At 38.8% G+C, this 72,089-nt stretch overlaps 3 protein-coding genes across 8 annotated transcripts; 2 read left to right on the top strand and 1 right to left on the bottom strand.

Annotated features, from left to right (window-relative positions):
* Window positions 1-781: 781 nt before the first annotated feature.
* Window positions 782-4,335, bottom strand: LOC116192191 (protein WHAT'S THIS FACTOR 1, chloroplastic). Its single transcript, XM_031520660.1, has 2 exons — window positions 3,733-4,335; window positions 782-2,586 (listed from the first exon to the last, which is right to left on the bottom strand). The coding sequence occupies exon 2, from the start codon at window positions 2,428-2,430 to the stop codon at window positions 952-954; it is 1,479 nt and encodes a 492-aa protein (XP_031376520.1). The 5' UTR covers window positions 2,431-2,586; window positions 3,733-4,335; the 3' UTR covers window positions 782-951.
* A 31,295-nt stretch (window positions 4,336-35,630) lies between these two features.
* On the top strand, window positions 35,631-52,108 carry LOC116192305 (uncharacterized ATP-dependent helicase YprA). 6 transcript variants are annotated; one of them, XR_004154044.1, is made up of 28 exons: window positions 35,632-36,198; window positions 37,788-38,189; window positions 39,005-39,742; window positions 40,155-40,269; window positions 40,368-40,453; window positions 41,046-41,240; window positions 41,613-41,681; window positions 42,385-42,507; window positions 42,581-42,730; window positions 43,108-43,239; window positions 43,341-43,420; window positions 43,536-43,630; window positions 43,726-43,793; window positions 44,215-44,316; window positions 44,393-44,451; window positions 46,542-46,649; window positions 46,754-46,829; window positions 47,652-47,788; window positions 47,893-48,052; window positions 48,129-48,308; window positions 48,435-48,551; window positions 48,727-48,882; window positions 49,075-49,266; window positions 49,368-49,480; window positions 50,877-51,000; window positions 51,162-51,252; window positions 51,346-51,408; window positions 51,488-51,550. XR_004154044.1 is itself a non-coding variant. In XM_031520826.1 (28 exons), the coding sequence occupies exons 2-28, from the start codon at window positions 38,025-38,027 to the stop codon at window positions 51,584-51,586; spliced, it is 3,789 nt and encodes a 1,262-aa protein (XP_031376686.1). In that variant the 5' UTR covers window positions 35,633-36,198; window positions 37,788-38,024; the 3' UTR covers window positions 51,587-52,108. The 6 variants fall into 6 exon arrangements, 4 of the variants coding, with proteins under 4 accessions (XP_031376687.1, XP_031376686.1, XP_031376685.1 ...); XM_031520826.1 differs by having other exon boundaries at window positions 35,633-36,198; window positions 39,014-39,742; window positions 51,157-51,252; window positions 51,488-52,108; XM_031520825.1 differs by having other exon boundaries at window positions 35,634-36,198; window positions 37,819-38,189; window positions 51,157-51,252; window positions 51,488-52,108.
* A 12,416-nt stretch (window positions 52,109-64,524) lies between these two features.
* Window positions 64,525-67,782, top strand: LOC116192620 (peroxisome biogenesis protein 16). The gene is made up of 8 exons (XM_031521219.1): window positions 64,525-65,021; window positions 65,603-65,660; window positions 65,938-66,154; window positions 66,275-66,558; window positions 66,663-66,931; window positions 67,017-67,084; window positions 67,272-67,333; window positions 67,428-67,782. The coding sequence occupies exons 1-8, from the start codon at window positions 64,953-64,955 to the stop codon at window positions 67,487-67,489; spliced, it is 1,089 nt and encodes a 362-aa protein (XP_031377079.1). The 5' UTR covers window positions 64,525-64,952; the 3' UTR covers window positions 67,490-67,782.
* Window positions 67,783-72,089: the final 4,307 nt, after the last annotated feature.

The raw sequence follows: 72,089 nt of genomic DNA, 5'->3' as shown, positions 1-72,089 counted from the left end.
GAGTCTAAAATTGCATCATTTCATGGGCTAAAACCAAACTATCGTTCATTCAGAGAAAGGGAAGAAATGTCCATTGAAATTTAAAAATGATGCTTCGAAGCACGTTGTTGAGCGTACGCCAATAACTGTGAACGTTCGCACAAGTATTACAGAGCTGACATAGCATACAAGAATATCTCTCACGTATTTATGAAATTATTAGAGGAAACTATTAATTTGGTCCTCGAAAAATTATATTGTCATCAATTTGGTCATTCAAAAATTTTTACCCTCAATGTGGTCATTCAAAAATCATATTGCCATCAATTTTATCCATCAAAGATTTTTGCTATCAATATGGTCCTTCAAAGATCATATTACCATCAATTTAATCCTTCGTTAAAAAAAGCAGTTAGAATTACTTAATTTCGTCAAATAATTTCTATAAAAAAGTAAAAATAAAAATAGAAAAAGTTTTTTATAGACATAAAAAAACAGCTCTCTCTTAGTCTCTCTCACGCTCTCTTTATAACACAATTTGTAAATGTTCATGTTGGAAATGTACACGTATGCTTGGTTTTTTTGTTCTTCTTCTCAATATCAATGGAAAATATGAAGATGAATGGAGATGGAGACTATCAGACGGTTGACAAAATCACTACGCATGTGCTGGAGTGAAAAATATTATTAATCTTTTATTTCAACAGATAAATTTTTTCTATTTTTATTTTTATTTTTTGATAAAAATTATTTGATGGAGTTAAACAATACTAACGGTATCTTTAACTGAGGATTAATTTCATGGATGGAATGGTCTTTGAAAGACCATATTGATGGCAAAAATCTTTGAAGGACCATATTGATAGCAATATGATTTTTTAGGACCATATTGATTGTTTTCTCAAATTATTACTAGTATTATTAATTCGGAACATATATATGTACACTGCTGTCAAGGTCGACTAGTAATCCCTACCATGACTCGAGATGGCTGCCTGCACCGCTAGGGGCAGAATCACATACTGCAATCCAAAACTCTCCTCTTGACCCTACTTCTAGGTGCTCATCATTTTCACCATAATCGGCATCTCCATAATCCTCCTCTATATCAGAATCAACCGAATCAAATAAATTCTCGAACCCATCATCATAATCTTCTTCAGTATAGCTCAGCTGCTCCTCATCATCTTCCGCAACATAAGTCGTCGACTCGCCAATGGTACTGTAGCTAAGTCGTCCCTTTCTCTTCTCTCTTCTCAGTTTTTTCCCTTCCCTGACGAGCATCATCAACTCATCTTTAAACACTAACGACGGGTCCCTCTCCAAAAGCTCGCCCTTCCCGTTATAGCTCTCTACCAAGAATACTGAGTCCCTCTGCCCTTTCACGCTCACGTAAAACAGTTCCGGGTGCCTTATGATCATCGATCTCATCTTATTGGGCAGCCCGAAATCCTTCCTGAAATGGGTCAAGTGATCTATCAAAGTCCTCCTTTCAACAGTCATGCCCAACACTTCTCTTACCACCGCACAAGCTCTCTTTTCCGCTTCCATAGACTCTTTAGCCAGTTCTTCGGAAGGCACTGTATAAGGGCATATACCTGGCAGTTCGTTAAACTTGATTAGGAAGGCCTCGTGGAACCGCTTCAAGTTCAACCCTTTGCGGAGCTTTATCCGCTTGAACTTCAGGGGTCTATCAACAATGAGGTCATGGGAATCATCCTTAAAGAAAGTTAAAGGCTGAGCAAGTTCCTGGTCCCATGAGACAAGCTCAAGGGCACGGCCATAGGATGTGTTGACAGTCTTGAATTTTTCTGGGTGGTCGTTGCAAAGTCGGGAGCGAAAATTTGGGGGAAGCCCCAAATCGGGGCCAAGGTGGACCAATTTCGAGAGGAGGAGGCGACGATGAGAAGAAAGCATGAGAAGTTTCTGGAGCTTTGAAGCCAAGTGGACAGAAATGGCGGATTTGAGATTGGACTCTCGGACAGCGAGGGCTGATGCAGCTGGGGTTAGACGCACACAGAGCTGGAAGCATGGTTTAGTGGCATTGAATGGAGTTGGAGGCATTGGGATCGTAAATAGCTCAAAGATCATGGGATAACGATGGATCATAGAGAGAATGGAACGTGGCTTTGAGAGACCGAGGTAGGAATGGCATTTTGAGAGAATGTGGAGAGGGATGTAGTGTTTAGGTTTTGAGAGGAGTAGAGTTTTTAGTTTTTGTACAAAGCGGATCTGGTTTTGTCTCACCACATGCCTGTCCAAGGAACGATCTCGGACAATCTTGTGTGCGGAACAGGTAACAGGAGAAGACAGAGATGGACTCTTTATTTTTCTACTAGAAGTTCCATATGCACCGGGAACTTCGAAAGGAGATAATGCAGGAACTAGATTGGGTTTGAGTCCAAAAGTGAGGCCCCCTCTATGAGAGGAGAAGGGCACAGAAAGTGCCATTTAATGTATGGGTTTGACTACAACTGACGAGGTTGTATGGAACTCACACAGGCATAATCATATCTTCCATCATATAGAAGTCTCTCAGACTTCAGGGGGCTTCTGAAGAGCACTTTTGCCAAGCAAATAAAAGCATAGATCTTCTCAATAAGATGCCTGTAATCATGCAAGAAACACGAAGCGCATCTTAGAGTAGGAGAAGCAGTACATAAGTAACGAAGCGATCTTAGAGATAGTGAATCATATATCTATTGAGAACTACAGTTGCTATGAGCACATACAGAACTTTAACGTAAAAGTTGGATGCGAAATTAGGAAAAGTACAAAGAGACAATAATCAAACTGGTGATTAGGATCAAAGCTAGGAAAAGAATCACCAAAATACTAGTCAGACAAAGAATTGGAAGCCCAAAACCAACAACTTCTTAAAAAGACCCGTTCCATTCATCACTAGATTTACCCTTCAAATTTTCAAAAACAATTACAGTGTCTTGATGCTTCATCTGAACCGATAAAACACCCTTGATCATCAAAACTTAAAGAGAGAGCAAATTAGTTATGTCGATCCTTTCATTTGCCCCCTCCACTTGACTGGAAAAGGACCAAGAATACAAATTTTCTCAGCTATATATACTGTCTGATAACTATAAATTCCATAAAGCGCAATTCTTATGCCATTGGAGTGATTGAGTACCAATACTTGCAGAAAATTAATGAATAGGTGCAAAGCACGCGGTTGATGTGGCATATTTTATATATGTCATATGAATCTTATCAGTTTTTCCTAAACAAAGTTAGAAGCATTTAAGATGCCCTCGTAATACGTTATTAGAATTTCGTATGAAATAATATATGGCAAAAGTTTATATTTTACCGAAGAATCCCACAGGATCAATAATGAAGGATATAATAGCAATCGGAATAGTATAATAGCAGCTATGAAAAAAATGAAATTTTCAGTGTGTTTTTGGTCCTCCAGATTCATTATCTAATGTCAGTCAGGGAATTTTGAGGCTAAGAATTTAAAGATTAGTATCCAAATCAGAGTTTGTCTATATGTCGTGGACAAAGAGCAGCAACTTCGACTTTAATCATCATTGGCGTAGCACTGATATAATCAATCAAACCACAGTAATCATTGAATCATCAAAATCACCCGATTATCGATTCGATCATATCATTGAAATCAACCCCTTTAAGGCCGGCTTTGTGATGAACAACCATAGAACCAATACGAACATCCAACACATCACATCATCACATCACGAGAGGTCCTACAAACCACTCGGATAGGGGGTTTACCTTCTCCTTAGCTAAGGTTGGAATGAAGGCCGAGCCTTTCCACTTATGCTCGTGCCAATTCCGGGAGGATGGAATGCCGGGAAGAGCCCAACAGTGAGCTGGCCGAGGTGGTGAAGGTGAAACAACCGTGAGGGACTCGGCCGGGCCTCGGCAAGTGGCTAGCCAGCACCGGGAGAGGCTGAAAAGGAGGTCACGGCGGTGGAGCTCACGGAGGAAGAAGCGATGGACAGGCGAGTTGGAGGTGGAACTCACCGTGGAGGGGGCAGCTGGGCTGTGAGGGAGAGGGAGAGAGGAGAAAGTGGAAGGAGTAGCTCACGGCGGGCTCGGAGGAAGAGAGAGGTTGCGGGGCAGAGAGAGGGAGAGGAAGGAGGTCGCTGAGAAGAAGAAGAAGAAGTAGAGGAGGAGGAGGTTGCTGGTGAGGCTCGGCCGGTGGTGGTGGCTGCGGCTGCGGCTGGAAGACGGAGGGCTGCTGCTGTTTCTCCCGTCGTTGGGGTTTGGTTGTTTTCTTTTTTCTTTTTCTTTTTTCCTTGCTTTTGTTTGCGGGTTTTCCATTGTCTTTTTTGATTTTATCCGATGGGACCGTTTACGCCCCCATATGTCGAAAAAGCACTGTATGATGACATATCATGTGGTATTGCATAATTAGATATAAAAAATTTATATTTATCAACAGTAGCTTTTGTTGATAATATTTACTGAAATGCAAGATAAATTGATGCATCTTTTATTAGATTGTAACATTATCACGTAATATATCCGTTGTCATCACCTTATTTTGGCCACGAGCGATCAAGGATACCATCAAGGGGTCACCACTCCAATTTTGCTAAAAAACAATCAAAACAATTTTATTCTCTAGGTGAGGGGGAATTCGAGAAAATCTAATTTCTCGTGCTTTAAAATGGACAAGATTTTGGAAGAAAAATATTTCTTGAGCTTTTAGAATTTTTTAAGTTTGATTTAGGCTGGAAAATACAAAAAAAAATGAATAAAATGAAGTTTTTTGGAGAATTCTAAATCTTAAACATCACAGGAAACCCCGAACTAGTTCACTTAAACTAGTTCGAGGCTACTTTCGCAACTGCCCCCACGCTAGGACGACGGCTCGCTCGCTTAGGGACCGAGGGAGTAGCCAGCTCATATCGGCCAGCTAGAGTTCCTAGTAATCACAGAATTCAAAATTTTCGCTCAGTTTTCAAAAATTTACGAAAATGACCCCAACCCTCTTCTCCTACAAATACACGGTGAATTTTCAGTGTAAAGGACTCCTCTTGGCAACCGAGAAAGAGCCAAAAGCAACCTACATTTCCCTCATATACACCATACACTCAGTTTTCTTAGCATATTCCTCGTAGGATCGTGATCGTGAGGAGACCTGGACCCGAAGGCGTTCCTTGGAGGCCAATCTGCTCGAATTCCCTTCCTTGTCGCCCCCTTGAGGAAAGTTTCCCGAAATTTTCTTAAACACTCGGCATAAATTCACGTGACTGATAAAGGGCCTTAGGTTGCTAGAAAATGGATAGTTAGGCCTCAATGAGGTGTTTGTGTATGACGGCTATATTGTTTGCTTGGTTTCTTGCTTGTAAAAGCCAAGAGATGAAAGGAGAGGGTATGTTCACCAAGCAAAATAGATAGAACCAACCTTCAGCGATCTCAACTCATGCACTACATTTTTTTTTATATAGAACCAAACTCAGGCATTACGTTCTTGTGTGTTTTGGTGCCTAGGAATATGATTTTTTTTTCCCAAATTTCTTGCATTTTCGATTTGGTCCAAAGTGTTTCTGAACTTCCACCCGATTTTCAAATCGGCACCGGGCCTCTTACAAGATTTCCCATGAGTTTTCAAACCTGTCCGACACAGTTCTAAACTTTTCTGGCGTTTCAAATCAGTCCGGCCCCCTTTCTTCGAACTTTTCAGGTTGTCACAAATCATTCCAGGGGCCTTTTTGAACTTTTATGCACTTATCCAATCAGTCCAGAGGCTTTTCCAGGATTTAAAACGTGTTTTTACAACTTGAAAACCCCATTTCAGCCATTTCCAACTCAACCCGTGCTTTTTCTCGGGTTTGCAGAATGGTCCCCAAATTTCTCCAGAACTCAGAATGACCCCAAAATTTTCAGTACATTCACAGAATGATCCCTGGGTCTGAATCTGCAAGTTTGGGACCTTTCAGTTAAATTTTGGGCATTTTACGGGCTTTTAAAAGACTTTTCTCATGTTTATAGAATGGTTCCCATATTTTGCAATTGGCAGAATGACCCCAGAACTTTCGGGACATTCATTGAATGATCCACGGGTCCGAATCTGCAAGTTTGGGACCTTTCAGATAAATTTCAGGCATTTTACAGGCTTTTCAAGAACTTTTCCATATTTTACAGATTGGTTCACGTACTTCGCTGAGCTGTAAATCAGCTCCAGAATTTTTGGTACATTTCCAGATTGATCCCTTCGCTGTGGGAGTCGACTTTGGGATCTTTTGAATAATTTTCAGGTATTTTAAAAGTGCTTTTAAGCACTTTTTGGCTTTTTACAGTTTGGTCCCTAAATTTCCAGATTTCATAGTTCACCCCCTATGGCATTGCCGAGTTCTCAAATCAGTCCCTAGGCACCTCAAGTTGGACCGAATGCTTTGGTTGTGTGATCGAAGGGCCTGAATTGATAAATTTCATTTTTGGGGCTAAGGGTGAGTTTATGACACGTAAACTAAGCGAGATGTGAGGAGACTATAATCTTAGTCAATTAGAGTACCAATTAGGGCGGGTTATGGACCGAAGACCGATACCGATAAAAACCTAGGCAATAGTATCATGCTTCACATAGGTAACTTAAGGCCCGTTTGAAATTTGGGTTTGATTTTAGAATCGTGATTTTGATTTTAACTCTACTCATAACAAAACAAATTACACTCATCAAAGTCAAAATAATGGACCCCACCCATAAATATTTACACCACTCCATTTTAATATAACTCCATAATTACAATATTTTCAAATGAATGTGGGCCCGCAAGTTTCAAACGCCACCTTAGGTTTCTAGTTACCAGAATTAACTAGTGGCGACTCCGTATAATCTCATTAACCTGAATACGGATGTCCCATGTCTAGTCGATATCACCTATCGACACCCATTACATAAAAAAACTTTCTCCTAGATTTGCCACACACGGCAACTGCCAACTGAAACGAGTGAAAGCTGCTAGCAAGTTATTAAAAACCAGACAGATGATCAAACCAGGCAAGGCATGTATTTATCGTTATTTGAGTTCAACTGGGTTTTAATAGGCAGAACGTGATCACTAGGGCCTTTGGGCTTGACCCGGTGCAAAGTCTTGAGCGAGGGCTTGTGTAGCTTGTTTTCGTCGAGGGAGCTTTGTGGAATCATTAGGTCCTTCGGGCTTAAATTTGGTGTGTCCTTCTTGAGTTCAACTAGGTTTTAATGGGCCGAACCGAATCACGGGGGCCTTTGGGCTTGAACCGATGCAAATTCCAGAACGAGGGCTTGTGCATCTTGTTTTCATCAAGGGAGCTTCGTGGAGCCATCGGGTCTTTCGGGTAGTCGACTTTTACAGAGTTTCTCCAGGTCCTTATGCCACATTCTCTCTCCATTTTCTAAAGAGGAGTTCTTTATATAAAAATTAGAGAGGAGATTGACAATCCTCGGACTTTTACCTGATTGGTCGATTAAAGATAATCATTCATTTTTTGTAGATTAGTGATATTCCGGGAACATTCTAGAATGTGTCAGTTACTAATTATCTGAAATTAATTAATTTATTTCAGATAATATCATTTGAATTGGTTAATCACCAGATAATTATTTAACGGTGAATTACCGAACTTGCTCCAGATGACACGTGTTGAGTATTAAAGCGCAAGATTTTCTAGGCATGTGGCCACTGTAAGTAATAATATGGCGACAATTTATAATTCGCATGTAATTTTTCGCTTCTACAAATGCTCTCTTAAGACTTGCACACGAATCGATTTGGTCGAGAGCAAATGGGCATTTCTCTCGAAATTCTTCATTTCTTTTTTTGTTCCCACCTTTGACCTTTGATGGACCATCTTCCATTTGTTTGACAGACATCCCTATGAAAATGGATAAGAGATCTTTATTACAAACTAGGAAGATCGCCCGGATCGAAAAAGGTCATATAGCTAATATTAAAAGATGATAATTTTGATCCAAATTTCAAAAAAAATTATATTCCAAAAACATGTATGTTTATGTAAGGAATTTATGTTCAAAATTCGGTAAATATTAAAACTTTTGACGTAAGATTACGTAAATTGAGTCCATTTCTTTTACTACTCATCTCAATTCAGTGACTTTCCTTTTCCCGTCACTATTAGTCTTTTATTCCTATTTTCGGATTTCGATGAAGAAAGAATGACAATTTTAAATTTTTAAATTTCTTCGGAAAATTAGAGAATTTCTTTTCCCTTCACTTAAAATCCTTGTGGGTTACTTCGGCATTCATCTAAATCGAGAACTTCGTGCAGAGAAAGGAAGAGAACATATATACATATATATATATATATATATATATATGAATAGCACTTGAATTTAATGTAATGAATGAAATTAGAATTTCATTCACTAAGAGATAAATGCATCACAAGTACATGTAAATATAAATGAAATTCAACCGAAGAATCTTTGAGGATGACCCACACCGGATAGAATGGCTATTCCAATGAAGTTTAGGCCCGAGGATCTCCGATGAAGTTTAGGCCTGAGGATCTCCGATTCAGGGCGCTCGAACCATCGAGGAAGGAATGAAGCGGTACAGCGTTGAGACATGGGGACGAATGGCCATGAGGATCGAGCTCTAACCTCCTTGGTGATTCAAACTTAGACCGATGTCATTGAAGATGAGCTTGGCCATCGGTGTATGATAGCCCGAGTCGTTGAAGACACATCTTGCCGCCATGGGGTCGATTGCTCGAGTCGTTGAGGATGGAGATCTTGTCGCCACGAATGAGCGCTAGCTCGAACCATTGAGGGCGAGGCCTTAGCCGCGACGAACCGATGGGGTTGTCTACATTACGTCTACTCCTAGGTAGGGGCCACAAGGGGCCAAAGATAAAAGCTAAAGAGCAATGATGTGTGTGTGTCAAATCTATGGAAGCCTCCTCTATTTATAGGCAGAGTTTTGGCATAATTTGGACGCAAATAGAAGATAAGAATACTTATAGTGGGGGAGAACGTGGGTAAGTAACTTCAATCCACTAAGTGAATTAGCTAGATAATAGGAGATAAGGCTCTTGGAGGATTCAACCACATGTTTAAAAGGTATTAAATATCTGCTTCATTCTCTTAATGTCACGTGTCCTTGTTGCATGTTTTACAAGTGATTCAATCGGGCGTTGACACGTGTCCCCGAATGGATCCTTCAAGAAATTAATTTTATACCGGTAACAATTAGGTAAATTCTAATTTATCTCTTAAAAATATTTCACTTGAATAAGTTTCTTCAATTTAAGATCATAAGTTTCTTCAATTTAAGATCATGATATTTTATTTTAAGATTTAGGCCGTGTAAAGCATATTTATATTTTATTTAAGGCACGTGTCTAACTTATGTTTGATTTGAGAGTCAAAGTTTTTATTAGATGTATTTAATTAATGCCAATTTGATTTTCATTTTATTTACATAAAAATTTGAAAAGTTTTACTCAGTAAATATCATAAATTTATTACAGATGAAGTTGGGTATTCTATAACTGAGTCAGAGTAAAGTGAAAACAAACCCGTCTTTGTCGCCTTCAAAGTTTAAGTTTCTAATTTAATTATATTTGATTTGATGATGCAACAACGTATTCGTCAGCCTCGACGTCCTCATGCAAAATTTAGTGATGACTGCGACCATCTCCAATTGTGGGGAGATGATGATCTGGTCGACAATGCTTCTAACCATGGTGGTGATCAGCAAGGCAGCAACGAGCTTCTAGAGGACAATGACACCGCGAGATGATGGTGCATTAGATACTTCAGTTTTGATATTTTCAATTCGCGGCTTTAGAGTATATGTTCTTTTGGACATTGTCGTTTTCTTATTTCTTTGTATGACTCTTCAAATTTGAACACTTTTGCTCGAAATATTATATATGGTTTTAGACTTCGTATATATATATATTGGTTACGAGGGAGGTCATATGGCTAACAGAGTGGGATAATTATTGATGGACTATATCGACGGAAGTACCCCTTCGAAGTCCATAGGTAATTACGGATGAACTTTTGAGGATGTTTTATGTCTACAAACTAACGAGACTGACAGAATAATTCATCGATATGCCATCAAAAACATTTTCAAAGAAGCTTTTTCCTGATGAAATTCCAACTCTTTTACGTTGCATCCTTCGATTGGATATCAACCAATTTCTTGTAACGAGACACGCACTAAACAACTGCAGTTACACTTTGCGATAAATGCTGGAATAATATGTCAGTTAAGCACTTCAATTTTCTGATTATAAGGGAGGCATGTGGCATAATATAAACTAACTAAAGTAAGACCCATGTCATGCACGAAAATAACATAAACCATGTAATTAATAAATAAAAAAACTTCTAAATAATATTCAAATCCCGGCTTAGCAAATATGGAAGCTTCTCGGACCGTATTAATTTGTTTTTAAACGGTATTATTATATAAATTAAAAGTAAACAAATATTAAACAACAATTGGAGAGCACGAATAAAGAGGGGGGGGGGGGGGGGGGGGGGGGGGGGGGGAGAGGGATTGGAAGTGAAATATAGGAGAATGGGTAATTATTCAGATAAAATTATAATTAATTAATACCATCATCACTAATTAGATTTGTTCTTTTAGGGGGTTTTTTAAGCAAGCGAAAGTTAGACGAAAGCCATTTTCCTAGTTTTACAATAGTATAGATAAGCATGAGGAAATAAAAGAGCACATAAAGTTTATTGGTGAGAATTGAATTCAAATCCATATACAATTATAAAAGACAACAACTCATAGGATGATGTCACTTACGATACACAAAGCCTATAGTTAAGCGACTGTTAAAATTTCAACTAATCACTATGCAGCAAATGGCGTGCTATTATCGTTCCACACTATCCAGGAAACTCCAAAAAAAATTAATTATAGAATCCAAAAAGTCCTTTTTATTTATATATGTAGACATATATTATACATGGTGTTTAAAATATTTACGCTTCATTCAACAACACAATCACCTAAAAAAAAACACAATCAATATTTTTTTTATCTTTTTTTTCAATTCAATGATAAATTCTCTCACGTATTTTTTCTTATCTATTATTACAATTAATTTTTAACACTAAATTCTCCTAAATATTCATTACTCAATTCAACAAAACAATAATTACTTTTTTTATCTTCTTCTTCAATTTAATAATTTTTTTCTAATTACTTTTGTCTTTATCCCATGAAATCAAATAAAATGATAATCATACTCCGTTACCTAACACACTATTAGTATTTGTTAATTTTTCAAAATGAATAATAGAGAAATAATGGAAGAGATTTTTGAGGTAAAACAGTAATATTTTTTTTTTCTTTTCGACATTCTCCTTGAAGACAGGAGAGAACATCACTATCATTGTAATATATAAACTTGACAATGCCTTAATAAATAGTGGTAAAATCGTAAATGTCTTTAAAATATAGTAGTTGTATAGAAATTAAATAACAATATTTATTATTATTGTAATTAAACAAAATATGTCCAAAAAATAAATAAAGATGCCAATCACTTATTGCTATTTTATTAGTAAATAAAAATATATATACTTATTATTATTTTATTAGTAAATAAATATACATAATTTTGAGGAAATTAAGAATTATTTAAAACTATATTAAACTCTTTCTTAACAACCATTATTAACCTTATAAAGTTAAATTAATAATCTCTCAATGAAATGATTGGCAGTTTTATCTTAAATTATTCTTATTCAAAAAACTTAATATATGAAATATGAGGGAATATAAGGCAACAATGAATACTTCACTTTAAATTTTATATATTTTATGATTATCATTTATTCATTAACTAAATCTAGGACTTTTGAATTTGCAGGATTTTGACTTTCTTAACGATTAAATTGATGATTGAGATTATGTCTATGACATAATTTACATGAACTACTTGCTTATGAGCTCTTGAATTATATTATTTAATGTAATTTTGAAATTTACGGTATTAAAATTTATATAGTATAAAGCAATTTTCTGTATATTAATATAAATTATAAATCGATATCAATTATATATTTAAGGGAAAAGTACAAAAACCCCCATTGTACTTTGAGATTGAGACAAATAGCACCATGTTTTTTTTACAGGAACATATAACACCATGTTCTTTACTTCACCAAACATAGGGGGTACTTCCATTAGTTTTGACGCCAGAAACTTATTTTTTAAAAATAAAATATTTATAAATCCCAAAATTACCCTCGTAGGGGGCGATTTGTCCTAACAAAAAACAACAATGATGCGATGTGTCCCAACCCCAAACCATAAAGGTGTGGTATTTCCCAAAATAAATAGTAAATAAATACATACATGCATAATCATTCAAATCTAACATCAAATAAACTGTATAAAGAGACTCATGCTTCCTACCAAAAGAAAAGGAGACTTATGCAAGTAGACAAGATTGAAGATAAAAAAATATTTTATTTACATAACCCCTTGTCAATACTATTCAAGTTAACAACATCACATGGGCATTGTTTGGGGACCAGTTAAGGCATAGTAAATTTCAAAAGCTTCCCACTACCCATTGAAGTAAGGTCTTAGTGGCAGACATGTCTTTATAAAAGTATGTAAACCAATCTCCTCTAAGGTCAGGTGTAATCAACACCAATATCCTCTAAGATGCTCCTCCTTGTGTCGAAGCGAGATGGGTTGTCTTATGTCTCTTTTTTGCAGTTCTATCATCTCCGGTTGGAGCTGACTTCCTTAAAGATATTGGTTGTAGATGCAGCTCTTTTTTTTTTTGCACTAGAATATGCAACAACAAGAACACGAGCGGGTATGAAATTTGAAACGTGTGGTGTTTGTGAAATCGAATAAAACATACTTTCTTTTTACCTTTTTTATGGGTTAATTGCAGGTGCTTTGAGTCATTTGAGTTGAGTTATTTGCAAGTGGATTTACACCATCTGCTTGTGTCTGAGCTCTTGAACCCCTACCAGCAACCCGATTTACTTCTTTTTCCCTTTTCAACCTCGCTCTTCTTTGTGAGGGTGTCTCTCCTATGATAGTTACTCTGCAATCCGTCACATTATGCCCAGTTCTTCCACAATTGCCGCACTTGATAGGTTTGTTGGCTCTAGACATCTTGTAAGAGTTTTTTGCTTCACAATCTGCATTTTTTCTTACCTTTTTAGGCCTATCATATGGTTTTTACACAATTGGAGGGTCTACTATTGGGTTTTTCCCCTCCCAAGAACTCTTATCTGGCAGTAGGACAATAATCTAACTATATGCCTTTAAATATGTCTCTTTAGAGTAATAAGAATGCATATAGTGTTCTTTAGTCTCCCTATTTTTGTAAATGAAAGCAATAGCATGATCACATGGCACACTAGTAATGTCCCACACCCTACATGTACAAGTCTTAACATGTAAATCCACAAAAAACATGTTTGTGTAATTTTTTTCTCCCCCACTGGTACTACTATGTTGTTCTGACTCTCTACCTTATTTTCCTCGAGTTTATGTTGGATATTAGGGGTTATTGGGTCTCTATATTGCTCCATCTCAGTTCTTTTCACATAAAATCTCATCATCAGCTTTCTCCTTATCCATTCAAACATAGACAAAATATGTTTGTCTTTAGCTCTAACAATGTAGACATTGAATAATTTAGCTAAATTATTCACCAACAAATCACACTTACAGTTAGATTTGAAATGAGACTTGGACCAAAGAGAGGGCTTCAGTTTGCATAGCCACGAATGGGGTCCTTTACCCTCTTCACATTTCCCACTTTCTACCAGCTTTTGTTCAAGTTGTAGCATCGTCTTCATTGCAACTTCATAACCTTTGACAGTTGTTGCAGATGTTGCCTCCCATACTATGTCCATTTCCTACTTTCCTTTCCACTGCTTCTTGAAATTGTCCGCTAGGTGCTTCAAACAGTACCTATGGTCTAGCATTGGAAAATGCTCCTCAAATGCATGCACCAGCCCCTAACATTCAAACTATCTTGCAAAGTTAGCACATTACAGTCATATAAAGTATGTGAAATAAGCAAATACATTATAGTAGTTACCTTTTGCATGTCAAACATGAAAGTTAACTCGAGAGTTTCACTTGAAATGACATCTAATAAGTTTGTAAGAAACCAAACTCAACTCTATTTATTTTCTTGCTCAACTACAGTCATAGCTACCGGAAAAAATGTTCTCATTGCCATCCTTAACTATAGTAAAGAGTAGATGTCCTCAATTATATGATTTTAGATGGCAGCCATCTAAACCAATAAAGGGTCTACACTCATGTATGAAGTCGTACTTCATGGTGTTAAAGGAAACAAAGAATTTGCCAAAGAAAATGAAACATTAAAATTACTTGGCAATGTTATTAGAAATTCATCATAAATGACAAATAAACAAAGTCCTATTACCTTTAAAACCGTAGGGGCAGTTCTTTTGGAACTCCATCTACTATGGTTGGAGGTTGAGGATCTACACAAACTTTAACAACACTTTCTCTGTCTTTCTCCAGAATTATAGCTGCATAATCTCTTATTATGCAATATTGTTTTAAATGATCTCTCTCAACATTCTTTATTACTCTAGTTTTGGCCCTGTAGATCTTTAAACTAACTTCACAACCTAACTCCCTTTGTATTCTGGCTTGAAATGCGTGAACATCTAGCATTGAATTCTCCTTGAAGTCATCTTGGTGGTATCTTTAAGCTAGGTATGAGGAAGACACCAAGTGATTAATGTTCTCACGTCCGCACGTGTGTTCAGATATGAAAGTCCTTATTTGGAAAGTACTCTCATTAGCCAACTTCACGGCATAAACTCTAAACTTGCAAATTGACCTATGTTTGCAAATGGCAATACATCTTGTGCCTTCATTGTGCTGCCATTTAAAATCATAATTCCTTCTCACGCACCATTCCCTTAGTGTAGCCCTAAACTCCTTGGCATTTGCAAACTTCATTCCAACTAATAATTGTGGGTCTTTCATACCTACACATTCAACAAACTCTGGGTGCCCATCTATCTCCCTTTCATCATCTGATCCCCTTAAGTTATAGAAATCATCACCAATCCTTTCTTCGAGAAATTAATCCATATTCTCATCAAGGTCACGTGTGTTGTCTTCACTTTGAATATATTTATTGCTCTCAACATGAAATTGGTCCAATTGTTCAAGCAACTGACCTAACCCGAATATATCATCATTTTATGCTTCAATTCCTTCATTAACCCATATGGGGTCTTCATTATCCCCCTCATCCTCATGTGATTCATCAGTGGAATCCTCATATCCACCATCACCATCATCATTATCATATGCAAGAACCTCCTAGAAACTTCTCTTGTGAAGCTACAGTTACGTTCTTGTGTAATTACACCAGCGTGTAATTCTTCTTAAGTAATCACAGAAGGCTCCTTCTCAATAGAATTCTCTTTCAATTAAGTTGACAATTTGGTCTCTGTAACATGAACGAATAAATCATTTAATAATTCAGTACAATCAAATTAATTAATATGCAAATCAGTTTACTCGCGGTCTCATTCCCTTCTCCTCAACTACAAGAATATAATATATAACTCAACATGTTTAGATCTGATCCATATCCTTGACCCTTAAAACTTTTGACTTTTGACTATATTAGGATGAGCATATACATATCAGATACAGAATAAGAAAGCAAGAAAAACTGAATAGATGTAGAAAAAAATGAGCAAAATAGGTCAGATGCAGAATAGAGAAATAACAACAACACAGTTGTAGAGTACAGAATTGAAAAGCAAGAAATACATAACAGATGCAAAGCAAATGAGCAAAACAAACAGGCGCATAACAGAGAAACAACAACAGCATATATGCAGAACAAACAGTGACACCAGAAATATCATAACATCAAGGGCTGATCTGAAGTGAGTGATAATCCATTAAGATTGAGTTGAAAACCATTCTTCCAATAGTCAGGAGAAAAAGTTTCTGAATGCGTCTAAGACCAATTAATGTAGGAATGTCATTTTTAATTGCGACTTTGAATAGATTGGATCTGGAATTTCCAAAAGTTACCTGACCATCAAGTCATTAAAAGTAACCAATCTCTTAGAACTAGACTAGATCATCCCTTATCAAGAACAATACCCAAGTCAAGCATCACATCTAATCACCTCATCTCACAAAGAATTAGGATCCGAAGTGACACGAGAGTAAGGAGGACAATGTTATAGTATAAGCAATCCGATTATTAACATGTTCAATCCTCCATCACTCTCAACTGAATTTTTTTAACAACTACATGAAGTTGATATCAGAGTAAGCCAACCAATTCCTCATCAACACTCTCATAAATGTTTCCATTCTCAATCCAAAGTCAATCAACTACCATTTCAACATCATGCATCAATGTGTCCTAAGAATGACCAAACTTAACAATAATTGATTCGGGCTCATGAAGAGGAGATAAGACACCTGAGTAACTGAGTTACCTCTATCCATTCAAACATTATTAGTGAATCAATATGAAGCAAAACTCATGAATTTCATCGAACAAAGACACATATTACCGATTCTGACCTAGGAACAACTCATTTTCAGCATGCTTTTGTCCAGTTGACAGGGCTAAGAGGATAAAACCATGCTTCCAAAGTCATCAAGAATAGCTTAGCGACATATATAACACAACTTGTAAAACCGATATTAGCTCGACAACATTCTTAGTTCAATTAAACGGAATGTGATCAGAGATATTAAGTTCAGATTCAAGTGAAATTACCTCCACCGAAATTCACCATGCCGAAGTTCATTGATTCTTGATTGGGGAACCTCTCCTTGTCCTAAACCTTTACGGCAATCTCGATATGCCCATGCATGGCCGGTAGAAGCCCCGGGGGGCCTCTTATCGAGGCTTTCGAAAACGGGATCCCATTTGCATCGCCAATACAAAAACTCTCCACGGGTTGCTCGGGCGACCCGAATCTGAAGAGCATGAGTCGCAAAATTCCCTTCCACTTGTGCTTACACATCGCTAGTAACTCACCCATGACTTACTGATGATAACAGGATCACAGGTATTACAAGCCGCAAGAGTTACGGCGGACCCTGATTTTCAACCCCTTGGGATACGTAGGCGCTCCACCCCAGAGCTCGAGTCCCTCATCATACGACCGGGGCATCCCCAGTGAGCTACAATCGCCTCTGCGGCAGGGTCGGCATCCGGCAGAGCAAAGAGCAACCATCCCAACGGCGTGGCCGACCTCAGGTAGATCAATAGCCAACCACCGTTGCAATAGGGCCAGATTCCACCAAGTTGCATGAATTCTTCAATAGCGATGCCGACATTCGGTAGATCAGCGCCTTTGGGACAGCATCAGCCCTGCACACTCAGCGCACACTGCCATCCGCATGACTAATGGAGAGTCACGCTCACCTTTAAGAGTGAACCACCCACAGTTCTCACTCTTCACCAAGACAAGATTGGTCACGGTCCCAAGCGCCGAGTCAATCCACAGCAGCGCTACCTTGCGGCAACATTTACAAGCAAAGGGCGCATCCCTAGTGAACACAACAATTGAACCATCCCCGCCAAGCAGGCGATGCGGTACATCCAGCATGCGCTAGTCATACAGCAAATCAGCAGGTCGCGCCTATCTTTGCATCATCCAAGCATAATCTTAATTCAGCGTCGAGCTTTTTCCTAACACTGACCTCTGTTCCCATATTTCCTACCCTTTCCTATCCCCACCATTTACTGCTTTGGGTCTGGACACCCACCATTTACTGCTTTGGGTCTGGACACCCACCATTTACTGCTTTAGGTTTGGACACCCACAATTTTTTGCTTTGGGTTTGGACACCCACCTTTTACTGCTTTGGGTTTGGACACCCACCTTTATTACTTTAGGTTTGGACACCCACATTTACTGCTTTGGGTTTGGACACCCACCTTTTTACTGTTTTGGGTTTGGACACCCACATTTACTGCTTTGGGTTTGGACACCCTCCATTTACTGCTTTGGGTTTGGACACCCGCATTTACTGCTTTGGGTTTGGACACCCGCAATTATTGCTTTGGGTTTGGACACACACCATTTGCTGCTTTGGATTTGGACACCCACCTTTTACTGCTTTGAGAGTGGACATCCATGTTTACTGTCTCCTGGACTTTGCGTACATGTTTATTGCTTTTCGGATTTCGCGTCCAAATTTACTGCTTTATGGGCTTTGGCCTCGCATTTACTGTTCCGAGTTACAAATTTATACTTCCTCACTTCCTTACAATGATTCCTTTGTCTTTTTCTCTCTCGTAACATGCATGCATATTTGTGCAATTTTCTCCCACACATCCAAAATAGGAGAGCAAGCGGTTACTAGGAGAGAATGAAAACGATCACCGAGACCAAACAGGGTGCTTCTCATAGTTTTTGGCTGCATCCTCTAACCAAGCACGCAACCAAAGAGGGGCAAGCTGTTAGCACCCCATTTTGGTCTACCGGCTACAACAAAGTCTTGAACCAATCGGGTCATAATATGAGCTTCAACCGAAGATAATCAAACAAAATCAGTTTAGTATTCATGGCAAGATCGACAGGGCCAACCATATCTCATTCATTTTTAGCAAGAAGCTAAAGAAATTCAGTCAGCATTTTGGGGGAAATATCGGCCAAGTTCATGGAACTAAAGATATGAAAGAATTCGGTCAGCATGGTGAGCATAATAGGAGCCAAGTTCAGCTGAAAAGAAAAGAGCAAAATTCGTCCAAGTACAATTGGGGTAGAATAGAGCAAGAAAAATCCCATTAATCGCTTTCCCGTCTTGCACAATTTTCCAGTTTTGGACCACCTTCCTACCTTGCCATTCTACCTCACCTTCGCACATTGATTCAGCAGAGAAACAGAGGGAATAGGAGAATAATTTCGTCCAGGTTCAAGGGGAGCAGAAGAAAGAAAGAAAAAAGTCATTAAACCGCTTTCCCGTCTTGTACAACTTTCCAATCAAAACTCTTCCTTCCTCTCTCAACCATGACCCTCATTGATGGGGATTTTCATTGAAAACTTTGGGAAGGGAGAGTAAGCAGAGGACAGAGAGAATTCGTCCAGATTAGAGCTGTACAGAAGAGAGCAAAGAAAAAACCGTTATTGTCGGAAAAACGTCGTTTTCCGGCAACCACCCATCCACCTTCACCCAAATCCCAAAACAAATACATACCCAACCTATTTTCGACCTCCTAAATCCATTTCCAAACTTAGTTTTAGCATTCAAGGCCTCCAACCCCGCGTTTCAGCAGATAACAGAAACAACACAGAATCGGGTTTCCATAGCCCTTCCCAGGTCCTAGGCATGCCATTTCCTCTCACGATCATAGCGAGTTGTGCCTACACCTCCTAAGGGTTCCTCACGACCCTCACTCTCCCTCTTGACAAGGTGGTCATGTGCCGAGAGCCGATCAACCGCGCACAGCTTGGCGACTCCACTGGGGACACTTAGAAGGTTCGGGCTCGTTCTCGCTTGCTTTGTTTGCTTGTTTATTTGTCGCTTTCCGTAATTTTTCGCTTATCTACTTTACGCACTTTTATTCCCGCACACGCATTGCATATCATACTAGCTTCTAGGTACCTATGGGTCGCGTCCCACGACCGGTAATAGGAGCATAGGTTAGATAGGGGTTCGAAGTAAGGGTACGGCGCGCAATTCGACTGCCGCTAAGGCCTTGAAAAGAATCTCGCTCGGTTTCAAGGAATTGACACCCTTGAGTCGGGAGCCCTCATCCTTACGTAGCACGGTCCTTGTAGCACTAAAACCATGCATTCTGCAAGAGCTCTATGCCATCCTCCAACCCGGCTCCGATAAATAGTCCATCGCGTCAACCTGCGTGCCACTTGAGTCTTTTCTATTTCAAGAGTGATGTACCTTGTATTTGTACAAAGCCGTGGGCATTTACTTTCTTCGCACACATGCATCATCTATTTTACAAAATTAGGGTGTCATTTATATGGACGAGTCCTAAGTCGGTCTTCCTTTCATCTTGGTAAGAGACGCCTAGCTCGGCCCCTTGTTCGCGCCTCGACAAAGTCTGTCAACACACGAGGGTCCCACCGAGTCTCCACAAACTAAGAGCGGCACACCTACCAGGACATCCCCCACTTCAGGCACAGCCACCATAGTCGACCTCACCAACAACATGATCGATTACCTTCGCCAATAAGCTGCTGAGAGAGATGAGGAATTGGTCGGCCAACCACAACCTCAGAGGGAGCTCGCTCAGACCCATTACACAAATCCAATGCCACGCTCGCTCAAACTTCGAGTGCGGTGGAAGATCGGCTTTGGGCTCTATTTTACAAAATTTAAATTGTACTTTGAACTTTTTGAGTTAATGTGAATGACAACATTAGTTTTGGAAAACTTACGCATCACATGCATCCTACTCATTTACTGTTTTGCATAACGGCTAACATCTCACCATACAAGTGATTGAAGACATCCTTCGCAGGTAGACCAACCGCGACCTTCACCCTCCCTCCATGGCAAGGTGAGCCTTGGCTTGAGGGCCGATCCACCTTCCTTGGCAAAGCTAACTTCTCACTAACCTCGCGCAACTAAGCGTCATCACGTGATCGCGCACACGTCTCTTCGCACAACTGAGCACATCCACCAGCATAACCGAGTGCGTCCTTCCGTGTCGTGCGAGCATGCCTCCACCTTACCCATGCACACACCCCCAGCACGCTTGCACGACGCCTACCAGGCTAGTTCGATCCCCTACGCCTTTGCGTTAAAATTGCGCACATAGTTTGCTCCTTTATCGTTCCCCTTTTCCCATTGTAGGAAATAACCGACAAGAAGGCAACCTGAATCCCAAACGACCACAATCGAGACAGGAAACACTTCTCTGCTACCCCCCTGGACTCCAAACACTGAAGACCGACCCTCCCTCCACGAAAGATCACAGGCGACAGCTCCAACGAACATAGCATGTCCCAGCCCACCGCTACGGGGCTTCCAGCACGATCACACTGCCAATTGAAGAATGGGCCCAACCCACCCTCCGTTATGGCCATCGACCTGCTACTGGGGCAACACACACTCTCCTTCAAATGCTCTTTTACATTTATTCGCATTTCCAAACAAGCTCTCAGCATGAATGAACCATTCAAGGGGCACTTGAACAGTCTCGAAGACGCCCTATTGGTTTTGTCGGACCTGTTCGACTTGCATGTCCCAATGGGACTCTTCTCCTCGAGCTTTCCCTAGGACGGCTGCGCAGACCAACCAGCAATCGAGGAAAGTACAACTATACGGTTCCCAATCACAGTCTAACCGCTCCAGCGTGGCGATGACCAGACTCCCGAAATTGAGTGTCCCCCACGCGTGGCACCCCATGGGTCGCGCGCTGGATGAAGGAATTTCCATGGGTCCTCCTTACATTTCTTACCACATATTTCACCGTATAATCACCTAATACATTATCTTCTTTGTCATCCTTCACAGGGGCACGCCAGCTACAAGCGAAGAGCGATACACGGGTTCACACCTCCACGAGAACTCCTATCGGGTCTCTCTCCCTATACTTCAACAGGAAAGAGGCTTGATGCGGAAGTACCCCCCTTTTAACGAAGTCGAAGACAAAAACGACTGAGTGAACCACATGCTGTTAACCCAACCATTTCAGTCGATAGAAAGCATGACCCCCGAAGCAAAGCACGTATGCTGACTTCAAGAGCACCTATCCTCATAGGGGCATCCTCCACGGGAGCGACAAGACAAGGTCAGGAACAGCGTCCGACGCAGACCACAAAGACCGGGGCATCCGCGTTCAACACTCATGTCAGGGCAACCTCAGTCACCTGCACCCCAGGGCAAAACTTATTCTTCTTCTTATATGATAGGGGAAATCATTTGTAAAGTTTGCAAGGACGAGCAACACGAAGTTCGGCTTCCCAATATCCAGGAGCCAAACCTCCATGAAAGGCCGGCCCTCACGAAATAGGGCAAGGCACACCAAAGCGACCACGCAATGCAAAGTCGAGGAGTTTCCAACAAATACATGGGGGAAAAAAACAAACTCCAGCTACAAGAAAAAAACAGAGCGAAAAGAAGCGGGAAAAACCCGCCAATGAAGAGAGAGAAAAAACGCGGGAAAAACCCGTCAATGAACAAAACAAAGCACCGCCGAGATATAAAACTCTGGCGCCGCCAATTCGAAGAAGAAATCAACAAACCCAGATAAAAAGGGGAGCAGCAGACGCAACTCCTCGACAGAGACAGAACACAACGCACTCGGAGGTCGAATCCTTCGAACCCTTCGCCCTTGCAAACTCGAGAGACAAAAGAGTCGAGCCTGCCAAGTCAAAAACCATTTTCGGGGCGGCCTAGGCAAAAGTTAGGGCACCAGAGAGGCATGACCGGAAACCCCTTGTGGGCGGCCGTGGGAAAATGAAAGTTCATTCCCTTTAGGTTGAGAGGTACGACCCCGAAACGGGTGATCGTAGCAAAATGAGAGTAAAACGAGAGATGAGCAAAACAGTCACTCTGGGCCTCCACACATTGCGCGGACTAGGGATCCCCAAGAGAAATGACCAGGTTATCTACTCCAACACAATCCCTGATCGACTCCCTAATGCGGCTCAACCGTCCTAGGCATTTTCTTCCCCAAGCACAGTGCACAAGCAAGCACGCCATCCGAGCACTTCGCAATAGCCTACAGGACAAGAAGTCGAAAGAAAAGGGGGGTACATCTCGCAGTAAGCGTGAACTCGTGTGTCCTTTTAGCCTGGGGCAGCGTGTTCCCTAAGCTTTCTCTTTTCTCTTTATCAATCGCATAACTCCAAACGGGTCACAACCACCCTCCAATCGGCTATCACAAAGCCAAAACCCCAAACATTCCTTTCCGGGAGTCTAGTCAAAACCCTTTGGAAATGACTAGACCAAGGTCTGACCAAATTTGAACAGAAATCCCAATGCGGGTTACAAACGTAGCCGCCCTACAGTGCCCTGACGAGAAGGGTCCTAGGCTGACGGGCACGTCGAACAACCAATAGAGCCGCTAGGGCATCATTGAGAACATCTCGATATGCCCATGCATGGCCGGTAGAAGCCCCGGGGGGCCTCTTATCGAGGCTTTCGAAAACGGGATCCCATTCGCATCGCCGATACAAAAACTCTCCACGGGTTGCTCGGGCGACCCGAATCTGAAGAGCATGAGTCGCAAAATTCCCTTACGCTTGTGCTTACACATCGCTAGTAACTCACCCGTGACTTACTGATGATAACAGGATCACAGGTACTACAATCCGCAAGAGCTACGGCGGACCCTGATTTTCGACCCCTTGGGATACGTAGGCGCTCCACCCCAGAGCTCGAGTCTCTCATCATGCGACCGAGGCATCCCTAGTGAGCTGCAATCGCCTCTGCGGCAGGGCCGGCATCCGGCAGAGCAAAGAGCAACCATCCCAACGGCGTCGCCGACCTCAGGCAGATCAATATCCAACCACCGTTGCAATAGGCCAGATTCCACCAAGTTGCACGAATTCTTCAATAGCGATGCCGACATTCGGTAGATCAGCGCCTTTGGGACAGTATCAACCCTGCACACTCAGCGCACACCTCCATCCGCACGACTAATGGAGAGTCACGCTCACCTTTAAGGGTAAACCATCCACAGTTCTCACTCTTCACCAAGACAAGATGGGTCACGGTCCCAAGCGCCGAGTCAATCCACAGCAGCGCTACCTTGCGGCAACATTTACAAGCAAAGGGGGCATCCCTGGTGAACACAACAATCGAACCATCCCCGCCAAGCAGGCGATGCGGTACATCCAGCATGTGCTAGTCATACAGCAAATCAGCAGGCCGCGCCTATCTTTGCATCATCCTAGCATAATCTTAATTCGGCGCCGAGCTTTTTCCTAACACTGACCTCTGTTCCCACATTTCCTACCATTTCCTATCCCCACCATTTAGTGCTTTGGGTTTGGACACCCACCATTTACTGCTTTGGGTTTGGACACCCACCATTTTACTGCTTTGGGTTTGGACACCCACAATTTACTGCTTTGGGTTTGGACACCCACCTTTTAATGCTTTGGGTTTGGACACCCACCTTTACTGCTTTGGGTTTGGACACCCACCTTTTACTGCTTTGGGTTTGGACACCCACCTTTTTACTGCTTTGGGTTTGGACACCCACCATTTTACTGCTTTGAGTTTGGACACTCACCATTTTACTGCTTTGAGTTTGGACACTCACAAGTTTTTGCTTTGCGCTTTGGGTTTGGACACCCACCATTTACCGCTTTGGGTTTGGACACCTGCATTTACCGCTTTGGGTTTGCAAACCCGCATTTACCGCTTTGGGTTTGGACACTCGCATTTACTGCTTTGGGTTTGGACACCCGCAATTACTGCTTTGGGTTTGGGCACACACCATTTGCTGCTTTGGATTTGGACACCCACCTTTTACTGCTTTAAGAGTGGACATCCATGTTTACTGTCAGCATGGTGAGCATAATAGGAGCCAAGTTCAGCTGAAAAGAAAAGAGCAAAATTCGTCCAAGTACAATCGGGGTAGAATAGAGCAAGAAAAATCCCATTAATCGCTTTCCCGTCTTGCACAATTTTCCAGTTTTGGACCACCTTCCTACCTTGCCACTCTACCTCACCTTCGCACATTGATTCAGCAGAGAAACAGAGGGAATAGGAGAATAATTTCTTCCAGGTTCAAGGAGAGCAGAAGAAAGAAAGAAAAAAGTCATTAAACCGCTTTCCCGTCTTGTACAACTTTCCAATCAAAACTCTTCCTTCCTCTCTCAACCATGACCCTCATTGATGGGGATTTTCATTGAAAACTTTGGGAAGGGAGAGTAAGCAGAGGATAGAGAGAATTCGTCCAGATTAGAGCTGTACAGAAGAGAGTAAAGAAAAAACCGTTATTGTCGGAAAAACGTCGTTTTCCGGCAACCACCCATCCACCTTCACCCAAATCCCAAAAAAAATTACATATCCCACCTATTTATGACCTCCTAAATCCATTTCCAAACTTAGTTTTAGCATTCGAGGCCTCCAACCCCGCGTTTCAGCAAATAACAGAAACAACACAGAATCGAGTTTCCATAGCCCTTCCCGGGTCCTAGGCATGCCATTTCCTCTCACGATCATGGCGAGTTGTGCCTACACCTCCTAAGGGTTCCTCACGACCCTCACTCTCCCTCGTGACAAGGTGGTCACGTGCCGAGAGCTGTTCAACCGCGCGCACTCATATTGGAAAAATAAAGAAAAAAATTAATTGAAAAATGACTTAAAAATGTATTGAGGGCAAAATGGTCTATTGAAAAGAAATTTAACGGTGTTACCCATTATGTCTGGTGGAATAAAGAACAATGTGTTATATGGCCCTGGGAAAAGAATATGGTACTATTTGTCCCAGTCTCAAAGCACAATGTGGTTTTTGTACTTTTCCCCGTATTTAACTTCCCAGAGCATTTTTTTTATTACAAAATCCAGGTAACGTACGCGTCAATAATGAGTACATAATAAAGATGAACTTTAGAAAAAAGTTGTGGTGAAATAATAGTACTAGCACTGGAAAGCCACCTATGTGTATCGTGGTCATTATAAAAAACATATTAGTATGCGTTCAAAAAGTTTGAAATGTATGACTATGAGTGCGTGTACAGTAATTTTTTAATTTAATAATTATTTACTTTTATATGATTAATGGAACTTACAGTTTTTATAATAAAAAGAAAAAAAGGAAAACGTGGATGAGAAATTTCTTCAAAGTGGATATGAGTATCTTTCCTTTTGTTCTGTAACGAAAATGCTCTATATATATTATATATGAAAGCAGAGTTGAGATGGACCCAATATGATGTTTTTAGAATGTTTGGATTAGCCAATAAAATATTCTCAAATTTATACACCGAAAAAGTATTTTCAAAATTTTGAGACTTAATTTTTGTTGATCATCAAATTTTAATTTTTAATAAATTTTAAAATAAATATTTTCTTACAATATTTGAGTATTTGCATAATATTTTAATCAAATTTTTAATATTTTATTTATATAATATTATTTGGAAAAGGAATCTAGAAATTTTTTTAGCTTTTAAAATTTTATAATATTATCTAATAAATTACAAACTTTTACTTGTTCAATTTTTAATGAAGATTTTCTAATAAAATTTTCCATTTTAAATATACTTTAGCATCTCTTAAATATACTTTAATATCTCTTAAAGTTCCATTTTCAAATATTTAATTTCAAATTTTAATATGTTATGCCAGATGTGGCATTTATATAATAGAGTAGACTATCACTGTCACCTTCCACTTATTCATTTGCAACCGTTTTTACCCCTGACATATTTTTGCCACCAATTAATCCCAAATATTGGCATTTTGTCTACCAGTTTTGCCTCTCCATTTTCCCTCTTGATAGAAAAATGACATGGCGTCCGACCTGGCGATAACGTCGTCGTTGATAATTATTTTTTAATCGCAGGTGAAGGCCAGTCGCAGACGATGTCGTTTTGCGCCCCTCCAAAGCCTCAAACGACATCGTCTCGTCGTCGTCCTTCCCCCCGAACTGATCAGTTCGTTCCCCCCTTTTGGCGCCAACTTGACATTTTCGTCCAATTTTCTGAAAAATTCTGAAACCCTATTCTCTATCTTCTGATTCATTTGAAGGAAGACTAGTTGGTGAGGAACTGTGGAAGATTCTCTAAGGTTTTGTCCACGCATTGGAGTAGTCAACGCGAGGAAAAGCTTCTTCTTTCTTCTTTTCAGTTTGTTCGATGTGGTCCCCCTATTCTTTGTTTTGGTTGTAGTCCCTTGCTTTGTTGTTGTGTTGGACCGTTGAAGTTGCTGTTGGCTTTTGTTTTCTTCAATTGGTTTGACTGTTTGTTGGTTAAAAAGCCTTTGAAGTTGTTGTTGGCTTTTGTTTTTTGCATAATTACTATTGGCTTTTGTTTTCTGCATAATGTCGTTTTAATATTTGGCTTAATCATTTGTTTATTCGCAGTATGGCTTAAGATGACTATTATACTGTCGTTTTCCATCATGGGGGCGTGCTTGTGTCTGAACCCCAGATGGAGTACATTGGGGGACAAATTGATGCATAAGACTATGTGGACATTGATTGTATATCAATTTTATTTGTTGAGTGGAGGTTTGAAGAGTTTTATGGGGACAATGCCAAATACAAGAAAGTTTTTGGTTGGATCCAAGTTTAGAAGTAAAGGATGTGCTAAGACATCTTGAAAATGACACGGACATTAGAATGCTTTATTCTGTTGTTCGTATAAAAGCTCAAAATAGATAAATACATTTCTATTTTGAGCATGAGGATGACATGGTTGTGCGCACCCGAATTTCGTCTCGTCGGGGTACGCATGCGCGCGCCTAAATGCAATGCGGCTTGGGAGTGTCCACTTTCCCGGGGACGCGCGACGGATGCACGTGAGAAGGAGTCGCCACTTGCCATTTTACGACCCGAAGGTCGAGGGCCGGCGAGTTACCCGGGTCTAGGGGTACGGGGTACACCTAAGATGCTAAGGCAATGGTCTGTACGGAACCGAAAATTCCGAATTCGGGGGTTCTATTACGTGTGGGCCTATATCCCACACGCCCTTTCGGTACTCTAGCTTGTCTAGGTTTGCCATTTTAATTTAATTACCACTTTATTAAGTTTCGCTCATCTTATGCGTTTTGACATCGTAAATTCGAAGAAACACTCTGACCGTCCACTATCCGACCGGGATTTTACATGAATAAATGTATAATGTAAAACCTTACATTGTTCTCTCAAATAAATAAAAGACAAACTACAATGACTAAATCCCGGTCGGTTCGCATTCGGCCATGATTTCACTCATGCTCACCGTATAGTTTGAAAAAGACCGAAAATTAAATTAAATGCGCACTCGGTGTATGGGGGTATTGGATCCCGTGATCGACGGTTATGGGCGTTGGACCCAGTGTGAATCGAGTCCTAAGGGATCAGGCTCGATCCGCATAACAATCAAGTGCAAAAGATGTAACAAGCAAGCTCAAATAAACAATCAATGGGGTTTTGTTATCGCGAATTTACGTTGATTATATGATTATTAACCGGGTATATTGGCATACAAATCCTACCTTAAAACAAATAAAAGGGGTGATGGATAGGGTATGTAGCATTCAACATTATTTAAACGGACCCGACAGACGTGATGTCCATAGTCAAGTCTCGAATGTGTGGGTTGTTTTTAGATTATTTTGTATCGCGACAATATGGTTTTTACAGATTAAAAGTATTTTCACCTAAAAATCCAAAACCTAACCCTTTATTTGACTATTGCCCATGTTTGATTTAAGCCGAGTTTGTGATTAATCCGTTTTTCCAAGTTTTGACCAATTCTATGCACAAACCTACGCTAGGATTACGGTAGGACAAGAACCGGTAATCATGCCCTTGAATCGGTAAATATGTGTGTGCATGAAAATCAAGATTACGTTGTATGTATCTCGGTGCTTTTGAAATTGTGAATTTTGAAAAAGGCATAACTAACAGTTCTTGAACTGTCGACGCGATTACAAATTATTAATCAATTCATGCAATCCATTTAAAGAAATCAAGTGATTTAATTTAGCCAAATTTAACGTCCCGATTATCCCGTGTGTAAAATTTTAGGTTAATTAAAAAAACTTGCCAAATGCTTTAGTCTACGGATTTCGGGCCGTCGAGATGGCCATTAGTTGACCGCCCGATAAACCCTAATTTCCGACATGATCACATAATTACAAATATGAAATATTTAAATGGGGCACATACATTGTCGGTGGGTGATCCAAGTAAAAAAGGGGCCGGATATTTTAGAAAATGTCCAGGGGACTGAATTGAATGATTTTAAAAGAGTAGGGACTGACTTGAAAATTCTGAAAATATTGGGGACTGATTTGAAAATTCTAAAAAATGGGGACTGTAAAAAAATTACTGAAAATGTCCTAGGACTTATTTGAAATGAAATTGAAAATCGGGACTGATTTGAAAACAAAGAAATGGCCCCAGGACTAAACTGAAATAACTCGAAAAGATCCTAGGGTTTCTTGAAAAATTCTAGGAATTCCAAGGCTGATTGGAAAATAATAAAATGACTGGGACTTGATTGAAAATAAATTTTGAAATTCGGGGCAGATCTGAAATGGGTGAAAAATGGCCTAGGGACTAAACTGAAACAACTTGAAAAGTCCTTTGGGGTGCTTGAGAAATTCTGAAAAATCCAAGGACTGATTGAAAAATAGTAAAATGACCGGGACTTGGTTGAAAATAAATTTTAGAGTTCGGGGCAGATCTGAAAAAAATAAAATGAGTCTTCTGGGCTGAAATGTGACAAAATGGAAAGTTCGGGACAAATCCGATCACCCACGCGACCCAAGAATACTCATTTCACATTATATCCATCAAGCAAGCAATAATATTCAGGAAAGGAGCCCTAATCATGCCACTAAGTTGAGAATTTACCTAGTTCGGAAAGTTGAAGGGCTTTTCTGTAAAAATAAAAAAAATCGCCGGATGAATCGGACCGGATCGGATCGGACCGGACCGCCCGAAGGAAAACCACCTGGAAGAGCGCTGGGCCGGACTGGGGAACCTTGGGCCTGAATGGGCCGAGCCTGCAAAGGAAGAGAAATGGGCCGAGGCCCGTTAACTGAAGGGCGGCCGGGATCGGGAGGAAAGCGGCGGCGACGGGGCTGGGGCAGGCGGTTCTCGCCCCCTGGACGCCTCGATGACGGCCGGAATGGACGTGGGGATAGCTCTGGGCGCCGCCGGTGCTTCGCCGTGGTCGATCGGGACCTCACCGGCGCTTAATCAGTCGGAATCGAGGGAAAAGGTTGCTGTTTTCCAGCGAAAGCTTCGAAACTCCGACTTCAAAATTCGCCAAATCGAGATCCAATTTTCTGGTTTCGTTTGCTGGGTCGTGTTCCTCCCCACCCGAATTGTATTTCTGTCCATTTAATTGCGATTCCATTCCCTTTTCCGTTAAGATTTCGGTCGATTTGGCCGAAAATCGCGAAAATCGCGATTTGGGCGTTCTGGGCCGGCGAGAGCTGCCCGGCCCTTGCCCGGCCTACCCGAACTGCCCGAATCGCTCTTTTTTTTTTTTTTTTCAAATTAGGGCCGGCGGGTCACGGGCAGCCGGTCAACGCTGCCCGGCCTTGCCCGGCCCTGCCCGAGATTTTTTCTTTTCTTTCCTTCTTTCTTTTTTTTTTCTTTCCTCTTTCTTATTTATTTATTTATTATTATTATTATTAATTAATTATTATTATTATTATTATTTATAAAAAAAGGTGATAAATAGAAAAATGACAATTTTGCCCCCCCTGGAGCCGATGGACCGAAATTGGGTGCTGACAATGGTAGAGGATGTTGTCAGTAGTGATAATGTTGTAGAACAGAATGAGGATGAAGTGAAAGTTACTGATGGAGACAGTGAAGATGATGATTGTGGAGACAGTGAAGATAATGCTTATTAACCATTTTGATAGGAACATGATGAGGACGAAATTGTTGCAGATACTGGAAGTGGTAACCTAGAATGTTCTGGTAAGCCAATGCCAAAGTCAAAGAAGCCAAAGAAACAAAAGTGGAGGGCATGTAATCGTAGGCCCAGGTATGTAAATGTTGAGGATGTTCAAAGGCCCCAGGAGGCAAGAAAGACAATTGATGATGCTGATGATAGAGGGGGTTATCATTCCGATAAGATGGGAAGCATTAGAGGGGACAATGATGATAAAGTAGGAGATGTGATTAAGCCTCCACAGTTCAATGAAAGGGCACCATTTGGACAAGTCGATTTGCAGTTATATATGCTTTTTTCTAACATTAAAAATGTTTACGCAAGCTGTGAAGGACTATATAATATAGCATTGGGAAGCCAATGAAACTAGTGAAGACTGACAAAGGGAGATGCATGTATGTATGTGAACAAGGTTGAAACTGGAACATATTTTGTTCTTGGGCAAAAGTTCATGGGAGTTATCAGATCAAGACTTTTAATCCCACTCATACATGTAGCTGGAAGTTGAAAAACCATCAAGCTACCATGTAAATGGGTTGCAAACAAGCTTGTCGAATTCATGAAGCAAGTTCCTAACACGACTGTTGCTGATGCCTTTAAGTACATGGCCAGCACATTCCAAGTTCGATTGGCTGACATGAAGATTTATAGAGCTATACGCATTACTAAGGAAGTTGTTGAAGGTTCTCAGAAGGAACAGTATGCAAGACTGAGGGATTACTGTATGGAGCTTTTGACAAGCAATGATGGGTCAACTGTAGGGATACATGTTGAGAGACCAGACCTATGTTTTCCTGCGATGTTTAATAGGTCGTATTGTTGCTTCGATGCGTGTAAACAAAGACTATTGTCTGGTTGCCGACCTCTTATGGGGTTAGATTGGTGTTTCCTTAAAGGTTACTATGGAGGCACTTTATTAGCAACAGTCAGTCAAGATGGAAACCATTCCTTTTATGTCATTGCATATGCCATTGTTGGGCAAGAGACCAAGGACACATGGAGTTGGTTTCTTACTCTACTTTTCGAAGATATAGGACATCTAAAAGAACAGGGCTAGGAATTTATTTCAGACATGCAAAAGGTACTGTGGTCTTTTACTGTAAAACAATCGTGGTAATTGACATGTACCATGTGTTGTGCAGTTTAATGAGCAACTTTTAATTATTTTGTAGGGTCTTTTACCAGCTATGGAAGAGCTAGCTCCAAAAACAAAGCACAGGTTCTGTTTGAGACACTTAGAGGCCAATATATGAAAATATTGGGGAATTGCAGAGTTAAGAAACCTATTGTGGGATTGTGCTCGATGCTTGACAATGCCATAATTTGAGAAGAAAATTTTGGAACTGAAGGAGGTGAGTATGCAAGCATGGACATATCTTAATAATTTACAACATCACAATTGGATAAGAGCTACATTCAGTACTACAACCAAGAACTATGCTTTGACCAACAACATGTCAGAGCAATTCAATGCAGCTATAGTGAAAATGAGAGGCAAACCCATTATTTCAATGTTGGAAGAAATAAGGGTAAATCTGATGAACAAGATGAAAAATATATGGAAGCAGATGACATAATATAGGGGTCCAATCACTCCTGCTGGGTAGACCAAGCTTGAGTTTGCCAAGCAAATGAGTAATTCATAGATTCCACTTTCGGTAAGAGATGAAAATATCTCAATGTTTGAGGTGCAACATGTAGTGAGATTGAATGAGAAGTATGTTGTAGACATTAAAGAGTGCATATGCTCTTGCAGAGAGTGACAACATACTGGGATCCCATGTGCTCATGTAGTAGCTTTGTATGGGCCATAATGATCTTCAACATAAGTTTTTTGTCCATCAGTATTACTCGAAGGAGACATGGGAGAAAATGTTCATGCCATACATCCACTTAATAAGAGAGTGTGACCAATGGGAACAAAATGGAGATGATCTTATTCAGTCTCTTAAATATTGCAAGGGTGGAAAGAGACCTAAGAAGAAGAGAAACAGAGCCAATGATTTGCCTAATAATCCATTCAAGGCAAAAAGAAAACTAAAGACATTAACATGTGGAAAGTGTGGTGGGAAAGGTCACAATAGTAGATTGTGCAGGGAACTGTAGAGAATGAAAGACCATCAAAGAAGGACAAGAATTCTGCGAAGGACAAGGTAATTTCATTACTTGAATAATTGAGTATTGATATATTATTAATAAGGATGATTGTAATGAGAATTTCACATTTCTTATTGTGCATGACACAACTATCAAGGCTGAAGGATAGAGGGCCAGCACAACTGCTCAAGGACAAACGACTAGGAGAAAGGGTGAAGGACAGGGGAACAACATGAATGGTCAAGGTCAAGGCAGTAGCAGAAATAGTGAAGGGCCAGAAGCACAACCTAGGAATAGTAGCAGTGATGCATCTCCCTTATCCAGTCAAGTTCAGGTACTGATTAGCTCAAAAATTCAGAATAATTATCAGTTATTTTATAGCTAAAATGGTATTCTTATATCATTTATGTAGTATATCTGACCTGAAGATGTTCCACTATTTATACCAACTCTAACCATTTCTAATCAAGTGCAGGTATGCATACTGGAATCCACTATAACATATTGGCTTGGTTGTAAAATCCACTATAACATATTGTATTGCGCAACGGATTACAAAAAAATTGGACCTATGGATGGGGGATAGCTCTAAGTAGGCCATATGTATATGCATCACCCCGACCAACCATGCCAAGTACATTAGCAGTGAGACCCCCACCTTGTAGGCCAAGCATGTAAAATCCATCTCCAGCACTACCTGTGAGACCCCTACCTCGTAGGCCAAGCATGCAAAATCCATCTCCTCCACTACCTGTGGCACCCTCACCTCACAATCCAAGCATGCAAAATCCAAGCATGTAGCAACCATTTCAATCCCCTCCACCACCTATTCAGATGAGACAACTGTTGAGGAGTCCCTTTTAGCCACCAATCCATCTCCTCCACCACATGTTCAGCATGATACTCCATGAGCCACCCCTGCACCATTTCAAATCAAAGGGCAAAATCGCGTGACAAGTGAATCCGTGCAGCTATCAACTAGGGTCACAAGGGTTATGTCAAAGAAGACGACCTCATCACCCAACTCCAACAACCAGTTGTGAAGCAACTTCATTAGGAGGTGTTCTTTTGGGTAGGGATTCCAGTATGCATATTTGTTTTGAAGCAATTTAATTAGTAGGAGTTCTTCTTTGGGTAGGGATGTTGGTAATGCATATTCCTGAAATGTATATCAATGTATAGCTCTGTGAAGTATAGTACCTTTTACAAACAACATAGTAAAGTAGTTGTGAAGCACAAGTACATTCTGAAGCAGTTGTATATGGTTCTGAAGCAGTTTTAATAAAATGACAAAGTTAAAGCAGTTGTGCAGCACAAGTACTTAAGTCTAAAGCAGTTGTATATATATCTGAAGCAATTTTACTGATATGACAAAGTAGGAACATTCTTGTACAATAATAGTATTTTCATTGCTTGATTCATCATTCAATACACACACACCATAGGAGTTTTTTCAAACAAGAATATCAAAATGTAAAGCAACTCTAGAACAACTAGTCTCATATCACTCTCATACCACACTTCATTCGCAACATCAGAACAATCACCAAACCCATAAACACAACCAATATTCCCAAAATCCAACAAACAGCTCTAAGTCTATTCAGCATTTTCTCATTGGAGATATTCCTTCTCCTTATACGACTAATCAACCTCTGCTCCTCAGAAACCATGGATGAGCTCCCAAGCAGATCTTCCCATTTGAAGTACCCACAACTCCTTCTCTCGTTCTTCCAAAGTGGGCATGGTGGAATGCTCTTCCAGGGTTTGCTTTAGTGTAAAAAGTCATCTTAGCAGCTCTTACCCCGCAATTGAAGAAGACCGATGTGGCTCCAATAATACTTGAGCTTCTGTAAGTCGTGCTCCTTGGATAATAGTCTTTTTCTTGGAAATAGGATCACTTGCGCCATCCAAATTGTACCATCGAGAGTGTGATTGAGAGTATGAACTCATTGAGGCCTTCAATTTCTCCCTCTCTGTTCCTGCAACAAAGCCAAATTTGGGGGAATTGGAAGTTAGGGTGACAGAATGCCAACGTTTGGGGCTAATTGGTAGCAAAAATATGTCAGGGGAAAAAACGGTTGCAAATAAATAAGTGGAAGGAGACAGTGATAGTCTACTCTATATAATATTTTGCGGCAGTCATTATTTGGGTACATCATTCTTTAGAAATATGAAGCAAGCCAAACAAACTGTGATCGATTTAGTTGTCAAATAATACGTCTTTTGTAAGACATGAAAATAAGTTCATGTTGGCCATTTTTATTTTCACATTCGACCCTGCACGATAGGCGGTGGACTCTATGTCGAGTCCATATGTAAATTAAAAAGGAAAAAAAAGAAAAAAGAAAAAGTTCTTGTGTCCTCCCTCTCGCATTATCACCTTATGAAATAGACATTTCCCTCCCCATTTGCCTAGAATTGGAGGGACGATCATTTTGAATTATGGTGCAGCCAAACCAAGGAATGGATATTGCGTCAGAAATTGACTCGGAGTTGTGGTCATGATTCCATTCTACCAAACATGCCATAAATAATTCTAAAATAGCGTCTTATAATTTTCACATACAAATATACAATTAGGACTGCCCAAATTTTATCTACTTTTATATATAGATATTTTGCCACTTTATCTTAGAAAATGCAAAACTTCTTTGATTTTTTTGGGCGAAGAAACTTCTTTAATTAATCTTTTTCATATTAACCCTTCTTCAATCAATATACCCTTTAATTGATGGGAACAATAAGTAGATTAAGATAGAGTAAATTAACAATTTGGCCCTCCATAGATTGATATTCTATCAAATTTAACCTTAATTAATTTTTTACATCAATTTTGATCATGACCGACTAAATGTACATCAAATCGATCCTTCCGTCACTTTTCCGTTAAAAATTGGAAAGAAAACATTAAAAAATTATTTTATTTTTTAAATTCTTTAATGAAGTATTTTATGATTTTATATAATCCGATAAATTAAAAAACAAATCTGAAAAAAAAAATCTTCGGCAAAATGAGGATAGAGAGAAGAGGGATGGGAGGGAGTGGGCTTAAGGGGAGCTGCGCCAAAGAGCTCAGCCTCCTACTGCTTGAACTCGGCCTGGCCTAGGATTTGGGGGCCGTCGGGGAGGAGAGGATGAGGGCGAGTTCAGTGGAGGACGAGGCGGAGGGCCAAATCGATCTAGGAGCGAGAGGGCAGGGAGGGGACCTAGCGGTGGATGAGGGGGAGGGAGGAGGAGAGGAAGCGGTGAAGGTGGGCGGAAACGGTAAGGAGCTAGTAGGGGAAGATGCCGGGGAAGGCGTGCTGAGTGACGGAGAGGCAGTGGGCGAAGGCTGAGTGGCAAGCTAAGTTGAATTCCGGCGAGGCTGAGTTGATGTCAAGCTCGCCCTTCTGTTTGTCTATCTTTGTTCCGATTCTCCTTTTCTCCCCTTACCCTTTCTCATACTTTCCCGTTCCCAAAAAAGATCCTTAATCGAAAGGTTCCATCAAGCCGAGACGTAGTCAATTTCGCCCTCTCCTCCGATCAGTGGGTTGATTCAGCAGCCTACAGAGGAAGCGGACCTTCGGAGCTCCGTTCGTTGGAGAAAATATCAGGTGAGGAACAAATCTTGCCGACCTTTTGGTTTTCTCCTTTTACCTTTTCTTCTTTTTTCCTCCAGAATCGGTTGAGTTTTTGCTAGGGTTGACGTTTCCGGTTAAATTGTCGATATTTGATCGAATACCATGTCGTGGAATTTCTTTCTCCGTTCTTTGTTTTTCGTGATAATCGTTGCCGTTGTCGTCAGCTAGAAATGGAATCGAAGAGAGGAAAATCGCCAGAAGAGATTGTGACGATCATAATTAGAAATTCCTACTTGTGATGATTTTCTTGAATTTTGTCTTCTGGAATTTTTTTTTAAAAACATGTGAAACTCACTTGGTGCCACGTGGCACTGTTATGTACACGTCAACAATTTCGGTTAAAGTTAACAGAGATATTAATGGAAGGGGTCAATTGATGCACACTTAGGGTGCGTTTGTTTTTTGAAATTTTTTTAACTCAACTCAATTCAACTCCACTTATCTTCAATTCAACATCACAATCATTACTTTTTTTATTTTAATTTTTTTTAACCATTCAATTTAATTTTTAATATTAAATTCTCTCAACTCTTCATTACTTTTTCACAATTCAACAACACAATCATTACTTTCTCTCAATTATTTATTATTTTTTCACACTTTTTATCATAATTCAATAATACAATCATTACAAACCAATTAAAACTAAAACTCAACTCGACTCAACTTTAAATCTAAACGCACTTTTAATTTGTCAGGGTTCAATTTGATGTAAAAAAATTTTTGAGGTCGAATTTGATGTAACATCAATCTCTTGATGGCTAAATTGTTAATTCACTCATAGAGTTATAAATCTGATTTCATTTAAAAGACTTTTTTTTTTGTTTTTTAAAATTTCAAATTTATAGTATACCTTTTTATATAAATCAAAATCATTATTCTCAACTATTCATTACTTTTTCATAATTCAACGATCATTACTTAATCATTACTTTCTCTCAATTATTTATTATTTTTTCACACTTTTTATCATAATTCAACAATACAATTATTACAAATCAATTAAAACCAAAATTTAACTCGACTTAACTCTAAATCTAAACGCACACTTAATTTGTCAGGGTTCAATTTGATGTAAAAAATTTTTTGAGGTCGAATTTGATGTAACATCAATCTCTCGATGGCTAAATTGTTAATTCACTCATAGAGTTATAAATCTGATTTCATTTAAAAGACACTTTTTTTTGTTTTTTTAAATTTAAAATTTATAGTATACCTTTTTATATAAATCAAAATCTTTAATACTAGATCATTTACACATGGGTCTACAGATCTCCATGCATCATATTTTAGAGTTCAAATCTATTCCTTCAATAATTGCGTAAGATTTACCAACAATTTATATATTCTCAAATCCTGTTATATCCCAAATATAAAATTAAAATTTCATTCTAATTAATAGTCGAATCGCGCCGTTTTGACTCGGCAACGCGCTGGCCGTAGTACCTGGTTTTCATTTAAAATGGTCTGAGGGGTTTTAGTTCAGCTTTTCGTTTTTAGATTTGTTTCTTTTCTTTTCGTTGTTCACAGACCGGATTTATAACCGGTTCATATTGGTTCAGTGGGTTCATTTCAAATGACCCGGTTTTTTAGGGTTAAACCACGTGACAGCGGAGTGCCTCTCCCACATCCATCCTTCTTCCCTCCTTCCCACCCCGCCAGGCTCAAACCGCCATGAAAGCAACGCTCGCTGTCACTGTTTGTTTGTGAGGAAACTGCGACCCTTTCCCTTCTTCAGTGGCGACAGAAGCCCTTTCGATTCTCTAGCGGAGTCCGCAGTTGCAGACAGAGGAAGCTGAATGTCAATGGACAGCACCGAGAGGAGATTGGAAGTACGAGCCCTAACTGGCGAATCGATCACCGTCTCGATTTCGGTCGGCAAAACCGTTCGGGACCTCAAGCACTTGCTGGAGCAGACGTTCCCTCTCGCTGTCAAGTATCCCAACTTCAACCTCTATCACAAGGTACAAGTCTCCGTTCCTGTCTGTCTTTACTCGTTCTTTGTTTGTTTTCAATTTCCCACCGCAAATGTGCAGTTTGTTATGCCTTGTTGATCTCGCTGTAGAAGCTTAAGCTTGCCGAGAATGGTGTGATTTCCATCTGCATTGGTGTTTGGTAGCTAAGGAATGGCGAAGTTTATGATTTTTTATTTTCCTTTCATATTATGATGTTGAAAGTTTCTCATTTCTTTGGTGATTATATGCTCTTCTCTTCTTTCTTTTGGATGACTTATGCAACCGTATGCCGATAATTTACACTGTAGTAGCCTTTAAGTCAGATATAGAGGTGAAGACATTTGGTTTTTGAAGTGATGGTAGATTTGTATTTGGAAGACGACCACTTCTTTTCTAGTGGGGAAGATATAAACGCTTGCAGTTCAATTGTCTAATGACGAAAGGAAACATATTTCCTTGCTTGTGTTGGATTTTGTGTTGAAGTGGTTTGCCTCTTATCAGAAGGTTACAGTTCAATAACTGTCATTGCTTTCTTGTCAGATGTCTGCATAATTCCTTGTAGTGCTAAGTGCAACAGTTACATTATGGTTTTTGTCAGCACCCCATTTTGGCTCAACAGTTACATTTTGGTGTGAAAATATGACATCTGCTTTTGTTCTCCTGTTAATCTTCTCTTGGCTGAAAAAGGGGAAAGAAAAAGCCAGTTATTCTTCTTTTGACGCGAAAGTTTCAGTCAACCGAGTGCAAATACTCTGATTTAGTTAATTTATGTGTTTGAGGTGGCAACGTTACTTCATTAAGTCTTAATACCTTCTTCCAATTAGGGAACAAAGTTGAGCTTGCAGAACCAAATTAGCAGCTACTCCATCGAGCCAGGAGAAGTGATAGGCCTTTTTCCTGTTATCAAGAAGCAAACCGTGCAGACTGAGAAATCATGCGATCAGGATAATTCTGGCAACTTTACAAACCAAGCTCCGATCACTAAATTTGCGGACCTAGCATGGACTCACATGGTGCAAGAATTACGTGAAATGTCGAGTAACGATGGGGGACCCACTTCTAAATCGGATGGCACGAATTCCAATGATGGATGGGGATCGACAAATGAAGTTTCGGGGACTCGATCATCTGAAATGAAGCGTAAAAGAAGTACGGATAGTGAAACATCAAGAACTCCAGATGACCTAGTACTCAGTATACTAGAGCATTCGAGCAAACGAGTCCTTGATGAGGGGAATGCTGAGAGATTCGTGAAGGTTTTGGATCGAGTGAATTGCCTGCAAGATGCTTCCTCTCAGAGTTGTCTCTGTGTAAGTGGAGCTTGGTTACAGGCTGGTGGCCTTGGAGCAAGCGGGTCTGCCGGAAATCCATGCTGGTGCCCATCGTGGTTAAAGACAGTTATGAAAGTGCTTACTTTTTTAAACATCTATGCTGCATGTTTGCAGCTACGGCAGGAGATGATAACATTGAATGGTTTAGAGGAAGCACTTAATTGGATTGGTGAGGTTGGGATCCATTTTAATATGAAGGACATTGAGAATATATCTCTTCTTCTTCCAAAGGTAACCATGATTGTAGTGAGATTTTCTTTACACTGGTATTAAATTTTGGGATCATATTTATTAGTTCTACTGAATATGTATTTGATAAGCATCCTAGGCCAGCTATGAAAGAGAGTTTCATTGCTATTCTTGAGTGTAGCTCCCACAATACTGTCTGTGATACTATTTAATATTTTGGTTCGTCATGGTATTTGCCTTCTTTTCTTTACATGCCTTTCGGAAAAGCTGTCGTAATGGCAAGTTTTCTTCTAGGGCATGAGAAATCTGCTAGGACAATTATCTCTTCGCGTTAAGACACTAGTTAGTAATCCCCCATGATTCAGGTCATACTTATTCTTACTGCAAATGGAGTTCGGAGCTTTTTTTGACATAGCTATGTTGATTCTCGGTTCATTCTCCCTGGCATCTCTAGGTCATCTATTTTGTTGATTATAATGCGAAGAAGAAGAGGAAATATGGTGAAGCTATTGTCATAGTTAGGCTGTCACCTGAGGATAAAGATCGAGTTGAAGAAACTCCTACAATAGGTTTTGCTGCAAATTGGTGCTACTTATCTTTTCCTCACCTGAAATTCAGGCTGCAATTTTAATTATGATTTTTTTCTGGTCTCTTCTGTGTTCTGTAGCTGAAAAACAGGTTTCTCTCCCCAAACTCTTTTATGCAATGGAGAGGCGGGAAACAGCCTTCACAATGACTCTTAGGTCATTGACGGTATGTCAGAGACACTGAGTAGTTCGAGATTTTTTTTTTCCCCTAAATGGATGTTTGTGAGTTGCTGTTATTAGAGCTCTGCATAGATATGCTGGGTGAAGAACTTCAGGCATCGGTATAGTTCATATGTTGTTTATTGATTAATCGGTAATTTTTACTGGATGTTCATATTATTGGGGGAAAACTTGGCAGATTCACAAAAATGCTTATTTTGGTTGGATCAAGTAATGATTAAGTCACTGTACATATCAAAATCCCTGAGTGTTCTTCTTCCTTGAACATCCAAAACTTGCTGGGCTGCCTATTTAGCTAAAGAGTGCACTGCACTAAGACTTTAGCTGCCTTGGATAATCCCCACTCGAGACCTTTTTTTCCGCAGTTCAACTGACCTACTCATACCTTTATCTAAAAAGAAAAAAGGAAAATTAGATATTGCTTATAAAATGCCGAATTACATGCCATCTGGTTTTTGGTTTATTTTTTGTTTTTATTTGGCTGCTGATAGATGCGTTAGCTGCATGTAGTTTCTTTTTTAAGGTATTTAGAAGTTCAGTCAGGCTTGCAATACTAAGTTTTGGAAATTCATTTGCAGCGTAAACTTGCAAGTGATATGAGCAAATTCAATTTGGTCGAAGATGTGGTCAACTTTTTGAGGGAAAGAGATAATCCAGCAAAAAATGTCAAGGAAAGTGATCCAGCAGGAAGCAAGAGTGAAGTGAAGCTTCTGGGCAGAAGGAGGGATACTTCAGCTTCAAATTCAAGAAACAAAGTTAACAAACTGTGTCATGTAGGCATCCATTATCACATCTCTGTGTTTCTTTGCATATGGATGTCATTAAGAGTAAATGCCATCTCTACTGGATGTGCAATGAAATAAGTATATTTTATGATGGCATTCCAATGATTATTTTTCTAATGCAAAACATTTCAGTAATTCTGTCCATACATTCTGTAATTGTACATGTGACATGCTTTTGCCTTCTTGGTGCTATTTCAGAAAATATCTTTTGATTGATAAAATTGATGTACTATAATCATGTGTCAGCATATAAGTGAGGAAAAATTTCCCTTATTTTGCTAAAGTATCTCTTGGACAATCTTTTCTAGTCTTTATTTTGTTCTTAATGTGCAATATTCTATTATAATAGTGTATTCTTAGGAGACAAATGCATTGCTGCCAGAAGAAATGGTGGAACATCTCAGAAAGGGTATTGGCTCCCGAGGACAGGTATACATTCCTTTGAAATTCTCTTTATTGAGGGCAAAAAGGAAACTTTGAACTGTTGTCAGGCTTCAACAATGGTGGCAGAATAGTCTTAGTTGTGTTGAATTGTCAAGAAATCTATAACTTTCATGAAATTTATATTTTCTTATTACACATGTTTTCATGTTTCCAAGGGTAAATTCGTCCATTTATGGAAAGTACCTTTTTTTTTTCAATGACAAATTAATATGGCTTGATCCTTCTTTGCACATACATTTTACATTAGTATTTCAAAAGCAGGTATAATAAACAGTCTGCTGACTTATTCATAAATGGAGAGAAAAAGTCTGCTTTTCCTGTTCCAAATTTGTCTCTTGAAGCTTGTGAGCATTGTTGGTTTGGAAACTTCAGAAGTTTCTACGGCTTCAATGAAGTAGTACTGCTTCTGTGATTTGTGTTGAAATATTTGAAGGCTTCAAATTCAATTGAATGCTGGTGGTTGAATTATTTTACTTTAAAATGAATTTTATGTGCACCTTCATTATATCTTCTGACTCCCATTTTCCCTTGACTTTTAGCTTCATTCCCTGATCATCATTAATTCCATTTTCAAGTAATGGATAGATATTCCTTGTACCAATCCTTGCTTGGATGCCTCGACTCGGGTACATCTACTCAATTCTCTTGGTGTTCTTTTCTTTGAAAGCTTGAATTATTTGTTATGCAGATGGTGCATGTTCAGGAAATTGGTGGTCGGAGACCAAATTACATGGAGATTCCAAATGAATTATCAGATTACACAAAACAGACACTTGAACAAATTGGAGTCACTGAGTTGTACAGCCATCAGGTCAGAATTCTAATTTTATTACCTCTCTAAATTGATGTTTTGAAGGTTCCTCTGACAGTTTTGGTGCCCACAGGCAGAGTCAATACGAACTTCCCTTGCTCAGAAAAATGTTGCTGTGGCAACGATGACCTCAAGTGGGAAATCTCTGTGCTACAATGTGCCAGTTTTTGAAGAGCTATTCAAGGATTCATCCTCATGCGCTCTTTATATGTTTCCCACAAAGGTTTGCAGTTTCAGACTCAGAAAAGATGCATTCATCAACTTCTATAGTTGGATATTCATATGAAAATGCCTACCAAATAGATGTAAGTCAATTCCGCAAATGTCAACGAAACCCACTTGAAAGTGGTGCAATTAGGTGGATATAAAAGACACTATATCAATTAGACAAAGCAAAGAGAAGCAATGTTTAAAGAGGGTGGATTTCTTCAGTTTAAGCTTTTCCTACATGGGGGATTGAATCACAACATTACAAGAATATGCTTAGATGCATTAACATGTTGGACAAGCAGTATGCTTGGCTGAAAGTGGATGGCATCTTTCTAATTCGTGATTTTGGTGGTATTTTACATTTTAACCACTGGTTATTATGTTCTATAGGCCTTATCTCAAGATCAACTTAGGACTTTGAAGTATATGACAAACAATTTTGATGTTAGCTCATGCATCGGCATATATGATGGTGATACCCTTCAGGAGGAAAGGGCATGGCTGCGGGACAATGCTAGATTGGTAATTTACAATATTGGATTCCTGATAGTTAGCAATTTTTAATGTTCTTCGGATGAGGTTGTCCTAACCTTAGGCCTTAATGCCTGCCGTATTCTACACAGCTAATAACAAACCCAGACATGTTGCACAAATCGATATTGCCATACCATGGGAAGTTCATGCGTATTTTATCAAATCTGAGGTACTAGATATATACCTCATCTTTTGGTCGTTTTGATTAAGGTTGATTTGATTCTCTAGGTTTTAGGTTTGATGGTTTTTCTATGTTGGAAGCTGATGTCTTATTTATTGATTAGATTTGTAGTCATTGACGAATCTCATTCGTACAAAGGAGCATTTGGTTGTCATACTGCTCTTATATTAAGGAGACTCCGTCGGCTCTGTTCCCATGGTAATAGTGTGTATACATTTGGCACAAGATGAAATATTCTTTGTATATTAAAGTATGTTCTGTTAAGAATAATTATCTTTTGGTTTTACATGTAGTTTATGGCAGTGATCCTAAATTTATATTTTCTACCGCAACTTCGGCAAACCCCCTTCAGCATTCTATGGTAAAAGTTCTCTAGAAGTCATTTTGTTATATGCAATTTCACTTTAGTATATATTATACCAAGAGTTCTGTGGGAAGTAGTGGATTCCCTAATTTATTGTAATTCTTGATGTCAATAGATCAGTTGCCTCAGTCTATATCTCAATAGATATTTATTATTTGCTCAGCTGGCTTTTGTAAAACTCTATATTGTTGGAATAATCAACTTAAAATGGGCCATGGGGCATTTGAGTGAAAATCAATCCTGAAGTACAGGGCCCCCCCCCCCCCCCCCCAACAGAAAGAGCTATTAGATTATTAACACTATTGGTACCTTTTCGACAGTTTGGAGTTTTTTTCTTTTTTCCCGTATTCAATCATGCTAGTTATAGATTGTAATATTTATATGCAGGTTGCTTGATTATGACCTATTGTTTCTTCAGGAACTTGCTAATCTATCAACATTGGAGCTGATTCAGAATGATGGAAGTCCCGCTTCTCAAAAGCTTTTTGTCCTCTGGAATTCATCTTTGCAACCGAAAACTGTGGGTAGCTCATTTTAGAATTTAGAAGTTCTGCAGATAATTGAAATTCTTGCTTGCTGAGTTTGGTGGAATACAGGTGCTAGATCGAAGAGAAAGGGAAGCTGATGCTTGCAAATTAACTGATAGGGGACCAAGGTAAGATTCCCTAGGGACTTGAAACATGAAAAAGAAGTGGCTCATAAGTTTGTTAGTTATAAAAATGAAGCATTGTTGAGTCAGTGTGTTAGCCTGCTTTATTCATGTAGGAAAGTTAAATGAGTGTCCTTTTATGTTGAAAAAGCATATGCCACATCCAGCTTTGGGTTGGCGAATATATCACGTATTTATTAGTTTTCATCAAAATTTGTGGTGAAGAAATACAATAATGTGCATCATAAGGAGACCGTATACAGTAACCTGCTTAATTTTATCATTGTTAATTCTTTGATTACATAAGAACTTGTTTATTTATAGGCATAGAGAATATCCTATTTCCTATTTGCCACTATCGTATTAACAGCTCTAATGGATGCATGTAGTGAGGACATCTATTTTCCAGCTTTTTGGAACATTAAACAGAGAACTGATTTCATAAACTTGTATGAGGAAATGTTCTTGAGAAGACTGTTTACATTTATGTGCATTTTGCAGAGAACTGCTTTCATAGAAATTGCTGATGGGAAGTATTTTAGTCCTAAACCTTTGCCACGTTTTCTCATTTCATCATATGCAATGTCCTCTCTTCCCACCCCCACTTAAATTGTTTTGATTTTTCCTTTCTTCTGATTATAATTCAATTAAGATCTGATTTATGCATAGATTTAAAATAGTAGTAACGAAGTTGATTCTTATTAATTGAAATAAAACTCTTATGAATGGTTAATAATATGAAGAACTGGCTTCAGTTCCTAGTAACTGTCTGTCACAGCCACCACCAATGGCAAAATCTCTGACAAGGTTTGATCTGTATGAATATGACTAGGTAAGATCATCTCCAAATATAATGTGGCTGATAATACTTGTTGGCATTCAAAATGTAAATGTGTGTGAGTGGAGAAAATGAGAAAATGAAAGACCAAGCAGCTCCATCAAATCCACCCTTCCACCCACCCTACATCCAGTATAACTGAATCCCCATTACTACTCCAACGTTCACCAATAACCAATTCTTGTTCACACTCTCAAGGTCCTCAGTAGTATTTTCTCACCTCCTAAGAAAAAAACTTCAACGAATTAGCAGTCAACTCAGTAAATCGGAAACGATTATGCTTTTTCTGGATGTTTGATTTGGAAAGGCATCATTCCACATGATCAACTTCTTAATTACACTGCTGGAGAGTGTTCCTGAGAAGTCCTTAGACAAGTTTGGAGCTTTCCATTCCATAGGCATAAGATGGCTTCAATGGAGGACAGGAAAGTAAATAATAGTGAAATAATTATGACGAGGTTGTGATTTGGGGAGAGATATGTGGGTTTCTCAGGTGCCGAGATCGTGTCTGACTGCCCAGACATGGACAAAACTGACCTTAACTGGTTGATAAAGGTTGGTCTGACAGCAGCATAGGGTGGCTACCTGTTCTTGTCAGATCATAATAATTCTTCTCATATTATGAATTGAAGTAAAAGGCACTTCTCCCTTTAATATTATTATTCTTCTAATATTATGTTTAGAATTAAAAGAGAAAAAAGAGTTGAATGTCCAGATGTAATGAGAAAGATGATGAAGGGCTAGGACTGAGACGGCACTTTTCCCTTTGCTGATGGCTAAAGCTCATGTTGGTTATATATGAACAGGGTATATGCTAGGAGATGTATAACTCTAATTACTAAATGTATGACTCTGATGTGAATTTGTGTAATGGGTGGGAGTATATAAATAAAGAAACGCAAAACCGGGCTGGCATCTTTAAGAATCAATTTGGCATGGAAGCAATAATTATGAGGCACTTGATGGATTATGTGTTGTGATTTGGGCTTAAACATGATTCTTGAAGTGTATGAGAATCTGGAGTTTATATTACAGCATACTAGCTTCCTAATTTAATTACTAATATGGGTGGTGCTTTACAAAATTGATTGGTTGCAATTAGCAAAAACTTGAAAAAAAGGAGATTTTTCAATTTAGCATCTAATTATCATCGAAATATATAATCTCCATTTTTACTTCCTTTCTCTGGTGAGGTCTGTTTACTAACTTTAAGCGTAGATCATTAGATGATAGGCCGACTCTTTGCCCACATCTGCAGTCCCATTTGGGAAGTTTCATGCCTCTTTGCTGAAATGGTTCAACATGGACTACGATGCATCGCATTTTGCACATCACGCAAACTTTGCGAACTTGTTTTGTTATACACGTAAGTCCTATAGTTTCTTGATTATTTAGTAATCTTCCTTGTGGCCTCTCTGTGTTATAAATCTGTTGACTCAGAAATTTATTTTATTGCCTTTAATTATGTAGGCAGGAAATTCTTCATGAAACAGCACCCCACTTGGTTGATTCCATAACTTCCTACCGCGCAGGATATGCCCCGGAGGTCATAATGTTTGGTAGCTTTTATTTTTTCGACTGAACTGTGCTACTAGTAGATTGCAGTTGAGGTAAAATTTTTATGTAGCTTAGACTCTATCGCGACCTAATCACAATACTTGCCTAGATTTAAACAGAATATGTTGACATGAAATCTGGAAAGTCACCAATATCTTGGTCATCTGACCAAGGAGCATCACGTTGGCTTTGAGTCTCGGTCCACAGTGGAAGGCTCCGCACCTGAGCCTCGTTAGACTCAGACAATTATCTCCAAAGACAGTGGTGAAGTAGTGGCCCCCATGTCCTCAAATGACTGCTAGTACTATGGGTATTTGGATTTTACTGATGCTTGGGTTTAAGTATCTCAAAACTACACCATCGGCATAGTAGCCTAAATTACTAGCCAACATTCTCCAAACCTCCAGATCCGCAGTTCGCATCATAAAATAAGTTGGTAAAGCCTGATTCTGGCCGGCTGTAAGTGTTATGATGTCCATGCAGTTTGTAGGGTTATAGATCTTGCAGGCTGTCTTGTGGGCCAAGTAGCTAAAGCTCAAGGTTAGTTTCTAAAGCATTTAGGAGGCACTTATAGTGATGGCTAGAGGTGTAACTATAGTGGGATTAGTATCCAAAATTTTTCTCATGAAGAATTTTCATGTGTCTTTCCTTGCCTGTGTAGTTGCTTGACTATAGTTTGCAGTAGCTCTTTATACTGTGTCGTTCAGCACCTAATTTTATTAACCCTTTTCTTTATAAAGCACAGATATTATAAATATTTTTGGCTAGTTAGCTTACTCATTTTTTGTATGGGTTAATTAATGTATAATAGATCAGAAGAACGGTAGAGAGTGATTTTTTTGGGGGGAAGCTTCGAGGACTTGCTGCTACTAATGCCCTTGAGTTGGGTATTGATGTTGGACATCTTGATGTCACTCTGCATTTAGGCTTCCCTGGCAGCATTGCTAGGTAAGATACTCGGTTTTTAGAAATCCTTTTCTTGCAAGCAAGCCTTTGTTTGGTTGGGTATTTGGACTTGCTCTTGTTCACTGTTTTTACGTTTTTATCCTTAGCTTGTGGCAACAAGCAGGAAGGTCTGGAAGAAGAGAAAAACCGTCTCTTGCAGTGTATGTAGCATTTGATGGCGCGCTCGACCAGTACTTTATGAAGTATCCTGAGAAACTCTTTAGGAGTCCAATCGAGTGCTGTAATATTGATTCTCAAAATCCGCAGGTTCTTGGCCTATAGATCTGAGATTGCCTAAAAATTATGAATTTTGATTATTTTAACTGATGCCTTTGCATTCTAGGTGCTTGAGCAACATTTAGTCTGTGCTGCTCTTGAACACCCACTGAGTTTGCACCATGATGAGAAGTTCTTTGGCAGTGGTATAAGCAGAGCTGTTGAGGCTCTAAGAAATAGAGGATACTTGAGTTTTGATAGATCTCTTGATTCTTCAGCTAGAATATGGAATTACATTGGACATGAGGTATGGATTGTTATTCTCATTGAACAGTCTCTACACTTTATTTAAATGGTTTTCATGTAAACATCGATGTGGATCTGTCCAAGCGGACAAATATCTTACACTTTTTGTACTATTCTTTTATTTTAGAAAAAGCCTTCAGATATTGTGAACATTCGAGCGATAGAGACTGAGGCATACCAAGTAATAGACACCCAGACAAACGAAATCCTTGAGAAAATTGAGGAGAGCAAGGCTTTCTTTCAGGTAAAAGCTCCTGAAGTGTTGCATATTATCTACAGGCGTTTTAAGTGTTCTGATCTGACTTTGCTCTAATTATAATGGAAATTATCAAACTGAGTGCTTAGCAGCTTCATAGTTGGGTAGTGTCAGTGTATCTTACATCTTTCATCACGGGGCATGAAACTTAAAATTGCTCCAGGTGCATGAGGGTGCTGTATACATGCGGCAAGGCAAGACTTATCTGGTAAAAGACTTGGATCTGTCCCGTAAAATTGCTTGGTGCCAGGAGGCTGATTTGAAGTACTATACGAAAACGCGAGATTACACAGATGTTCAGGTCATTGGTGGAGATATGGTAGATAACATCCTTTCTTGGCCCTTCACCTCTCTTCTGAAAATGGCAAGAGATATATCATCATCAATCGTGGCTTAGTTGATTAAGCATATTTGCTTGCAGAGCATCATGCATCATATTTTTGAAGCATTTGTTTATATATCTGAATTATGATAGAAATACTCAATAGCTGTTTGTGTCTCTGCTGTTTAGGCTTATCCAGCTGCTATGCCCCGTATTCCACAAACTAATGCTGAAGGGCACATGGTCCCGGAATCAACTGCTCAAGCGAATACCTGTAAAGTAGTAACAACTTGGTTTGGGTTTCGTCGCATAAGCAGAGGCAGCAATCAAGTTTTAGACACAGTTGAACTGTCACTTCCGAGATATTCCTATGAGTCGCAGGTTTGCCTTGGTTGGACTAGTGATACTAATTGAGTTCTTCTTAATAACTGATTTCGGTTTCTGCATTATAGTGGTGAATGTTCTGTTGTGCATATGAGCAGGCTGTTTGGATCCAAGTTCCTCAAGCTTGCAAAGAAGCAGTTGAGAGGAGGAACTTTTCCTTTCGCGCGGGCTTGCATGCTGCTTCCCATGCTCTTCTCAATGTGGTGCCTCTGTAAGTATCTAACACTAGCCTTTTCATAATATGGAATTTTCATGTGTTCAGATAAAATGCTAGTCACAAAAGGGCTGCTGTTGACTCCACTGGCATCAGCAATGGGGGATGTTAGTGAGGTTGGACCAGTGGATGATACAGATCCAAACCGATCATAGTGGCTCCAAGTAGGGTCGACCCAGATTGCATTGACCCCTGTTTAATTTAAACCAAACCCAGGAAAAATCCAGGTCCACACGGCCTAGGTTGACCCTCCTTGGTCAAAAACAATTGCCAGCACCAGGGAAGGTCAAAGGAGATCCAATGAACTTCGACAAATTGTGGCCAAAAAGAGAAAAGTTTCGACAAATTCAGATTAAATCCAATCTGGATGAACTCTCGACAGATCTCGCAACAGACTTTGTATATGCTCCTCATTGGTTGGATTCTTCTCTGCAAACTTGCTGGAAAATCCAGCATGGCTTTCAAGGAGACCAACCATAAGACAAGGGAGCGGGTCTGAATCTCTTGATCTTCCTTTGGATAAATTATAGAAGTAGAATGTGGTAACTTTATCTATTGCTAATGCTTCTAGGAAAGGATGACCATTGCAAAATGTGTAAAGCGTCCAACTGAGCATAGGATTTCACTAAGAAAGAGAGTAGTTTTCTCTTTTGCTTCGCAATGATGGCAATACAATGGGGTGAACGCGCTTTTGATTCTTTCCTCAAAGTTGCACTATCTCTTCCGTAGAAGGGCTGAATGTTTGTGGGTTTACTTTGTTTGATAACAAAATATAACTTAATTTAACTTAACTTATCTTTACTTTCGCTCAATTCAACAACACAATCATTACTTTTTTTTATCTTTTTCTTCAAATTCTCTCTCATACTTTTTATTGTCTATTATTTAAATTAATTTTTTAATACTAAATCTCTCAATTATTCAACACTTTTTCTTCAATTTCAACATTTATTCCTCAATTCAATAACATAATAATTATTTTTTTATCTTCTTCAAATTCTTTCACATATTTTTTTCAATTGCTTTTGTGTTCATCTTCTCAAATCAAACTAAATCAAATTAAATCAAACTTAACGTAAGTTTGATTTAATTTGATTTAGTTTGATTTGAGGGGATAAAGACAAAAGAGGTAGTGAAAAAAGTAATGATTATAATGTTGAATTGAGGAAAAAAGTGTTAAATAATGATAGAATTTAGTTTTAAAATTTTTATTGTAATAATAGATAAGGAAAATTATGAGAGAATTTGAAGAAAAAGATAGAAAAGTAATAATTATGTTGTTGAATTAAGGGAAAAGCAAAGTTAAGTTTGATTTGATAAACAAACAAATTATTAATTTCGTTGCCAAACGCAATGAAGTCCTACTTAGTGTTTCTTTCTTCCTCCCTTGTAGATGCATAATCTGCAATTCCTCTGACCTGGCCCCAGAGTGCTCGAACCCATATGATACGCGCTCTTTTTCATCACGTATTCTCATTTACGACAGACATCCTGGAGGAACTGGTGTTTCATTGCAGGTAGAAACACATACTTTGTCTTAGTATGCTTTTGAATCCTGCCCAGGGCTCTCTAGATGTATGTTGTCGGAATTGTGAGTGACCTGTTTTTTGAACTAATAGCAGACAGTTCTTCCTTTGTTAATCCAAACTATTGATTATGTTGATTTAATACAGGTTAGGCCCTATTTTGTCGAGCTACTGGTTGCTGCCCTTGAAGTTATTTCCTCCTGTGCTTGCTTGGGAGACATGGGTTGCCCTAAATGCATTCAGGTCTGCATCGAAAAGAAACACCATGGACTCTCTCTTCCTGTTACCTTTATGTTCGCAGAAGTAGGTATTAATCGATGTTCTTGATTGATGCAGTGTCTAGCTTGTCATGAATCTAACGAAGATCTCCATAAAGATGCCGCTATTATTATCATCAAGGTTCTAATTTAGCCGTATCCAAATTTGTCACTCAAACCTCTTATATCAGGTTTTTTACAGAATTGTTATTTTCCTTCAGGGAGTTTTGGATGCAGAAAAATCTCATTGCCGGGACATTGAGAACTTCATGCATGCAAGAGAATCACAAGCTGAATCAAGAAATCAAGCTGTGGTATGACATACATAAGTCAGATGATGCACCAAGGGCCAGTTCCACATCGATCTGCTGAATGTTTTGTAATGTAAATTTTATTGAACGTTCTTTTAATGAAGTAACGTAATCATATAAATCCTCTGTGTGTCGTTGTACATCGGTTGGGCGAATCCGTAGATCACATTCTCAGGGACTGCTGCTTCATTACCGGGACATTGAGAACTTCATGCATGCAAGAGAATTACAAGCTGAATCAAGAAATCAAGCTGTGGAATGACATACATAAATCAGATGATGCACCAAGGGCCAGTTCCATATCGGTCTGCTGAATGTTTTGTAATGTAAGTTTTATTGAACGTTCTTTTAATGAAGTAACGTAATCATATAAATCCTCTGTGTGCTGTTGTACATCGGTTGGGCGAATCCGTAGATCACATTCTCAGGGACTGCTGCTTACTTGTACGAGATTTTCAGGGTAACATAAAGACTGGATTCAGTTCTATTGTTCTTCAACAAGCATAATGAATATTGAAAATTTTTGGGGCATCATCTTTCTCATTGCCATTTGGACTCCTTGGACAAACAGAAACTCCGTCATCTTCTCCCTAAAATCTCATGGAGATCTGGTAACTTTTCATTCCAAAGTTAGGAAGAAGCGGATAGCAGAACGAAGGAAAGGTGATTTCAAGGAAAGGTGTTTCAGGGAATCTTTCTTTGTTATTCTATTTTATGCTAGAAAGGCGTTTTTAACAAACTCTATGAGTATATTACAGCGTGGCTTTAACAAAATTATCTAACTCCAGAATACAATGCTCATGAGAAGTTGTAACTGCAAACACGACACTTCCTCACGAGGACACAACCCATAGATGAATATAGAAAATGAAATAACAAAGGATCTTAATATTCTTTCTCATATATCAAAATTCTTGTGTAATCTTAGTTTATGAAGCAAATAATTTGTAAAGAACGACACAATCATCTATATATATCTATAGAGCGTGACCCGCACAATACGAGGAAATAAAAGTAATTTTAATTTCAAAATTAAATTAACACATGCGAAATATTATCAAACGATACATATATTAACCTTGTCAAAATTATGATTTTAAAAAGTTAATAGAAAAGAATGATATATTATTGTCGTTGAGAGGAAACATGTTAAAGAGAGGATAAAGAGAATCCTGGAAGGAGTTGAGAGTTAGTTATAAAAAAAAGTTGAAATTACATATAATTACCCCTTAACTTTCATTCATTTAGTGTTTGTCAATTAATCTTATTATTTTTTTATGGGTAATTTTGGAAAAGGAAAGTTAGGCAAACTAAGTGCCTTCTCCAATTTGTAGTAAAAGATTACTAATATAATAATAAAATGAGTTTATAACCTAAAAAATCACGTACTATTGACAAATTCCCTAATCTAGCACGTACTTTAAAAATTTTCTAAAAAAGCACAACGTTTCAAAATTGTTTCACATCTAGCATGCTGTTACCTTTCCGTCCATCCTTTGCCGTTAATTGCTTACGCGGTCGTTAATTTTGACTAGGTAGCCATTAATTGCCACGTGTAATCATTGGCAGGTTTTTTCCCCTTCAATTCTTCCTCTTTTTTTCCTCCTCCCCTACTCTTCCTTTCCGATTGACCACCACCGCCAGTAGCTCACACACAAGCTCCGGTGGTGGCAGCCCGACCTCGAGCTTCTTCTCTATGGCTCAGCCTCGTTCTCCAGAGCTCTTGGTTCTCCCGTCGACTTCCTCCATCCTGACGAGCTAAATCCTGCTTTCTCGATTATCTATTTTCTCCCTCTGTCAACCTATGTCTCTTTGCTTGCTTCAGAGTGACTCCCGCGCTTCACCTTCTTGTTGGAAGGTTATCGACAGCTCCTACACATCACCTACCCATCTTCGCTCCTTATGTTGAAGCCTCCATCGCCATCACCATCACCATCTCCATCTCTTCATTATCTCCATCATACTCTCTTCCATCACCATGCTTCCATCTCCATCACTCTCTGCCCTTGCTTCTATCTCCTTCACTCTCTTTCTATCGACTCCCTTTTACAACACACTCAGACATGCACACATGCCCTCTTCACCTCCATCACTCCTTGTCTTCTTCGATCACCATCCATCTCCATCACCCCGTTTATCTCTTCTCCACAACACACACACAGACACCTCCTCTTCTTCTCCCTTCCTCTTGGCTCCGACATCACCACAGCCTTCCCCCATTTCTCGGCCATGTCCACGTCCTCAATCATTACCTTCCCTCCCGACTTCTCCTTCCTCTATCTCTCTTAACACCCACAGATCGTTCCTTCCTCCAAAACCTTCTCCATCCCCTCCACAACCTTCCATATTTCATCCACATCCTCCTACATATGTTTCCTTACATCACCACCACTCCACCAACTTCCTCTTTCCTCTATCATCCTTTCAGCCGTTTCATTCCCTCCTCACAGCCTTCCTCAGCTCACGACCTCCACCTCAGCCTCCTCCAGGGTCCACGAGCTTCAGCTCTGCTCCCTGCTGGTGTGCTGCTGTACTGCTTACCGTAGCTCCTTCTCGAGCTCCCTGAGTTCCATTGCTGCTACCCAACTCGTTCCCTTATGAGTTGTCGCTACTCCTCGTGCCCTGATGAAACCCAGCCTCCCTTGTCCTCCGACTCAAGAATAGAAATTCATCGACGAGGAAGAACACGGAAGAGGAAGAAGAATAGTGGAAGAGGAAGAGAAAAAGAAAAATGGCCCCGCCACTAGGTTTTTCATGGCCATACACATGGCAAGTCAAATGGGAGTGTTACATGTGGCAATTAATGGCCACCTAGTTAAAATTAGCAATTGACGGCGAATGATGGACGGAAGGTGACGGCGTGCTAGATGTGGGACAATTTTGAAACGATTGTGCTTTTTTAGAAAATTTTTAAAGTACGTACTAGATTAGAGAATTTATTAATAGTGTGTGCATTTTTAGATTATAAACCCTAATAAAATTCCTGAAGTTGTAATCGTTGTGTGAATAATCCTAACTTATTCGTCCAAAAAAGTACAAATTGCACAACTGGTCCCCGCAAGAAATTCGCATAAATTTCAAAAAAGCCCCCTTCCCTTCCCCCCGCGATCAGGTTCCTTCCGCTCTCCACCACTTATCACATCTCCTTCTACTGCCCTTCCCCACCCAACCGCTTCTCCAAAACCTCCCCCATCCCGTTTCGAATCAGACCTTTCTTCCGCCTCCGCTTCCGGCTGGCCGCTGCTATCCATCCCCTCCCACCTCCCTCCGATGGACAGTCGTAATCTTTTCGTAATATTATTTTACCCTGCCATGAACCTGTAGGAGAGGGATGAATGTTGAAATGCGGATAAATGGGTTCTATGACCACTCAAAGTCAAGTCCTACCATTGATTACTGATGAAACTGCTTCTCTAAGCTGGTCCATTTACGAAAAAATGCAGCTTTACCTGAAAAATGCCAAAATTCTTTTTGAGACTGCGAAATAATACAGTAACATTGTACGGATCTTTCAAAGTATGACTCTTTAAGCTGTTTAGTTTCATCTGCAGTTTCGGGCCATAAATCTGTGGTTTCTCATTTTAAGACTTTTGTTGTCGGAGCAGAGGATATACTTTTGGTATGAATAGCAGCGCTATATCACGTAAAATATCACGTAATTCTCATCCACTGGATGGTAATTTGCAGGGGTAAAATTCTTAAATATGTCCAATAACGAAAAGCAAAGATACTTATTATGTTACGGTTGTTTGAAACAATCGTTAAATGACTAATTCATCATTAGTTTAGGAACCTTAAACATATTTCAGGTGGTAGAATTCTATTATGATTAATGCTTTATTTCAGGTTAATGCTCAATTTCCTACACTTTCGCAAGAACTAGGACCACCGTTGATGAGATGGGACTGCAATTTCTGAGAAGATCTTACAGTCTTCCTAATTAGGGGTGTTCTTCTTGCTGGATAATGATATTGAGAAATGAGTGACATGTTAGATCATTCTCTCAGCCTCTTCCTCTGTCCTTTCCCTGTCATCCCTAGAATTGGAGGATTCTCTTGATCGAATTCTCTTGAGGTCGTATAATTGTGTTATTGATTAATCATGAAGTCAATTGTTTTGGTAAAGCTCTCTTCTACATATTTTACATGAAAACTGCATAACTTAATTTCCTTGGCAGTCATCAACGACAAGCTATAGTGTCGGAATATAATATCGCCAAATTATAATATGTGAAACTTAAAACCATGTAAAGAACACTAAGCATATTTTAGACATTTTTCCATGGTATAAGTAAATTATCAAGGGAAGTTGAAATCTTTACAATTTCAATGCTACTTCATCTGCCCCGACAGTCTTATTTCAAGAATCGGGAGGAACACTTTAGCCTCTGCAATCCAATCCAATAAATGGGAGTGCCGAGTGGCCTCAGAGGCTTGTAGGGAGTCTTCGATCAGCTTAGTCGTTGAGGTGAGCTCCAGATCAGCCTCATGGACGTTTCTACAAGTGCGGACTGATTTCTTCTTCTTCTTCTTTTTTTTTTTTTTTTGCCCTCTTCATTTCTTTCTTCATTTTGGTGATTAATTGGAGGTGGGGATATCGATGCCTTTTCTCTTCGAACTTATGGATTGAGTGACTGAGGATGAGGAGGAGGACGGTGTTAAGGAGAGGAGACATGTCAGTTCTTAAATTCAAAAGACTGCCGATGTTCTATTATACCGATAAATTTTACTTTTTTATAAGTGCGAGCGCGACATAGGTTATTCTGCGGTAATTATTTGATATAATCTTATATCGACTCTTAAATTCATTTACGAATATATTGTTTTTGGGAGAATCATCAAGATAGTTTTAAAAGTTTTGCATTTTTTTACTTTGAGTCCTATAAGTTTAACTTTGCAAAAAATAATCCTAAATCATTTAGAAAAGTGATTGTGTTGGTCCATTACATAACCGACAGTCACGAAGTCACTAATATGGACTTAATGCCATTCAATTCGTCCGAGCTGGCAACAAATTGTCCACGTATCAATTTTTTATTGGAAAAAATTAAAAATCACAGAATATTAAACTAGAAAATAAAAAAAATTAAAAACAGAAAGAAAATTCCAGCCCTCGTCGGGCTGGGTGGTTGCCTGTGGTAGGGGCCTCGCCGGTGACCCCCAATCCTTGGGATGAAGTGGTCGGCAGTCAATTCAGCTCCAGTGACAGTCAATTTAGCTCAGCAATTACTGAATCGAAGACAGAGAGATAGGAGAAATGGAAGATCATAATGCGAATCGAGCCCACAACCCAAATTAATCCGCAGATTGATGGATCAAAACCGATTGATCCCGAAGGAGTGAAATCGACTCTCTCTCTCTCTCTTTTCCCCGTCTCTCTATGTCTGCTCTCTGCTATCCCAATCAGCGTAACGCTGTTGGAAAGCGACGAGAATGGAGATATTTATATATGTATACACACACACACACACACATATATATATATATGTATATAACGAAAATGGATTAATTAGTGCAAACTAAAAGGAAAATGTGATGATAATTGTTTAATGGTGGATGGAAGAAAGGGAGAGATGTGGACTTTCTCTCACTGGAAGACTGCTAAGATCGAATTCCTTAGCTTGTTCTTCAAATAGTCGATTTCCTAGTTTTTTATGTTGATTTGCTCGATAGATGACGATTTTGTCTCAGTATTCTTCTCTCCATAGCATGCATTAGACTGTTTGCTTGAAAAAACCCCTTATGCAGGAAGTCAGCTCGATTCAAACAAGAAGGCCGTGACCCTCATCCCGAGGGTGGGGATCGCCGGCGAGGCCTCCACCCAGTCCGACCAGGATTGGGGCTTCCTTTCTTTTTTTATTTGTTTTTTTGTAATTGTTGTTTTCTTTTCTTGTTTAATATTCTGTGATTTTTAATTTTTTTTCCAATAAAAAATTGGCATGTGGACAATTTGTAGCCATCTTGGATGAATTTAACGGTGTTAAGTCCAGATCATCGACTCCGTGACAACTGGTTACGGAATGGACTAAATTAGTCACTTTTCGAAATAATTTAGGATTGCTTTTTGTAAAATTAAACTTATAGGACTTAAAAGTAAAAATATGCAAAACTTTTAGGACGATCTTGATCGTTCTCCCTATCGTATTTCCTTAGATTCTTATAGATGTAATTATTTTTATTTTATGTGCATTTCGACTAGTTACCATTTCCTTTGATTAAATTCAATCTAAATGGACTTTTATTTGCTTTGTATTTCGTAAATAAATTGTCTATTTTACCTTGTTTTCAGTATTAACAATTCTCATCCCTTCCATGATATTACTCATTGCCAATAAATAAAAAAATATATAACAAATAATAGAGTGTATTATTTTTATTATAACAAATAAAAGAGTTCGTTTGAGAGTGCGGTCGTAGGTTTCATAATTGCTTTTCCTTATAATTTTAAGCAAATTTGGTGTTAGTGAGAGTTTTTGAAACCACGGTTTGGGCCGAAATTGCGGTTGCAAACGTGATTTTCTCAAGCATGTTAATAGGTGCTTATGATATCTGTTTTTGCTTATTTTGTTTAAAATTGTCTTTCTTACTTTCAACAGTTTTTAAATTAGTTTGTTCCTAAAATTTAACTTATTCTGAAATCTACACTTATTTTTTAGCAATATTGTTTCAATACTTCTCCATCAGTAACAACACTCCCAAATCAAGCCTAAAAATGACTTGTGAAATAATTCAGCTAACGATGGTTGGAAATGATGGGGTAGGCAAGTTGATTTTGATTGATGAAAAAGGATGCTTAGATATTTGGTGAGAAGAAGTGCTTTTGACTTTTGAGCAAATCAATAACCTCATTAGAAATTTGATTTCTGTCTATTGACAGTGGTTCAGTTTTTGTCTGATTTGTTGTATATGGATATGGCAAATGAAGATCACAATCCAAAAGAATTTTCTCTTTTTCTCATCGTTTATGTCCATGGACACATTCTCTCAGTTAATCAGCTGTTAGTTCTGTGGCCTCTGAATTATTGCAGCCAAACGATTCATTGCAGGTTTCCATAAAACTCGGGTTGTTAATTGTTATCACGTGCTATGTTATCTCAATAGGTCCTTTTTTTCCTTACTTGTGTGACATGGTGAGGGGGGACTCATTTGTAGGTAGTCATGTTATGGAGATTGTTTAGTAAGATGCTAAGTGTGATTTGTAGGACGTGTGATGTTCTTTATGTAGTGCGCAACCACCCTATTGAATATGTTCATGATACCCCACAACTAGTGGAACCCTATATATCTTTTCGTGTGATTTAATATCAGTTCAAACGCATTTGGAAAAACGGGAATATTGCTGCTATCTATGTGCGTGTCGACTGAAATTGTTTTGAATATTATTGCATTTCACTATATTTTCTATGTCGTGGTCTAATAAGCTTGGAAAATGAAGTTTCTTGCCTTCGGGATAGCTTTGCGAAGATTCCTGTATAATTGTTAATTGATGCCTGTTCAATTGATGGTTTCTAATAGATGAAGCGGGAATTCTAGAAGCAGGTAGAATCGCCCATGAGAATGTTTCGGACCCTCTAGTTGGTGGGCAGGTAGAATCACCTTTGAAATTCTAGAAGAAAATTACGAAGTACATTTTTTCCAGCCTATTTGACACCCTTCTTTTTTATTTGGTTGATCAGAGTTTTCTCATGAAATAAATAATGAGCTTTTGAGCTGACCAAATCAAGGTAGTAAGCAGAATTCAAGTTTTGCCAAGATTGGCCTCTATGTTGCATATAAAGGGTGCAAATCAAGTACTTCAATTTGCTATCATGCCTTTTCTGAGGATAATTCTATGTTTTTTTATTACTGTAAAAAATTCAGCAAGATCGAATTTTTTTAACTGCGTACCATTTTTTCCTTTCCTGAGCATACATTCCCAGCTAAGGAACAAATGGTTGAGGCAGAGACATCTCAGAAACCGGAGAAATCAAGAAAGAGGATTCCCCTTCGAGGCATATCAGAATAACAGGTTCGCCTTCGCTTTGAAGTATTCTCCACAGTCCACACATTTCTGACGTTGTTTAATATGTCTCATTTTTAGGCATCTTTATTCGATTTGATTGTTCATCTTTGTGGTGCTTGAACAAATTTTGCAAGCTTCTTGGATTTTTGATGATTCTAATGAGGATGGATGATTCCGGTGAGGAAGATTTGACAACTGATGATGGCAATGATGGTGACAATGAGGATGATGCTGGTATGGTGTTCGATGAAGGGGAAAGTGGTCCTATTTTGCAAGAGGGTGCGGAAGAGTATGAGGATGAACATCAGGCTTTTCTTAAACTTGCAGGATTAATGGAGAAACTGACACTGATTCTGTTATAGTGGTTGGCACACTAACTTCATCTTCATGTACTTCTAATATCAGGTTTGATGTGTACAGAGGCCGCTTTGTGTAAGAGTTCTTCTCTGGTTAATAAAAATGAGCTGCCATGAAACTTTCCTGCTTTCTTCGGATCATTATTAAGACTTTTCCAAATATAAGATAATTTACATTTCATATAGGATGATGAGAACCTGACAAGAGAATAAATAAAAGGAGGAAATCCAGAAAATGAAAGCCCTTGCTAAAGACAATAATTTCTCGAGTGATTTAACGTAGTGCATAATCTGCTGCTGCTTTAGTTAAATCGGACTGTGATATTGTTGTTTTTCTTAGTTTGATTTTGTTGTATGTGGTAAATCAACTATATAACAAACATAACGTAGTATGCATTTGCAACTCAGGTGTTGTCCCATTAGTAAATTAAAAAATATATATGACACTTCACGATAAATAGTATGAAAATAAGGGGAATGACATTCCCTTTCTTTTTGAAGGGATGTTTATTCCATTAAAATGAAAAAAAAATGATGATGAGGGAATGTCCTTTTCCAACTAGCACAAGTAACACTATATGAGAAAGTAAAGTGAAATGAAGAAATAAACATTCCATTCCATTCTTTTTCCGCCTACCAAATAAGACCTTAGAATTTATATTTCATTATATTAGGCCAACGGGACCTCTCTTCTAACAAAAAAAAAATCTTTCTTGGGAAGACATTGATTAAATTTTTTTCATTTTTATTTTGCAAATTATCAAGTTAAATTTGTATGATAAAACTTTTGGACTAGATCAACCTTTGTTGTAATTTATTATAGTTGTATCGTTGAGTTATATTGCTTGGTTTTAATCTTCACCGAAATTGGCTAGTTTTTTCAAATTCAATTTTTCAGCTGCGTTTAATATTAAGTGCATTCAGTTTCGTACATTCAATTACATACTGTAATTTCTTTTTCTTTTTTTTTTCCTTTCCACCATTTAACAGTATTTGTTTACTAATTTTTAAGAAAAGGTTATTTGTACTTTTTTTTTAGTAATACAGGGCCGAAGGTTTGAAAATTATATAAGCCAGCGATTAATATGCATTTGAAGAAAGAAAATCTTATACATAAACAAAAAGAATCTTATAGGACAATAATCATCTTAAAATAGATTTTCATACTAGTCAACTTATCTTTTTTTCCTGTAGATTAATACTTTTTCAGTAGATAAAATTGTAGGAGACATTGGTTTCACAATTCCGAGAAATCGAGTATTAAATGTTACTCCCCTCCCAACAAGTGCATTTCTTGAGACTCAAACTTGTATTTTACTCCTTATAGAAGGGTTGGAACTGCTTTTACTGTTCAACCAACATTTTATTGGTTACTCATCAACTTATCTTGAACAACATCATGCTCTTATTATATTGCCTATAAACTAAACTATACAAATAGAATTTTGAATTTTATTCTCGAATATTCAATATGTAGAAAAATATTGTCCCATAGAAATGAGCCAAATAACCTTATAGCTACTAAAGAAATCACTTCTATGGGAAAATGAATAGAGAAAAGATGAAACAAAAGGTACTTGAGTTGTGTGAAATTTCACCGTGTCTATAAGCGATTGAGCCTCATCTCCAACCCAAAAGCTCGAGTTTTGACATTTCACATACGCTTGCCACCTGGACTTGAAGAACCCACTCTCAAGAATTGATTATGAGCCGGGCATTTATAAAGATACAATTAAAAAGACCACAAGCTCCACACTCAGGCCAACACTGGCGTACTTTGGCCGTCCTCGACAAAGAGACAATTAAAGAGACTTGGCATGGCGTAAGCCCACACAGGCACGCGAAAATCTAACCCACATTAATACCATGTAAAATTTCACTGCACCTATAAGCGATCAGACCTCATCTCTAATCCGAAAACTTGAGTTAGTAGATTGTGAAAAGCAATCTCTTATAAATCCATAGATACTTTTCTATTAATCTATCTTTCCATGTGGGATTAACTCTCACCAAGTTAATTGCTATTGTCTTTGATGTCCTTCAACTCATATAAAGAACTCCTAATAGTAGCAATCAAGCAAATATTAAAAAGAAGGAAAAGAGAAAAATCAATAGTAAAATATGTAAATAAGATATATTTTGAAGGGGAGGAGAGAGAGAGAGAGAGAGAGAGAGAGAGAGAGAGGTAAGGGTTAGAAGAAGAAGATAACACTGCCATGCATGCATGAGAGGGGAAGATAAACTCTTCCTCGTTTTGGTCTGAGCGAGGATGAGTAAGTGGCCTGTAAGTAGAGGGTGTTTATCAAACTAAGAGAAAAATCTAGATAGCATAATTAATTAAAAAAGTTCACATCTCATTTACCGATATCAACTTTTAATCTTCCAAGGATTTTATATGTATATACATGTATATAAAAATATAGCAAGTAGCTCTAAGATATCGCAGAATTATTTACAGTAACCAAACTATAATTACAATCTTGAATCTTTTGGCACAGCGATAAATAATCAAGACGTACACTGAATGAAAATCGTGTGTATGTCAAATAATGCACTCGTCCAAGAAGAAAAGGTGTTGTCAAAGAGAGAGAGAGAGAGAGAGAGAGGACGATCGGGTGGGGGAGAAGGTTGCTAAAGAGAGAGAAAGTGGAGAATGAGATAGAGATGGTGGATTACTTTTTGAAATTTTACAAAAGTTTAAGTCGTTTTGAAATTTGTAAAAAGTTTGAAATCAAATTAAATCATAATTCTACTTCTTTATCAAATGCACTATAATTTTTAAAATCAAATATAAAAACTAATTTATTTATAAGTGGGAACGTATGACAGTGTATTACGCCACTTTTCTCTTAACCCCAATTTCTTTTTTGGATCCCAATATTATTATATAATATTACTCATAAAAAAAATTATTATATAATATTGGCGCACTTCATGAATGCAGATGTTGTGTGGAACCAATAATTAATTAAATCTCTCATGTGAAAAACGTTTTGCACCCACACCAACTGATAATGTACGATGATATAAATTTGGGAAATAAGCACCCACACCATACCTCATATTTAATCAACTAGCTGGATATAAATATATATAATAGTCCAAGAAGGTCCGTACATTAGTTTTGGTAGGTTGGAATTTATTTTTGGTCAGGCCTCCGTTCAATCGTTTCATTTTTCACGAGTAACTTCTTGGCTATTCTAAACACTTCTCATGAATTGTGTGGGATTATAATGCTGCTGTTCTCATAGTGTAAATATTCCGGCAAAGATGAGGGAATTGTATGAATAGGCTAATGTTACATTAAGTACAATAAAATTTGTTTATATGAGGATAGTTGAGGGATGGGTCTTTCAAGAAGTTATGCATACAAAAGATTGATGTTCACACGTAGGAAAATACTTCCTTTTCTTCTTCTTTTTTATGAAAAAAATGAAAATATTGTTTTAAGAGATGTGAATTTTGCAATAATTGAAACTGATATTCAGAAATCATATTGTTTCGGGATTAATATTTGATAAATAGCAACCATTCAAGATCTTAGCTCGAGTGCTCCAACCTAGATCATGGCATAAAAATATTTATTAGTGGTACTACGTAGTTATCATTTTATTATATTTTATTACACTTTTCCTTTTATCCCTGATTTTGGAAAAAAAAAATATGTATTTTATATGTATTATTATCTATTTATTTACCACTAAATTGGAGAAAGCCTACTTTGGTTTTCTATTTTTGTCCATACTCCAATAACAATTGTATTAATTACCCTACAAGAAAAAAGATGACGCACTCCACTTTTTTTTTTTCCCCCAAATATCACTTTGATATTTTGATGTCTTTTTCCTCAACAGTAATTGAGGAGAATACAGTCAATAAGGTCGTGAGAGGAAAGCTCACTGAATTGATCCTCCAAATCAAACCACAAGACAAAATGAAAACAAGGTGTAAAAACACCCAATAACTATGCAGTCTAATAGATAATAGTAATTCATTGAATGTAACTCAAATTTAAGTGCGAGATATTGTGGAGTCAGACGAATTGCATTTCATATGGGTGGACTTTATTAGTGGTAAAGAGATTCAAAAATGCAATCTAATCAAAGCTTGAGTAAAGCATTAATATCGGTCAAAATGCTCACAATATTTTGTGATCTCTCCGGAAAAATGTGATTGGAATTTCAATATTTTTCGACGTAAACCCTGATATCCGAAAAGTCCAATCAGGCCCCGATTAATCTAATCGAGTTGGTTCGGCTCACTAAGGGGTAAAACTCTCCAAGTACAGATTGTTTACTTTCACAAAAACTCGAATCCGAAATCTTACTTAAACGGAACAATAGCTGACTTGGTTGAAAAATCTGAGCAATAGCTGAGTTTGAGCTCTGGTTTCAAAAGTACATATCATAGATTTGTTGGGCTGAATCCTAAGGCTTAATCCTCCTTTGAGAATTTGGTCCCTTTTTTTTTTTTTCTGTACTTGTTCAGTGAAACCTCAGAAAGATCTCCCTTGCAGCGAGTATTTATTGCTTGTACATTAGAATAAGATAATTATTCTTCTCATTTCATTTCATCGAGGTACACAAGAAAAGCACAGGGCAGACAATATCCTTAAAATAAAATTCTATTTTATAATAATACATTAAATACAGTGCTTCGCCAGACTCCACCAATCAACACGCCGGCAGATCTCGTCCGTCCGCTACTGCCGATCTATAAATATCAACGGCCGGGGAAGTCATATCGCCGAAGGGTTCCATCAGCGTTCGGCGTCCCAACGGCTGACGGGCTTCTTCTCTGATTTTCTTCTTCCCCAAGAGGAGGGAGAAGACCCGGAGGGAGCTTCTTACTTGGCTTCTGGGGTCTTTGTGATTTTGGCTGTCATCCCAAAATCGATGAGATTCAGAGGCATCGAGGTCCGAGGATGAGGAGGTGGGTTGACGGAATTAGGGCTTGATTGAGGAGAGACGAAGACGGTCAGTTTGTTTGTCAGTCAGTCAGTGGAGCTCGGAGAAGCTATGGAAGCTTATAAGAGATGGGTAAGAAGGAACAAGGACTATGTCCACTCTCTGGAGTCTCTCGCCAACGTAAGACATGCTCTATCTCAAGCTCCCCGACATTGGCATCTTCCTCGTACCAGTTCTTGCTTGTCATGGTTGATGTGTTGTGCAATAGAGTAATTGCGCTGAGGCACGGCAAGAACTGTCGCTTGATGACTTCAGACTTGTAATCGGTGAAAATTGGATGACTTGTCCATGCCCGCCTGTTTATCTTTGGTAGGATAAGGTTGCTGAGAGCGTTAACTGTTCGATAGATGTTTTTGCCATACGTTGAAATGACTGGTTGAGAAAATCTATCTTCCCGAGGCGACGGTTGTCAAGTCTTCAGGCATGAAAATGGTGGTCATCAGCTTGTTTACGTTCAGTTATATGTTCGTCGGCACCTCGGAGCACTACTTTTGTGATACAAATGTCTCTTGTGACCGTCTTTTATAGGCAATGGCAACATATTAGCTTTTCTCAGTTGCTTGATTGTCTGAACAATATTTGTGTGGATTATCAATGCAAGAGTAGAACCTGAGATCCTTTATAATCGAGATGATTATGAGCTTGGACCCATTACTGGATGACTTTTGAAATGATACTCATATGATTTGCTGTTTGTGCAGGGTTTAACATGGTGTCTCCCTGAGCGATTTTCTGCCTCAGAACTTGGAGCAGAAGCAGGTTTTGTGAATATTCGGTAACACTTAATCTACTTTTCATCATAGGTTCTCAAAGGAATGATTTTGTCACGTCATGAGCTCCTGTTTGGTTTTTTACCTCTTTTTCTTTTGCTTCCCAAGATAAAAGTTTGTGTTCAAATAGTAATCAAAACCATCTACTCTGATTCCCTTGTCGTGCTGACACTCTTCGGGTGCACATTTAATCTAGTGAGAGGCATTTGGGTTTATTTCCGAGGGTTGTTTTGTTTCTTGGTGTGAAATATTTGAATTTCCTGCAGTGACCGCTATTTTGGGTGTGATCACTGCCATAAACGAGCATATAATCGAAACAACTCCAGCTCCTACACATGAAGACCCCCCTGAACCTTCTTCATTCCCGTATGGACTCTGCATATCAACAGTGAAAGACTTGGAAACTCTAATTGAAGTTGCAGCTGAACATTTCTATGGTGAAGCCAAGAAGTGGAATTTTGTTGCTGCGACTGAGGGCATTAAGTAAGCAAGTTAGCTCTCTATCTTTGCTTTATTTTCTTCTTACATATTTAGCTATATTTTTGTTTTTCATGTCCTCACTTACATATTTGTCTTTTGGCTTTTATGTTTATGGGTTTTCAGAGTCTTAATTAGGCTAGCCTTGTTCCGGAATAGTGGATATAGGATGGTTTTGCATGGAGGGGAGACACCCAACACTGATAAGGAGTTGGATCCTTCCAGTTCTCCCTATGGAGATGGGAACTTTACGAAATACGCAACACAAATGCCAGCTCACTTCAGTAACAATTTCGCACAAAACAGGGCACTGTCCGCATTAAGTAGGTTCGGTGAAAATGCGAGGATGGTCTCAGAACCCATGTGGCTCCAGAGGATGCAGCATCAGCAGTCAATTGTGCAACCTCCTTGTAATTTTTGCATATAAACTTACTGATTTAATCACCATCTTCTGCTCTAATTATAGGATCAAAAGTTATTGACTAGATTGCTAAACCTTGCTACTGTATTGCAGCTCCGGTGGTTGAGAAACCAACAATTTCATCCATTTTGTCCGAGAGAGGTTTTCGTGGAGCGTTGTTTCTCATAGGAGAGATGCTCTTTATAACGAGGCCATTAATATACGTCTTACTTATCAGAAAGTATGGGACGCGATCATGGGCCCCTTGGTTTCTTTCACTTGCGGTGGACCTTCTCGGGGTCGGAATCTTTCCGCCATTTTCGTTTTCCGCCAGTGTTCAAGGAAACAAACGGTATCTTCCTTCTACTTCCGAAAAGGAAGAGGTTAGATTCTTGTAAAAGTTACTTCTAGGTTTTCTCAAGTTTATTAGACGGTACCTTCTTTAAGGGCCTTGGCTGGTTTGTTCAGATGAAGAGAAGAAAGCTGCTGTGGGCTCTGTACCTCATGAGAGATCCATTTTTCAGCAAGTATACAAGGTAGTATTTTCAACCCCAAAATGAGAAGATTCTACTTTTCAGGCTTGATCCATCAGGAACATTGATTGTCATAAGACCCGTAGCAAAGTAAACATAATGTAATTGAATATCCTTAGAGATGCACGTCTTAATGCTTTGCAAAGTGAAAACAGTGCTCATGATAAAACACTATTTCTTGATGAGCCAGGAAAAGACTAGAAAGCACCGAGAAACTACTGGAACCTGTTCCGATTGTAGGAATGCTTACGGGTATATTCTATATGCTCATTTTCCCTTCATCTTCGTCTAGATGTAAAAATCACTTTTGTGTATCTCATGCTTCGGTTTCTATCTTACATTGCAGAGAAAATAATCGAGCTCATCCTTGGAGCTCAGATGAGGTACACGTACATGTCAGGTTCATAAGTGGTTTTAGCCTCTTGAGTTTTCAGGAATCGCTCTGCCTAGTGTAAGAAAGATGTTCCCTTTTGTCGGGATCTTCAAACAATTCTTTTGTTTCAAAAGAGAAGTTTTAGATGGCGTCTTCCTTCAGGCAAGTGTTTGTTACTATATTGTTAATTTATAGGGCTGCTCAATAAAATGCTTTGATTGGAATTATTAGTTCATGAAAGCTTTGTATCCTGTGATCATGACTCTTAAAGATATTGCATAATCATGATGGTCACTGTTCGGACTGTCATATAAATAAGTTTTGCCTTTGATTCCAATTTGTTGATTCGTCTCGAGGATATGATGAGCAAATGGAACTTAGTGATAGAGAGGTAATTATGTAGTTGGATTGCAGTGGCCATCCATGCTGCTAGCCAGATCTGAGCTTGTATTAGCATATTGCTCGAGTCTAAACCTAGTGCCATGTCGGGAAGTAGATTGCAGTGCGGTTTGTCCGGAGCTCGATGACTCATTTAAATGTACTAGGAAGTATCCTGGTACCCGTATGCTTATCAAATCAGCTATGGTTTGTTTATGGGAGAAATGGAGTGGCCGACTTGCTGCTATTCAACTGTGAAGTATGAGAGGGTATACTTGGGTACTGAAGAAGTAAAGTTGAATGTTGTTGGATGAAATCACTCATATTGTCGTAGTTACGGTCTTGCGACATATGTTCTGATCCCTCCAAATCCGTCCATCTAAATAAAGCCTTTAGAAAGAGCATCAAATTAGAGTGGATCACTGCATTTCCGTCTGGGTATAAATTTTGCATGTTTCTCGTGCTAAAGAATCGTTTTTAGTCGATTCATCGCTTTGACTGAACAGGTGGCGCATATGAACGCTCAGGAAACTAACAAGTAGTTGAGGAATCAATAAAAAAGTGTTTACCAAGGAGTTGAGGAATCAATAGAAACGTTTTTAATAAGCTTAGTACGATTATATTTGTTTGGATTTAATTTTAAGTGCTGAAAATTAAATGATGAAATTTTAAGCATTTAATCAAATAAGTGCCTGATTGATTTAGTAAAAATTGTTTGATAAAGTTAAAGTTTTGAAAGTCTAGAGTTTTTGATGCAGTACGCACTTGTCAGCCCACTATTTTTTTTCTTTTCACTTTTGACCCCTATCTTTACTATTATTTTATTTGTATCATCTCTCAAAATAATAAAAATTTAAGATTTAAAAAAAAAAAGAAAAAAAGGGAGACCAGATCGAGATCTGGGGAAGGGGGTGGTGGTAGCTGTCGATTCTTGCCACCATCGCCCTAATCGTCGCCAACGACCCCTACTCGGTAGTGGCGGCTGAGATCGGGGCCAACACTGTCGACATCTTGCCCTTCACTGGGAGGATGATACGGCAGAAGAGGTGGCAAATCGGTATCTCAAGAAAAATAGGTTTTGACGACCATGTTTTGAGGAAAACGGTCTCCGGAATAAAACTCACAGCCTTTGCCTATGAAAAGATGAAATTTTGGCCGAATTCCATCGTTTATGGCCTCAAACGGGCATTTTTATGTTATTTGAGTGTTTTTACAATTTTAGAAAAGTTTATTTCTTTTTGTGCAATTTAGGTTTTTTAAACCCTATTTAAGCTTTGTAAGCCCTAGGGTTAAGGGAGTTGTCTTTTGATCAGTAAATAAAAATCAGAGCTTTCGTGCTCTTTACCCAATCTCGGAGTCGATTCGAGTTTGATGCCTATTTCCTGATATTCGTAGAATCAACAAGTGGTAGAAGGTCGTAGTTCCGGTATTCATGCGCAAATCAACGGGTCTGTGACAGGTTCTTGGTGTGTACGCTGCGTCAGTTGGTATTAGAGTTGCGTTCGTTCTTGGATCAACGATGTCGCCTCGAAGAGCAGTTAATCAACGTCGTGCTGCAGAGGAGGACGAGTTGGATCGGAGGATCGATCAGGCCATGAATACCCGACTGGGGGTCGAGTTGGAGCGTAGGTTGGACATGTTTGTGGATCGCCTAATCGAGCGGATGGGGGCGCTGATGGAGACCCGACAGGAGGTCGACTCGAAGCGCGGCCGAGTCCCTAATTCGATTGTGAAATTGGAGGAAGTCGAGTATGATTCATATTCTGAAGGGGACGAGAATATATTTATCGAAGATAATCCGTCTAATGACGCATTTTTTTTAGCGAGAGGAGATTGAGACCCGAGTTCGACGAGGATGATGAGGGAGATGACGAGGGTTATGACGAGAACTGAAAATTCGATAAATTTGAGGGGAATGATGTGGGTGTTTTTGCTTCTGTGAAGTATGATGAGGACGACCGGGAGGTTAAAGCGGTCTGGGAGGCCATCAACAAGAGGATGGACTCGCAAAGAAAAGATAGGAGGGAGGCGAGGTTGAAGCAGAAAATTGAGAAGTACTGTGCCTCGAATCAACAGATGAAGACAAGGATGTCAGATGTCTCTATCAAACCAATCACTGCGGCAGAGTATTTTGAGTCAAAATTTTTGCCAATTATCCGTTCTAGAGCATGGGCTAACATCGATTTCCAGTCAAGTATGAAAGATGTGTATGTTTGTGTGGATAATTTTATTTCTGGACTCCTAGGGCGAATTCTCTCCACCCAAGGGAGAATGATGCGGCATAAGAGGTGGCAAATCAGTATCTCAAGAAAAATAGGTTTTGACGACCCTGTTTTGAGAAAAACGGTCTCCAGAGCAAAACACACAGCCTTTGGCTGTGAAAAGACAAACTTTTGGCCAAATTCCATTGTTTAGGGCCTCAAACGGGCATTTTATGTTATTTGGGTGTTTTTACAATTTTAGGAAAGTTTATTTCTTTTTGTGCAATTTAGGTTTTCTAAACCCTATTTAAGCTTTGTAAACCCTAAGGTTAAGGGAATTGTCTTTTGATCAGTGAATAAAAATCAAAACTTTCGTGCTCTTTACCCAATCTCGAAGTCGATTCGAGTTTGATGTCTATTTCCTGGTATTCGTAAAATCAACATGCGGTAGAAGGTCGTAGTTCCGGTATTTATGCGCAAATCAACGGGTTTGTGACATTGTGTGTACAGCGTCAAAGGAGGTCCAGGGAAAATTCCCGATGTTGGTGGCCCAATAGCTAGCAACCACCACTTCGGTGAGGTCACGGGGACCCGTGCGACCTTGCCAGAGGGGTGGTTGCCAGCTATTAGGCCACTGACGTCGAGAGTCAAGGACGGCAGGGGGAGAACGGCTTAGTGGCCTCCTTCTTCTCTCTCTTTTCGGGTCCGCTGCTAAGTAGTAGACTGATTTGCAAAATTTGAAAGTTTAGGGGCACAGCCGTAATGAATAGATAGTGGCCACCCAGCTGAGCGAATTGGCTCAAAATGATTGAATGATTGAGTGGGTTTTCATTTACTTAATCATTAAGCAATTTTTTGACTGAATCATTAAGTTAAGTAAATTTTTTTGGTGTTATCAAACAAGCTAAACTTAATTAAGTGTTGAATGATTAAATTCAGCACTTAGTTTGAGTTATCAAACACACCACACATTTTCATCACGATTCATGACGGATAAATTATCTATAAATGATGCTATTTTTCTAGAAAAGTCTTGTCTCACGTATTAATTGTTGTAAAAAGAACATGATCCTAAATATTTGCTAATATTAATCTATAATATCTATTATTGGTATTTAAAGTAGGCTCATAGAGTCTGTCTGATGAGGAGTTTCTGTTCCTGTGATGTGAGTCTACCACGTAGGATTTTTGAGCAATTCCTCAACTCATGGTTGAGTGTCTTTTCATTAATCTTCTTTAATTTAATAACTCATCGAAAGAAATTAATAAAAAAAATTAAAGAACTTGAAAGATGAGTATAAGTTTATTAGTATTATAGTGGTAGAAACATGGTTAGTTGTCTCAATTGTCTTGTGTTTGAAACTTTCTATTCAATTTTTCTTATTTTTATTATGCTTTTTTTCATATTTTATTTTAAAAAAAATACATTTTTGATATGGACTTGACACCGTTAATTTTGCCTACGTGGTAATTTATTAGTGGTTGCAAATTAAAATTATTTAAATAGTAAAAGAAAAATGAGAATCAAGATAAAATAAACTAATTAAATCTTTAGAAAATAACGCCAAGGGGCTAGATGATCGCTGAGAGAGGGACCAAATCATGGGCTCGAGTTGCAAATATATAACTCTTCTTACTACAAAATGCACAATTTTTTTTAAATTTTATAATATCGATACGAGAAATATGGAATATTTAATATAACTATTCTTATGGGAAATTGTATTGGATTTAGCATTACACCGTATATTATTTTTGAATAAATTATGAAAAAATAAATAAAACCATCTATACAAATATATTATAAATAAATTTAAAAGTTTCTATTAAAAAAAAGTAACATATAACAATAACCAATATATTCTCTCAATCAATATAACATCTACTAATAATATATAATACTACAGATAAGCCATAAACATAATAAGTCATCAAAACATATATATTTTATTTAATTATTTACAACAAATTAACAAAAGAAAAAAGGAATCACAAGTGCCCGAGCGTCTAGTAATATATTAAAGCTGGCTCATCAGGTTTGTGCGTACGTTGGATC

Source organism: Punica granatum, chromosome 1 (assembly GCF_007655135.1).
Source record: "Punica granatum isolate Tunisia-2019 chromosome 1, ASM765513v2, whole genome shotgun sequence".
Lineage (NCBI taxonomy): Eukaryota > Viridiplantae > Streptophyta > Magnoliopsida > Myrtales > Lythraceae > Punica > Punica granatum.
This window is presented reverse-complemented; position numbering and strand designations above follow the sequence as displayed.

Excerpts from the sequence above, each read along its gene's own strand:
- LOC116192305 (XM_031520825.1), top strand. The coding sequence starts at position 38,025 with ATGTCAATGGACAGCACCGAGAGGAGATTGGAAGTACGAGCCCTAACT. Across the intron at positions 41,241-41,612 it reads AAGTTAACAAACTGTGTCAT|GAGACAAATGCATTGCTGCC; the intron begins GTAGGCATCCAT and ends GTGTATTCTTAG. Across the intron at positions 48,552-48,726 it reads AGAGCAAGGCTTTCTTTCAG|GTGCATGAGGGTGCTGTATA; the intron begins GTAAAAGCTCCT and ends AAATTGCTCCAG.
- LOC116192191 (XM_031520660.1), bottom strand. The coding sequence starts at position 2,430 with ATGGCACTTTCTGTGCCCTTCTCCTCTCATAGAGGGGGCCTCACTTTT.
- LOC116192620 (XM_031521219.1), top strand. The coding sequence starts at position 64,953 with ATGGAAGCTTATAAGAGATGGGTAAGAAGGAACAAGGACTATGTCCAC. Across the intron at positions 65,022-65,602 it reads CTCTGGAGTCTCTCGCCAAC|GGTTTAACATGGTGTCTCCC; the intron begins GTAAGACATGCT and ends CTGTTTGTGCAG. Across the intron at positions 67,334-67,427 it reads GATTGTAGGAATGCTTACGG|AGAAAATAATCGAGCTCATC; the intron begins GTATATTCTATA and ends CTTACATTGCAG.